The 62223-nt window shown below is 62.8% G+C and overlaps 2 protein-coding genes across 6 annotated transcripts; one reads left to right on the top strand and one right to left on the bottom strand.

Moving 5' to 3' along the window:
- Nucleotides 1–5992: 5992 nt before the first annotated feature.
- CEP43 (centrosomal protein 43) lies at nucleotides 5993–26514 on the bottom strand. 3 transcript variants are annotated; one of them, XM_045843918.1, is made up of 13 exons: nucleotides 26039–26514; nucleotides 25503–25556; nucleotides 22268–22322; nucleotides 21759–21847; nucleotides 20992–21129; nucleotides 20039–20122; nucleotides 17883–17942; nucleotides 13945–14147; nucleotides 13273–13385; nucleotides 11910–11978; nucleotides 9437–9479; nucleotides 8597–8693; nucleotides 5993–7773 (listed from the first exon to the last, which is right to left on the bottom strand). In XM_045843918.1, the coding sequence occupies exons 1-13, from the start codon at nucleotides 26141–26143 to the stop codon at nucleotides 7693–7695; spliced, it is 1191 nt and encodes a 396-aa protein (XP_045699874.1). In that variant the 5' UTR covers nucleotides 26144–26514; the 3' UTR covers nucleotides 5993–7692. The 3 variants fall into 3 exon arrangements, with proteins under 3 accessions (XP_045699874.1, XP_045699876.1, XP_045699875.1); XM_045843920.1 differs by lacking the exon at nucleotides 17883–17942 and having other exon boundaries at nucleotides 13945–14144; nucleotides 26039–26513; XM_045843919.1 differs by lacking the exon at nucleotides 17883–17942 and having other exon boundaries at nucleotides 26039–26507.
- A 17070-nt stretch (nucleotides 26515–43584) lies between these two features.
- On the top strand, nucleotides 43585–60175 carry RNASET2 (ribonuclease T2). Of its 3 annotated transcripts, none has more exons than XM_045844269.1 (10): nucleotides 43585–43703; nucleotides 44941–45127; nucleotides 47453–47513; nucleotides 50068–50123; nucleotides 50546–50603; nucleotides 53051–53121; nucleotides 55628–55741; nucleotides 57585–57630; nucleotides 58927–59001; nucleotides 59764–60175. In XM_045844269.1, exons 2-10 carry the CDS (start codon nucleotides 45039–45041, stop codon nucleotides 59965–59967), a joined length of 774 nt encoding a protein of 257 aa, XP_045700225.1. In that variant the 5' UTR covers nucleotides 43585–43703; nucleotides 44941–45038; the 3' UTR covers nucleotides 59968–60175. The 3 variants fall into 3 exon arrangements, with proteins under 3 accessions (XP_045700225.1, XP_045700224.1, XP_045700223.1); XM_045844268.1 differs by lacking the exon at nucleotides 43585–43703 and adding an exon at nucleotides 44589–44714 and having other exon boundaries at nucleotides 59764–60174; XM_045844267.1 differs by lacking the exon at nucleotides 43585–43703 and having other exon boundaries at nucleotides 44722–45127.
- The last annotated feature ends 2048 nt before the right edge of the window (nucleotides 60176–62223 follow it).

Below are 62223 nucleotides of genomic sequence, written 5' to 3'. Positions count from 1 at the left end.
CAGCCAGGGCTTCAATTTTTATTTTTTTATCCTCACCCAAGGACTTTTTCACTGCTTTTAGAGAGAGAGATGCCCCTGAGAGAGAAAAGCAGTGACTGGCTGCGTCCCACACCCGCCCAGACCGGGAATCAAACCTGCAACCTACAGGTTACGGGACCACAGAGCCACGCCAGGGCTGCCTTCTGTTCGTTTCGTTTCTTAGCCATTTCTTTTGTCTTGCTTTACTTTGGATCATTTGAGCATTTTATGGTATTATAACACCACTTACCTATTTTATTGTTTTTTTTTAAAGGAAATGTGTTTATTTTTTTTTTATTTTTTTTTTTTAGAGAGGGAAGGGAGGGAGATAGAGAGAAACATCAATGTGCGGTTGCTAGGGGCTGTGGCCTGCAACCCAGGCATGTACCCTGGCTGGGAATCGAACCTGGGACACTTATTGTTTTTTTAATATATGTTTTTGTGTAGATTTTTTAGTCGTTGTTGAGGGATTACATCATACATGATTAACATTCACAGTCTACTTAGAGTCAGTATGTTACCGCTTCTAGTTGCGTGGAGAAACCTAATCACCGAATATATCCCTTCACCTTTCGCCCTTACCTTATTGCGTATGCACCCATGTGCATTATTCCATGCACTACAACCCCAACAGACGATGCTGTCACTCTGTTTTTAACTACCAAACGTGTTCTGAAAACTCAGGAGACCCCGGCCGGGGAGCTGCTTCGCCTGGCGTGTCATCCTGGGCACCGAAGGGCTGTGGGTCCGACCCCTGGTCGGTTGGGGCGGGTACAGGAGATCAAGCGATGTTTCTCCCTCCCTCCCTCCCCAAAACCAGTAAACACACGCTCAGGTGAGTATCTTAAAAATTAAAAAAAAAAACACACGTCTTCAGAACTCAAGAGGAAATTAGCCTGCAGTGTTTACTCACACAGTTCCTGCTTCTGGCGTTTTTCTCTGTTCCCGATGTTCCACGCTTCCTTCTGGCTGGCACCGCTGTCGGCCGAAACACCCCGTCCAGCGGTCTGTCCAGAGCGGGTCTGCTGCCAGTGACCTCTGTGTCCCGCCTTTGAGGACGGCCGCCCTGCCCTGTGTCCCCAGAGGGCCCTGCCCCAGGTGTCCCACTCCAGGCGGGCGGACGGCGCTCCTGTCCCAGCACGTCCCCCGGTCCTCGGGGGGGGCCCCTGAGGCCAAGTGGTCTGCACTCACAGGCCCGTGTCCCTCTCCCAGCAGCGCGCCCCGGGCTCCCACCGCTCCCACGCTCCTCGCTCTCATCCGGTTCTCGGCTTTTCGGTTTGATTCCCTGTTAACACGTGGAACCCTTCCGGTTTGTTCTGTCGGGACGTCGTCGAGGTCCTGGCAGCTGTAGGTGGGTGTGTCTTGCTAGATTTGGGGAGTTTTTAGTTATTATTTCTTCGAATGTTCTTGAGCACGCGCTCTCTTCGACCTCCTTCCGGCATTCCGGCCACGCGAGTGCCAGCCCTCCTGGCCTCGCCCCGGGCCCCCGGGCCCCGGGCGGTTGCTCTCGGCTCACATCCCGTGATTTTGCTGACTCACGCTCAAGCGCGCTGACTCATCCTCTGTCTACGTGTTCTGCTGTTGATCTTCTCGGAGATCACTGACCAGCATTTGGTGTTTTGTGTGACAAAAAAAGTCCCACTCAGGTTCTCGGCATGACTATCATTTTTGGAGAACAAGAACTATTTTCAACAATATGGAAAAGGGGCAAGAAAATGTAATCTTTTAGTGGTGGCCACACACCCCCACACCTCAGCGGTTTTTATTTCCTTCCCATGACTTATTTTTCCTCCTCAAGGAATTCAGTAAAACTTGTATTTGATTAGATCCCTCTAATAAGAAACATACTACTACAATTTATTTCTACTCATTGCCTTTAGGAATAAAGCAAGTAAGAAAACTTGCTAGAAGGGATTTATTTGTATAAAACACCCGGCACGAGGCACACACACAGTAGTAGCATGAAAAACATGACGGGGGAAGAACTGGACGGGTGGGTAAATGGTTCTTCCCCAGACACACAGCGTTATGAGCACTATTTAATACTATTTAATACACCCTATGTTCCCAATTCTGAGCATCCTGCTGTGAAGTCTGTATGCAGGTGTATTTTTTTTTTTTTTGCCTAGAGACTGACTCCTCCTTAACTGTGTGGGCTTCACGAAGCACTAGAAATATAGGCCACCTTAGAATGCAACCAAAATAGGAAACTTTGCAGAACATTATCTTGTTATTCTCCTCCAGAGACGCTGCCTGTTCCACTGTGGTTTGGCCTGTGGTTTCAGAACACTGTGCACACGGAGCAGAGGGCCCACTCGGTTACGTAACGCTGCCCCCTGCAGACGCCCGCCCCGGCCGCGGGCCCCAGCCAGCCCCGCTGTGCACTGAATACATTCAAAATGGCAATTAAATTCTACTTCAACATAAGTAAGTGCATCAAAGGCACTTCCTCATGGAACGGCCTTGACTGGGGCCAGCGCCGTGCCTGCCCTTCAGCGGGGACTCTCGGCCCTCCCTTGGGGCCGTGGGGGAGCAGGACCCGAAACCCAGGTGCGGCCGTTTCCCAGCTGCCACCTCGCCGGCGGCCTTTGACGAAGTCGCCCTGGGAAGACCACGGAGGGCGGAGGAGCTGCAGGAGGGAGGGCCCTGGGGCTGGACCCGGCTGGGGGGACGCCGAGGTGGGGAAGAGACCCCACCCTGCAGGCCGACGGGGTTTTTACGGGAGCTCGACATGCAGTTCTCGTGGCTAACAGGATGCGGCCCAGGATGGCCCTGCATGCAGCCCGACACAGAGTCGTAAATTTACTCAAAACCTCTTTTTTGCGCATCCGTTTTCTTAGTGTTTGTGTACTTAACGCGTGGCCCGAGACGACAACTCTTCTCCCAGCGCGGCCCAGACACGCCAGGGGGTCGGGCATCCCCGGGAGTGTGTTCCGTCCTGAGACTCAGGGGCCACAAAACAAAACACGGAACTGAAGAGACACGCACGGCTCAGCGGCGACACTGGGAGGTCTCCGCGCCCGTCCGTCCTGAAGGACACGCACGGCAGCTGGAGAGAAAACTGCACGCTGCACCGCCCGCCTGCAGGGCGGCCCGGGGCCTCCGCCTCCCCCCCGGGCGTGGGCACGTAGCTCTCGTGCGCGAGCAAACGCGCCCGCGGCACGGCTCCGCTTCGGCGGCGGCGTGGCAGCCCCGAGCGCCGGTGGGGACGGGGCGGGGGAGGGGACTGGAGGCGGCGGGCGGGGCCGGCGGCGCGCGGCTGTGCGAGGCAGTGCCGCAAGTCCGCGCGCTGAGCTCACCCAGGTCTCAGGAGCTCCACCTGGAGGTGCCCCGGGGAAGTCGCACGTCCACACAGCGGCGTGGGGTGGGTGCGGGTGCTCTCCGCAGGGCTGTTCGCGTCAGCGACACGTGGACGCAGCCGCTGTGTCCGCCAGCTCCCCGACGGGCACCTCGCTCCATCCCGCGGTGCAGCGTCTCGTGGCGGGGAGCACGAGACCGTGCGTGGTGACCGAGTGCACGGACCTGGGGCCCACCAGGCTACGGGAAAGACGCCGGTCCGGAGGGCTGGTGTCACTCATCGTGCGGTTCCGTTCGCACGCACGTGCAGCGCAGGCGCTCTGGGGCTACCGGAAGCGGTTGTCCTGGTGAAGGGGGAGGGGCGGGAAACGGGGCGTGGCTGCGATGGGGTGACGGAGGGGTTTCAGGGCTGGCGGGGGCGCCAGGGGCTCAGCTCTGCGGAGAGGCTGAGAACGGCTGCCGCGTGCACGGCACGCGGTGAGCGGTGCAGGCGCCAGCGATTTCCCACCGAGACCGGTCACCGCCGGAAAGGGCCGGGAGTGCGCGGGGGCGGGGCCATGCAGACGCACGGTGGACGTCGGCCTTCTCCAGCGTCTTGTCCAATCAGCAACGAGCCGGTGCTTTTGCGGTGCTCCCGTGAGGCACTCTGCATCACCTGGATTATCAAATAGCCCTAGAGCATTTTCATTGTTTCCACCCAAAATGCAACTCCTGGCTCGCTGTGTTTGGTGTCTCTGTGTCCATCTCGGTGAACGGCAGGGTGGTGCCCATGCCAGTCGCTCGCCACCGCCCCCCGATCCGGGCACAGCCCCCCCCCTTCCCGCAATGCTCACCTGAAGGAAAACGCCCCGGCCGGCTGGCCGGCTGGCTCTGGGGGGCCCCGAGGCCTGCTCTTCACCCAGTGACTCTCCAGGGCAGAGTTACGCTGCTTTTGGGGTGCTGGGGTCAGAGTCAGTGGGGCCCCGATGTTTCAAGCTGCAGGGTGACTCCCCTCTGTCCCCCTGGAGCCCTGGTGGGCGCGTGGCCGGACACCCAGGCTCTGCTGCGGCCCAGGGGGACCTGAGAGGTCCCAGACCCACAGACACCGCACGCTGGAGGCGCCCCAGGGCGGCCCAGGGGAGACGTCAGGGGAAGCGACACGTGAACGGGGCCTCGGAGGAGGGACAGTTCACCGGGAGCTGCGCTGTCACCCGAGCCGGGCCCTCTCCTCCCCTCCACGTTCAGGGACCTCTGAGGCCCGGGGCTCTGCTCTCCCCGGTGAGAACCGTTACCACTCCGGGGGTGCCCGCCGTTCCCCAAGCGCGACGCTGACTGCCCTGCGGCCCTGCGTGGTCCCGGAGGGGGGGCCCCCCTGGACTCGGATGGGCACGCTGAGCCCCGGCTCCGGCCGTGAGCTCCGGTCTGCGTGGGGGGCGGGGAAGGACCCTGCACGCCCGCCGCCCTGCGCACTGCCGGGAGACGCCCTTCCCGCCGAGCGCAGCCCGTCCTCCCGAGCAGACCATGCTGGCCGTCTTCCGGGGCGCCGAGGCTCGGGGGCTGTCCCCCGCAGCCCCTTCCTGCAGCGGTGTGCGACCCTCTCCAGCCCCGGGCGAGGTCTCCAGGGGCCTGCAGGCCGCCCAGCTCTGCCCCCGCCCTCAGCACACGGCCCGGCTGTGGGTGGGCAGCAGGGGGTCTCGCAGGGTGTGCACGAGGGGCCGGGGCCTGCACCCGGCGCCCTGAACATCTGTGCAACAGTGGGCAGTAATTCCGTGACGGCACCGGCAGGGAGTGAAGGGGACAGGGGACAGTGCCCCATGGCACACGGAGGGGACAGAGAACACGCAGCCCAAGGGCTGCTCGACCCGCCGCTTCCGCCTCCTGCAGCCGGCTGCGCGCGGTCTTCGCTGGCCGGGCTCCCTGTCCCGGGAGCACACGGATGGCTCAGGACGGGGCTGCCCCGCTTTCCGCCAGCAGTTTCCGCAAACGGGCCCCACCCCCCAATGGACACCGGCAGTGTGGCCCCACCCCGAGGGCCTGGGGCTGTGTGCACAGCAGGGCGCAGGGTGGGGTGGGGGCCCCATCAGGAGCACTTGTCCTGGCCGGCAGCCCTGCCTTGCTCGCCCCCTTCCTCGTCCGGACGGGTCGTGGGCCGGCCACCTCGAGCCCCACCCGGCTTCTGTCCTGTGCCGGCGGCCGCACTGAGCGTGGACAGGACAGCTGTGCCCTCCTTCAAGGGCCACACTCCCCGCGCCCCAGTGGGAGCAGGGGACACCAGGGACCATGACTGAACTGTGAGCCCACTCCTTTCGGGGCTGGGGCAGGATGGCTGTGCCCCCAAAACGACGCGGCACCACCCTCGGGGGGCAGCTGCCCACGGGGAGCCGCCGTCCCCAGCACCCCGGCCGGCGCAGGGCCTCCTGGGTGCAGACTACGGCGGGCACGGTTCTAACCGCCGAGGGCCACGGCCGTCCAAAGCAGCTCCCACACTCCTGGGCCTGGTGGTCAACAAACAGCCACAGGAGGCAAGTGAAACACACGGTGAACGTGGCACGGGGCGAGCCCGGAGGGACGCCCCCCAGGCGGGAGCTTCTGCGAGAACCCGACCAAAAGCAGCCAGAAAGGAGCGGCCAGGGCCTGGGGGGCGGGACCCAGGCGGACCCCACGGAGGCTCGGTCGCGGTCACACACTACACAGCGCAAGAGGTGCGAGCTTTTTATTCACTTCCAGTTATCACCGGCAGAACGAGGTCCAGCCCTGGGGAAGCCCCGCCGTCAAGCGCAGGTTTTACCGTGAAACGTGTCCCCACAAAAATACTAACCCAGGTGTGACCATGGGGTAGCACCTCAGTACACACTCAACAGAAAACCCAGCCACGCTCCGCCCTACCCAAGGAGCACAGGGAACGCGGAAACTCGCCGCAGCCGCGCTGAGTGCCGCTCCCGGCTCCGACGCCAGCTCAGGCGCCGTGTCTGCGCGTTCCCCGACCCGCCCACGACACCGTCGGAAGGCCGGGCTCCCCGGGTAACGCCAGAATGGCCCGTTTCAGACGCTACCCTTCAAGAGCTGTCCGCAAACTAAAAGCCACCCCCTGCGGTGCTCCATTCCACTGGAGTCTAGCCCGTCAGCCACCGTGAAAACACGTCACGCAGCTGACACGCCCCGGAGGGCCGGGCAGAGCCGCCGCGCTCCCTCGGCAGCGACGGTGAGCAGGGCAGACAGACGTCCGAGGAGGCGCCGCTGGCGACAAGCACGGCGGGGCGCGAGCCACAGCCCATCCCGCGGAGCCGTCAGTCCAGGGCCGCCAGGAGCCCCGAGTCAGACTCCAGGGCTGCAGGACCCGCCCCCTGCGGGAGCCGCGGCAGCGTCGGCAGCAGCAGTACACAAGCCGCCCAGTCTGCTGACCCACCAAGGCTGAGGCGTTCGCGTCTCCCTTTGCCGGGAGAGGGGACCCTCAGTGAGACCCGTGTTTACTGCCGTCGAGGGGCACAAGCTCACCCCCCTCACAGCTTCACTTGCGATCTTGTGCACCAGCGCACGCCGCTGCCCACGGCCCCCGCACGGTCCAGCGGCGTCTCTGTCCGCAGCCGCAGCTCGGGGTGCCGCGAGACGCGGCCTGGCTGTCCGGGGCACAGAGAGACCAGGGACAGCACAGCAGCTTGCCCACCTGGACGTGGTCCTCGGCCATCGCCACCGTCCGGCCAGGTTCCCACGACCCCCACAGACCTGGAGCGGGGGCAGGGGCGCCGCCCGCCAGTCCCAGAGGCCACTGGTGCGAGCTTCGAGGCATCGCCACGAGAACCAGCCGAGCTCCAGCGAGCGGACAGAGGCCCTGAGCTTAAAGCTGCTCGCGTGGACACAGGGCAGCCACCGCAACGCTGGCAGTGACAACTGTCCCAGGGAGAAGTCACAACCGCCTCCAGGTCCCTTCACCGACGAGCAGGACTGAGCGGCGCACCCAGGACCCGTGGGCCTTCCCGGTGGGAGCGGGCACACCACTGCCCCCCCGCACCGGCTTGTGCGGGGCAGCGGGGCGCCTGGGCCCCCGCGCCGCCCACAGCAACTCGCTGAGCGGCCGAGGCCACGCAGAGCTGGGGGCACACCCTGCACTTGGCTCCAAACGCCACGGTGTCCACAGGCTCGCTCCTCGCCAGGGACGCGTGTCATTAACTGCCGCAGCGAAACGTGTTGGTGAACCAAGTTAAGACAATTCGGTCTCCCACAGGGGCTCAACAGGAAGTATCTTGTTTAGCATGATGAAAGGTAACTTAAAAATATCTGCATCCGCAGTCTCCGGAAGTACAAGGCACCGACGGAGAGCAGGCGGTCCAGCCGGGGGGACGGTCCAGAAACACTGGTGCTGACGGGGCCCTGTCCTGCGGGGCCACGGCCCCGCGCCCCTCAGGCGCACGCCACGTCCTCCAGGTAGTCGGCCACGTCGCTGAGCTGGGACACCGTCAGGTCCTGCGTCAGGTCGTCCAGCTGGCGGGCGAGCAGAGAGAGGTCGGGTCAGCCCGCGGGGCGGGGCTCAGGTGCCGTCAGAACGCACCGCGTAGCCCAGTGCCTGCCGACCCGCCCCCCCCACCCCCCTCGGCTATGCCCTCCCCAGGCACCCGCCCCCCTTCTGAGCCCCGCCGCCCTCCGCCCTCCGGGAGGCTGCGCTGCTGTCTGAGCACACGGGGGGGGCGGGGGGGGCGCAGGCCCAGGCTCTGCGGGCGCAGGCACACTGGTCCCACTACAAAAAGCTGCCTCCCCCCGCCCCCGCCGTGGCTGCCATGGGCAGGCCACAAGCACTGCGGCCCCTCGGGAGGGCAGCCACCACACTGGACGGCAGGCTCTCAGAGCAGGGACAGCTTTCTGCAGCACCCGCCTGGGACCCCGAGGCACCCCCCCCGCCACACACACACACCTGGGAGCGCTCTGCTCCCTGCGTGACCCCAGGGCCCGGCTGCGTCCCCAGCACCCCCGGGCTCGCACTCACGCCTCCCCCCGCAGTGCCCCTCTGGGAGCGGCCTCCCCCTGACCCCCTGACCCCTGACCCCCCGGGCCCCGCCCCGGCGAGGCCCAGCAGCGGCACCCAGATGACGTCCTGGGTGTCCTGGAAACACCTGCGGCCCCCGGGGTGAGGGACAGCGGGGCAGGGCGCCCTGCGTCCTCACTGAGGACGTTCTCCCCAGACTGGGGCCCGGTCTCCGTCTCGGGCGTCCCGTTTTAAACCGTGTTCCTGACCGGCGTAAGGTTCTGGAGCCCCCAGGACCCCCGGGCGGCGACGGGAGCCCAGAGCCCTCCCCGGGGCGGCCCGCACCTTGTCGCTGGCGGTGGCGTCGTCCAGCCCCACGGAGAGGTCCTCCTCGATCTCCTCGCCGACGCTCAGCTCGCTCCTCCCGGAGCGGTGGCTGGTGCTGGGTTCGCGGGACACGGGGCGCTGAGTGTCCGTGTGGACAGAGCGGCCGAGCCGTCCCGCCCGCCGCACACAGGACCCTCACAGGAAACCCGACGCAACAGGGACACCAGCCGCAAGCACGCTGTCCCTGCGCCCCGCAACGGCCGGACAGCCACCGACCCGGTGAGACAGAGGCTCCTGGGCGCAGGGGTCCCGGGCAGCGAGAGGCAAGCCCGGGGTCTCCTCCCTGAAAACTGTGAGGGGCTCTTCTGCTAGAAAAGGGGCCACCCCCCTGGTGGGGGCGGGGGAGCCTGTGGAACACGGAGAACTCCCAGCCTCAGATTTGAAATTCCTCGCCACCTCCCCAACACACGCTACCTCCCTCCTAGCTAACCCCCAGCCCGCTCTCCGTGTGCAAAGCCAGCTGGACAGGAACAGCGCTCGAAGAGGGCACTGTTTTCCAGGGGACTGCGGACGACCCCCCCAGAGGAAGGGGCAGGAGAAAAGGGTCCTTCCCCTGTGGAGACCGGGCCGGCCCTGAGGGACCGCCGAGGCCACACCTGAGTGCGGGCTCCCCACCTCATCCCCCCAAGTCCCCGGACGCCCCCAAGCCCACTGCACCCCGGGGACGGCCCGAGTCTCACCCCCCCCGCCCCCGTCAGGGTGAACTTGGCGGGGGGGTCCCCCGGGACAGGCAGCACTGGGCCTCTGTCCAGACGGCGCTGCCCGCTGACGCCTGCGCGGCGCAGCCGCCCTGCTCACCTGTTGAAGTCGTCAGCGTAGTCGTCGTCCTCGTCTCCGGCCCCTGGGGTCAGAAGAAGATGCACGTCACCGTTCACACCGTTCACGCAGTTCACACATGCTTCACGCCTTACGTACAATTACACACACACACGTTTCCTTCCAATACGAGCGACATCGCGTTGTTACAGAAGAAACCTCAAGCGTCAGGAATGACGTTTTCACTGCACGTCACGTACACGCACGTGACAAAATAAACTACCCAACAGACAACACAACGTCTCATCCTGTCGTAGAACACCACTGTTTCTGTCCCCCGCGCTCAGAAGCTTAAGCTGCAGGCTTCCCGCCGCCACCGCCTGACGCTCGGACCGGGTCTCAGGCGTGCGGGGGGCAGGGCGAGCATGCTGCCGGCAAGCCCCCCGCCCCCGCCGGACAGGGCCAGCGCGAGCACCCTCGGGCAGACCGCAGTCCGAGCCGGCTGGCCCTGGGGGCCCGCTGGCCTGGGAGAGGGGCAAGCGTCCCCGGCCGTCCCCTGGGCTGGTGGCAAGGGCCCCCCGGCCCAGGGAGGACTGAGGGTCCCTGCCGCCCCCGCCCGGCTCGGGCCGAGCACTCAGAAAGGGACCCCACGAGAAGAGGGCGCCCGCTGCCAGAGGGGCCCCGACCCCCCCCCACCCCACCTTCTGAGGGGGCAGTGGAGGAGACGGGGTGACAGCCTCACAGCAGGCTCCGGGGCCCCAGAGCCGGTCGCCCCAGCCGTGGGCGACTGGCGTGTGGAAGACACGCAAGTCACGCGTGGCCCCGAGACCGAGGCGCGGACCCCGGGGGAGCCCGGCCCGAGCGGGGCTGGCAGACGGGCCCCGCTGCGCGGGCCGTGACCCTGGGAGACCAGACGCCGTGTCGATGCCCGGGCACTGCTGAGGGGCGGGCTCCGGGAGGACCGTCAGACCCGGTGGTCCTCTCTCGACAAAGGTCCCCAAGCCACTCCTGCACCCAACACGAGACCGCGAGGCCCCTGCAGTCCGGCGTGGAGGCGGCGGCACCTCTGATCTCACGCAGCCCGGTGGCGAGGGGCGGGGGCGGCGGCCAGGAAGGGGCCCCGGGGCCCGTGTGGTGTCTACCTGGCCCCCCACCAGAGGTCTGCGCTGCCCGCACGCACAGCGCCCGCCCGGCTCTGGACACGGGCACCTGTCAGCACACCGGCTCCGGGGCCCGCCCCACGGCTCCTCCTTCGGGGCGCGGAGTCTCCCGCCCTGACCCGGTCCCCCAGGGGCCCTCGGCCACAGAAAGGCGCTCAGGGCGCCCGCAGGTGCAGCAGGACCCCAAAGGGGGGTGAACTCGGGAGCCCCAGGGCCTGCGCCCCTCCTCCGAGGAGAGGAGGGTGCAGCTGAACCCACCGCCCAGGACGGGAGCCGAAATAGACCAGCTTCTCTGTCTGCGGCGGGCGGACACTCGCCCCGGCTCGCCCCGGCTCGTCCTAGCCCATCCTCGGCCGGCCCACGGGCTCGCAGCATTGAAAGGCTGGAAACAGTGCAGACAGGGGCAAAGCGACACTGCTGCGACACCGTCAAACAGAGCGGAGCGGGCTGCCGTTGACACAGAACCCCGGTTTCTGGCCGAGCAACCACCAGTCAGCTGTGTCGCCGGGGTAACTACCAAGCAGCCCAGCCCCCGGAGTGGCCGGGTGCCACGCGGAGAGTGAAGCGGGGCCCCACTGCCGCGCCGGCCGCGTCACGGCGGCAGGCGCCCCCCGCACCAAGGAGGAGGACAGAGGACAGGGCAGTCCCGGGGAAGCCACGTGGCAAAGGTGAGACACGCAGACACCGAAACACGGCAGGGCAGGCGTCCCCGGGGGCTGCCCACAGGGCACGTCCGCGGGGCAGACAGACGCCCATCCGGGCTGTGGAAGAGGACGCCAGCAGGAGACGCGGTCACCCCGCAGGGGAAGAGAATGAGCAGGGGCAGTGGGCCCGCCCGGCCGGCCGGCCGGCCGCACCCCCAGGTCCGCGAGGACAGCGGGCTGAGGCCAGCACGGAGCGTCCACACCGCGGTGCTCCCTCCCGAGGGCTTATAGGTGGCACCGGGGCCGTCACGGTGGCCCGTGTGCGGAGCTGCGTGCGGCCCGCGGCCCTGCCACTGCCTGTCCCCAGCACCCAGAGTGATGCTGGGCTGCCGCCAGCGCCCTCGGAGGGGCCTTTCTGGAGCTGGCGCAGGGCCGGGTGGAGGGGCCCGCGCTCCACGTCCACAGCCGAGTGGGCCGACGCCTCCAGCCCACCAGGGGTCTGCGGGTACCGGCCGACCGCCCCCTGCCCAGGTTTCCCCGCCAGCAACAGAGCCAGCCGCACTGCTGCGAGCCGTCTGGCAGGCAGAGCACGTCGGGCACCCCGACCAGCCAGTGTGCCCCCCAGGGCTCGCTGGGGCCGCCCAAACTGTCATCTAAAACAGGGTCACCCCCCCACCCAGCCGTCAACACGGACAGGAGAGACCCAGTTACCTAGTCCCAGGGACCCAGTTCTGTCGTTGACCAGCTTCAGGCCTTTCAGCACGGTGTTTCCTCTTCTCCCTGGGGACAGAGAGAGACACTCGCACTTGGCCACTGGAACACAGCCGTCGGAAAACAGGCCAGTGGTGTCAGCCCGACAACCGAACACTGAGACGTGATGACACACTGACCAGGGGCTGCTTCCACTGCGCGCCGCACACCCGCCCCTGCACCCCCACACAGGGGCGGGGCCGCAGCCAGCCTGCCACGCCCCCGACCCCCGGCACCGCCTCCTTAACCCCCCCCCCCCCCCCGCACTGCTTCCCTTCCGCAGCCGTCGGCGGCCTCTAGACACCCCCAGCCAGTGCTGGCCGAGAGCTGACGGGATTCCTCCCCGAAGGTGGCAAGGACCGAGAGGAAGGGGGGGGGGGCACAGCCACAGCCACAGCCACACGGCTGATGCCCCCGATGCTGACGAGCGGCCCCGGGCCACCTCGTGTGCCACGCAGACAGACACAGAACCGCACGGCGATTTCCCAGTGGAGGGCCGGGCCCCCTCCCGGAGCGCCCTCTCCAGAGGGGCATGTGCGCGCTCTGGACGCTGCGGACGGACCCCTCCGCTCCCCGGGCCACGGCGTCCACGCTCACCCCCACACCCCTGCGCTCCCCGGCTCCCCGGCCCGGGTCTCGGTGCCCTGCGGGGCGGGGGCGGCAATGGGCCGCCCTGGTGCAGCCACCAGCTCGGCGCCGGCCACAGGGACAGGCCTGACCCCGAGGGCAGCCACAGTCCAGCGTCCTGTGACGTCACCATGGCACCACAGGATCCATGACACGGGTCCCTAGAAATCAACTGACCCGAGTCCTGCTCCAGTCCACCCCGTGCCCGGGAGCGCGCCGGTGTGGCACGGCAGACAGCCGGGAGTCAACCTCCCGAGAGCGCTCCGACGGTTCAGAGAAGCAGAGCACGGGTCAGGTTAAAGAGCAGCAGCCCTGGCTGGGGTGGCTCGGTGGACTCAGCGCCGGCCCCAGAACCACAGGGTCGCAGGTTCCATTCCCAGTCAGGGCACAGGCCTGGGTGGCGGGCCAGGTCCCCAGTGGGGGGCGCGTGAGAGGCAACCCCACACTGATGTTTCTCTCCCTCTTTCTCCCTCCCTCGCCCTCTCTCTGAAAGTAAGTTAATAGGAAATAAAAGCACGGAACTCAATGTTACCCGGAAATACCTCTGAACGGTGAAGACCATGAACTGTGTCAGGACTCACACACACTTTCCCAAGGACACAAGCACGACCACACACTGCCCAGAGGGGACACGCGCGTCAGGCACCACCCCCCCACCCCCGTCTGCGGCCAGCACGGCCGGCCGGCACTCACTCACTCTCTGCGTCTGCCGGTGAGGGGGCTCCCGCGAGGGCGCTGTGTCTGCTCTGCGAGGGGGGCTCGTCCGAGCCCGAGGCCGGGCCTCCTCCGCGCTCCCCGGGCGTGCTCCTCCTGCCGGGAGAGGGAGGGACCAGCGCGCGGCTCAGCGGGGCGGCCACCGCTCCTGCCCGCGACACCAGGCCCCGGAGCGCGGAGCCCGGGCAGCGCAGAGCCCGGAGTAGCGGCTCCCTCGTCTCCACCAGTGAACACCGGCTGGGCCAGAGAGTCTGTTCAGCCCAAAGCGGTGTTTTCAGCGCACCGTGCTTTATTCTTTCAAGAAAGGGAGAAGCGCAACGGGAACACAAGAAGGGATTCGTGCCGTGGACGGAGGAGGCGCAGCGACTGGGCGGAAGTGTCAGCAGTGGCTTGTGAAGCTTCCCGGCCCTGGTCACACACTCCGGCCGCACCTCCCGCCGCTGCGGGCTGGCTGCCTGGTGCACTGCAAGACGCCCAGAGCACCCTGGCCCCCACCCCCCGGACGCCGGCCCACTCCAACACCCGAGTCAGCGAAGGTGCCGGCGAGGGTGAAGGGGGTGTCTCACTTCGTGGGAAAGACCAGAAGACCTTCTCGGGCGTCCCAGTACGACGACGTGCAGGGGTCCGAGGAGCCCCCCCGAGGCAGCCCACTCACCAGCCGCAGGTCGTCTCGGGCTTGGGGACGGGGTCGTCGAAGAAGGAGTCCCCGTCCGAGTCGCCGTCCTGCGGGCCGGGGCTCCTGGGGCTCAGCAGGGACCCGACGCTGGTGTCCTGGGCCGGCGGCTGGAGACGGCCCTTGCCGCGTGGTTCTGACGAGGAGGTGCTGGCATCGCTGTGGCTGGCTTCGCTGCCGGCCTTCTAGAAAGACGGGGGGAGAGAGAAGGTCTCCTCGGTGAAAAAATGTTAATAGGATCTCTTTGATGACAAAAAGCCATGAACACATGCGAATCCGTGTGTGTGTGTGTGTGTGTGTGTGTGTGTGTGTGTGAGCGTGTGTGTGTGGGGGGGGTCTTGCAACTGAGCGTGAGAGGCCGGGGGGCCCCACCTCCTGGGGAGGGAAAACGTCCCAGAAGGGCGTCCACGCCGGCCCTCCCTCCCACCCACGAGGCGGGGGTGCCCCGCTGCGCCCGTTCCGGCCACAAGCGCCCCGCCCGCGTCCTCCCGCGCACACACGGGTCTCCACTCCCCAAGGCCCCGCACACCCACCCTCTCCCGCTCGGAGAGAAAGAAGGCGCTGCCAGCCGAGCAGGGAGCTTGTCCCACACGAGGGTACCCAAGTGACACGAGAGCCACCGAGGGGGAGGAGGGCGTGGCCCCCGCTGCCAGCACAGCACCGGCCGTCACGGCAGAGCGGACGGCGGAGCAGCGCCCCAGCCGCCCTCGAAGGTCAGCAGACACACGGCGCTGGCGCCGTGACCGCAGTGCCGAAAGGAGCGGCGTTTCTCAGAGGCCTTCCAGCACGTCCCCCGCACGCTACGCCCCTCCGACCCCGCCCCTCCGGCACGGGGTCCTGAGCCACACGCAGCAGCACGCCACGGAGGCCGTCCCGCCCGAGAACTCGCGCACCCAGCACAACGCGCGCCCACACGGCGGGCCGCCTCACCCGTGCCCGGCGCACAGCCCGGCCCTGAGCCAGCAGTGCCCCCTGCGGGAGGGGAGGCCGGCTGCACGGACACACGGGACGGCGAGGAGCCCGAGACAGGGCTCCACACGGGGGCCGGCCTGCTTCAAACTGCGGCCCCCCGGTCTGCGGGGGGGACCCTCTGTGGGTCAGGCCGCGGCGGTCACGGGGCTCTGTGACAGTGGCCCTCGGTGCTCTGTGACGGACGCGATGACAGTGAGTGACGATTTTTCGTGAAGGCATTCACCGTGAGGCCATCTCTTCGTACATGCGAGAGGCCCACGGCGCCGTACGGCAGCCGGCGCTCAGCCCCCGCGAGCCAGACCGGCCTCACACGCTTTCCGGGGAGCCGCAGTCACGGGGGAGAGAGCTCCAGTGCGTGCCTCGCTCCCCGCCAGCATCCCGACCCTCCAGATTAGCATCGCAGAGAGAGGGGACCGGCGTCACAGAGAGGGGGGACCGGCGTCACAGAGAGGGGGGACCGGCGTCACAGAGAGAGGGGACCAGCGTCACAGAGATGGGACCAGCGTCACAGAGAGAGGGGACCGGCGTCACAGAGAGACTAACCACGAACAGGCCAGGAGCCACAAACTCCAATTACCAGAAAACGTCTCGAGAACCTAGAAAAAAATCACTTTTTCCAAACCCAAGACTTTTATCTGATCTGCTCGTAAAGAGAAACATCAAAGCCAAGGGAAGGTCTCCAAGTTTCCAAAAACTTCCTGCAAGCTGTCTTCCTGCCCACGCCTCAACCACACCCAGCGCCTACCCCCAGACCCACTCGAGGCAGTTTCTGACCCAGAACTCACTAAAAAATTTAGAAAGATAATTTTATTATACCTGTAACACACAAACACACCTAAAAGTCTGACTCACTCACCTGTAAACTAAACGATGTAGAATTCCAGAATCACAAAAACTTCTCCCCCTTCCTAAACACTCAGCCCCCCAGAGAGACTCTACTCCTCGCTCTGGAGGCACCTGCAGCTCCTGCAGGCGCCCAGGAGAGAGCCCCAGCTCTCTGGCCTTGAACTCGGAAGGGAGGGGGCCCCTGCACCCACCCGCCCGCCCGCCCGCCCGCAGCTCCGGGGCGAGCGGACGAGCAGCCCCCGGGGCCGACGTCTCGGGTCTGCGGCAGGGCTGCGCAGCCGGCCGGGAAGGGCGGCGAGCGCAGATGGCGGCGTGTGCTCACCACGTGTGCTCACACACCCAGGGTGCGTGTGTGCGCGTGTTCAGTGCGTGTGTATGCACGCCCACGCAGTCAGGGATTGTGCGTGCACACTCAGTGTGCACGTGCGTGTTCACACAGCCAGGGTGTGCGTGTGTGCATGCGTGTGCAGGAAACGACTGGTTTGGCCCAGCACACCCCGAGGTGTCTCCGAGAGATGCCGAAACACCCCCAAACACACCCAGGCGGGGACCCCCGCCGCCCCAACTCAGCACAAAGCTGGGCGTATCCAAGAATCTCGAGGACGGGGAGCAAGGTTTGAAGAAAAGGCCCCTTCCCTGAGAACCTGGGGGAAACACACCTCAGGGGACACCAGCTCTAAAACCCCCCCCGGAGGACTGGCTGCGAAAGGCTGGCCTCGCACACTGCACCTCCCGTGATGACGTACAGCACCCCGGCTAAGCGTCGCGAACTGGAACGTGACATCTCACTGCTTCTCCAACCGAGGGGGAAACCCACGTCGGTGGGGCCTGCCCAACAGAAGTCTGCTCCAGTTTTTGGTCCTTTCCCCGACAGGATGACAGGACGGGCTGCGGAGGCGCGGGGAGCGCCCCGGAAGCACGTGCTGGTGGCGCCCACGGGAAGCCGTGGACTCGGCGAGGAGACACCCGCTCGCCCACAGTGCACCCACCTCGTCCGTCCCCAGCTCTCCGTCGCCCTCTGCTGGCTCGCCGCCAGAACAACACCCAGAAACGCACCTGCTGCGGCTTCCCCCGAGGCCAAGGGGCTCAGAAGCCTGGGCTTCTGCTTTGCACTCGGACAGGTTCATGGCCCTCGGCACAGTCAGGTGCACGCACACGGGACGGGCTGACCTTCGGGTTCGCTGTGATGCCACCACCGCTCCTCTGGACACAGCCCAAGGTCTCCGGCCGTGCCACCGGCACCCACGCCTGCAGCACCGGAGCAGCAGCACCGAGCGCCCCGCAGGGCACGCTGCCCCCGCCCCCCCCCCCCCGCCACTGGCCGCAAGCGGAGGGCGCCCCCTAGAGCCCTGCCTGCTGTGTGCAGCCCGCGTGACCCGGCAGCATGGCAGGGAGCCGCCGGCACCAGCGGAGCCTCAGCCAGCACGGCAGACACCCGCAGAAACCTGCCCTGTGGGGGGGGGATCCCTCGGTGCTGCGCACAGACCGGGGTCCGAGAGGATGGGGGGGGCTCCCAGAACTGAAGGGCGAACGAGCTCGTCTTCCCCTGAGCACAGGCGCAAACCAGCGGGCGAGTGACCCTTCCAAGACCCCTGCCATTCAAGCTCTAAAGGGGGTCCGTCTACCGGCCGGCAACCTTCGGGGGGTGGGGGGTGGACAGGAGCGGCTGAGGCACTGGTCGCTGCAGCAGGCGCGCCCCCCCCGCGCGTCCCCGCCGGGCCTTGAGGGCTGTGGCTTCACAGCTGCTGAGCCCAAACACGTCCGGAAGGAGACGGCTCAGCCTTTAACTTACCCGCCAGGACATATCGAGTGGTTCCGACCTCGGATTAAGGCCATCACGTCAAGAATGTGTACGTGACCGTCCGCTCGAAAGGTGAGTACTGCCCACTGTCTCGTGGCCAAACACCAAGGAACCCCCAGACAAAACTGACTGCAGCGTCAAAGCACAATGGTGCTGCGGCTGCCGCCCGGGCGACAGCTGAGGGCCGGGTTGTTCTCTGTCCCACGCCCGGGGCGCGGCCACGTGCCGACGCAGGCGAGGGGGGGCATGGAAGGAGGGGCCCCGCCGGGAGGCCGCCCCGCCCCGCCCTCTCGCACGTTACCTGCGCGCCAGGCTGCGGCCCGCTCGGCTTCTTCTGGCCCTGGCCTCTGTACCTCGGTATCTGAGCGTGAGAACAGAACAACAGTTGACCACGGCGCAGAAATCTTCAAGGGTAAAGTAACGCGTGACGGAACGGACAGGGATTCCCACTAGAAAACGCCCTAAAAACGGAGACACTGACCGTGTTCCCTTCTGAAACGCACGTTCCTGGCATGAACGCCCTTCCCCAGCAGGCTCCTGGTGAAAGGCCCCGCCCAGCAGCTGTGGGCCCGGGGGGGGGTCACCCCGAGGCGCCGGCCCTGCACACCCACAGGCTCCCCCCAAGCAGCACAGGGCCCGGCCTCCGCCCCTCACCTCCCAGAGCCCCGCTGCTCCCCCTGGAGCTCCGGCCTGGAAAGACACCACAGGCGCCGGCTGGGCTAGAGCCCCCGAGGGGGTCAGTGACCCCCCAGGGCACGAGGGAAGCCGGTGCGAAAAGGGGGAAGAAGGTCTGGAACCCCAACGCACATCACCAGGACCGCGGTGCCCCTCAGCCAGGGCCAGCGAAGTTGGGCTCTGGTGTCCCCGCGGGCCACCGCCACACGGGCCGGGGGGCCCTGTGACTGCTCCCTGGTGGGCCTCGGCCGCTGCCAGCAGCCCTCCCCCAGGAACGCTCGGAGCGGCGGGTTCCGAGCTCCCCACCTCCCAGCACTCGGGCCGGGGGCCAGGGGCCCGCGGCACGAGGAAGGGTGTGATTCTGGCCAATCTGAGAGGGAGACGGGTGTGACTGTGGCTCGTGCGCACTGAGGGGCTGCCGCCTCGGCGGCGGTCAGCGGTCATCGTCTCACCTGGCGGCCGCAGGGAGAGGAGGCCAGCGTGCACCCGGCTCCACAGTCAGGCGCTGCGTGTTCCAAAGGCCTGTGCGGCTCACCGGCTGCAAACCGCTGGTTTGGAGCAGCATTTCCTAAGCGACTTAAAGCCTCAGATTCTTGTCGTGATTCTTAAACCTCAAACAAACTTACGTAAAGAAACCAGAAGGTGTAAAACGGTCATCAATCTCTGATCTCGAGGACACGCCAGCTGTGAAAGGTCAGCATCGTCCGCCAGCTGCTCTCAGAGCTGCTGAGGAGGAACCCCCAGACGGCTCGGCGCGCCGGGTGCGAGGCCGCGCTTCGGGGCAGGTGAGAGCTCCAGCCCCCCGAGGGCGGAGCCTCAGACAGAGGCTCTCCTCCCGCAGTCGCCCCCAGGGGCTCTGGGACTGGACTCTGGGACCGGCCCCAGCAGGCCCGCCCCCCAGGGCCCAGGGCAGGCCTGGAGAAGGGAGTGGGTGCCGACAGCACAGGGCCTCCATGCGGGGGAGGGCACCGTGTCCGAGGCCTCTGCCTGGGCACTGAGACCGTGAAGGAGACCCACAAGGCCAGGCCGCAGCAGGAGCCGCCCTCGGGGCTCCGCCCACAGCTGCGCCCACCAGCCCAGCTGCACCAAGACCCACCCCTGCACTGTGGTCGGCCTTCACTCTCCGCACAGCTGGGGGAGTGAGCGCAGAAGGTGGTCACCACGCACTCCGCTGCTCGCTGGGCTTCGGGGAGACGGCGGGTCCCTCGGCTCGCCCGCCGTCCCACCGCCACTGGCACGAACACAAGGGTCTCGGGCTCCCATTTCGAGCGACCCCCTCAGTTCATCTCCCGCGCTCCCAAGCCCTGGGAGCCAGCAGGCCTGCACTTCAACAAGGCACCGACCACGGGCAAATGCGACCCGAGCACTTGGACTTTCCTACAAACCCTCAAAGTGGCCCGCTACCACAGACGCCCGTCCTGACCGACAACGCCGGACCTGGCCGCCCAGCCGCAGCGTCCACCACGGCCACTCCGAGCTCTGGAGCCCGATGCGCCCGAGTCCGAATCTGTGTGCGGCACGTGAGCGCAGCTCTCTGCTCCAGGAAGGGGGAGGGAGGGTGGGCAGCACCCACCGGCCCCACTGCCCCGCTCTCTCCCAGCACACCCTGCCCTGTGACACGGAGTCCGAGGCCTGCCGATGGAGCCGCACGGCTCCTTCCCACACGCACGTCACCGGAAGGAGGACGGCACCGTCCAGGGACACGGCGGCACCCGCGGCACAGAGCGGCAAGACGAGCAGCGAGTAAGACGGAGAGGAGCACCCCGCCCCACCCCGACTCACCTTGCTGGGGCCCGAGTGCTCGCTCGCAGCCCCCTCCGGCGGCGCGGGGGGAGGGTGCCCGGCAGCAGCCACGTCCAGCAGACCCTGCAATGTCCAGTTCACAGTTAACACACCTGACAACAACCCGCAGCCAGAATCACGCCGCAGCGGACCTCGAGCGTGCAAGCCCACTGCGCACGCGGGCACACTGAGCGCTCCCAGGTCCCTGTCCACACCCTCGCCAGGTCTGCCCCCACTTCAGCCTAGAGAAGCGGAGCGCACGTGGCACCTGACCCCTGCTGGGCGTTTCACCCCTGCCCTCGACGGGGGCCGGAAGCACACACCCGGCCGGCCGCCCGGGGCGGCGCAGGCCCGCCCCCCCACCCCCAGCCCGAGCGCGCGGCTCGCTGGAAGCAGCGAGCACGCGTGAGCAGAGGTCAGACCACGGCTCCGGTGAACCGCCCCACTCCCGCACAGGGAGGGTAAGAGTGAGAACCTCGACGGCCAATCAGAAACAGAGAAACCAAGCAAAACTAATAGCTTAAACAGCCCCGGGTCTAGCTTTAAAAAGCCTTTCAGTTCAAAAACTAACCGGCCTGCACAGGGGCCCCGCAGTGTTTGAAACGGTACGACGGTGACAGCTGGCTCCGGAGTGGGCACCCTCGGCCCTCCCTCCACCGCAGGCCCACGACGCCCCCGAGGTGCTCCGCCCCCCCCATCCCCGAAGGAGGTGGGGTGGAGAGCGGGGCCGAGCCGCAGGATGGGGCGGCGGCAGCCTCGGAGCACCCACGTCGCCAGCTGTCACTGAAACATGCACTTCTGCGGCCCGAGCGCATCTCACTGGGTTTCTACTGGAACCTGGTTCGCTACGCACGCGGGACCGCACACGGGACCGCACACGGGACCCGCGGGCTGCACCGGGCGGCCGCACAGAACTCGGAAAGCGGCGCAGACACAGCGCGGGCCGCACTCACCTGCCCGCCGGCCGGCCCCTCCGCCCTCTGCTGACAGCGTCTGAGCACCTCCAGCAGCAGGGGCCCCCCCGAGGCGCCGTCCGCCTCGGCGATGCCCAAGTCCCGGGCCAGCTCCTCCCGGCCGTCCAGACCTTGAAGCTGGGGAAGGAAGACGGGAAAGTGAGCTTTAAGTGTGCAAACACGCAACAAAATTACTTTCAGGGCTTAGAGAAAAATATCTTCAGAACTTAGAGACATGTCTAAACCCAGAGACTGTTTTTCTAATGAGGGAAATGTCCATTTTTAAAAGTTCTGTACAGTGGGAGCCGCCATGCACCCTGCCTGAGGCTCCGCTGACCGTGCTCACCGGACAGGACCAGGGGGCGAGCCCCCAGCGGATGGCGGCGCCCCCTCCCCCGGGGAGCGCAGAGTCGCCCGGGGTGTGGCACGCACACACAGCACGAGGCCGAAACACCCGCCAACTGCTGTTCGGGACTTTGTGTGTGGGAAGTGCAAGCTTAGATTTTTTTATTACCTTTCCTTTTACCAGTCGCTACGTTCCAAGTCTACATTAACAGGGGGCCTAACATCGCAACAAATTAACTTTGTGACAACATTCCCTTCCGATTAAATACGCCAGGGACCCCGGTGCCAGCGGACGGCTCAGGCAGTGTTGAAGAAAAATCACCTCCGTGCACGACACCAGAAGTTGTCAAATGTTAGCTTTCAGCTTATCACGAACTCATTTCATCAAAGGCTTCAAAGGCGAGGGAAACCGTCCTTCTTACCGTGCTAGTTTCAGGCTGGAAAACAGCCAAGGTAAAGTCCAGGTTGAAGAACTGAAGGAACTCCACCACCAGACTAGCCACCAGACGGCCTGCAGAGAGAGGGAGCGGGGCGGTGGGCGAGTCCTCCGGGGGCCCGCGGCCCGGGCACTGGCACTGGGACGCAGGACGCACTGGGTAAGGGGGGGAGCACCGAGTGTCCGGTCTCCACCGTGTACCGACGAGGCCTCCCAACGGCCCAGGGGGGCGATGGGGTCCCTAACCCTGGAAGTCACGTCAGTCAGCGTGACACTTCCCCAGTGGGTCACGGTGTCCTGCGCCCTACAGCCAACAGGGGGGTCACCCGCAGCGTCCCAGGACCGACAACGTGGGACGCGACAGGCAGGCAGCTGTCCAATCAAATGGGAGTCACAGGCTTCAACACGGGCGGGAACCCCCGACTCCTCCCCCGTGGGGCCTGGGTTTGAACATTCAGAGACAGACGCATAAACAAGAGCAAGCGAACATCTTACCATCTTTTGTGTTTAAAAACTTTTTCAGGCTTTCATTGACTAAAGGAGTTTTGTTCTGTTGAAAACATGAAATATTGTGTAAATATCATGTGTTTATCATGAGAACACTATAAAATTCAGATCAAAGTGTAATTTTTTGGCCAAGATGTAAATAAAATATTGTCACCCATAAAATTATGGTGAACCCCATTCCACACCTATTGATTATTAAAAGAACTTCTGTATTACTTCATACCTCAGTTAACAAAACCATATATGATTTGTATTTTTAAATGTTTTGTAAATTGCTCATTGAAGTGCTTTAGAAGCCAGATCTTTAAAAGCGCACATGAAATAACACTGAATTTACTTATAGAGACAACCAGCCATTCCTTCCGCGACATGAAGTCTGGCTTGGCTGCGCCACCACCCGAGCCACGCCCACCAGGAACAGGACCCCAGTGGGCGCGCCATGCCACCCCGGCCCGTCAGCGCAGCGGGACGACTTCCCGTGGTCGCAGGCCGCGGTCTCTCCTCGTCAGACACTCCCGTGGACGTGGACGAGCGGACAGCACGTCCACACGCCGAGGCCTCGTCGCGCAGGCCACACGGTCGGGCGGAGCGGCCGTCTCACACACGGCCGACGGGACACGGTGCGGCCACTCCGGGGAGCAGGCTGCAGCGTTTGACAAAGCTGAAGGTGCCCCCACCGTGCAGTCTACCCCCCCCCCGTGATTCCTCAGGAGCAGCGCGAGCGAGCACAGGGCCCAGCCACGGACGCGTGCGCGCGGGTGCTCACAGCCGCCGTTCGTCCGAGCTGGAGACGGGAAACCAGCCCGGTGCGCACCCACGGGCGAACGACCCCGACAGCCGCACGACTCACGTGGGGGCCACCCCGCGGGAGCCCACAAACACGAGTGGCCGCAGGAACGAATCTCAAACCGACCAAGCTAAGTGAATGCAGCCGGACACGCGCCGCCCCCCCCCAAAAAAGAGAGTGTGTCCTCTGCGATCCCGCCTGTCTAGCTGCTGAAGACACCTGGGCTGCCCGGGATGGGGGTGGGGGCGACACAAAGGGGTGTGGAGGGGCTGAAGGCAACTTCTGGGGGTCGAGGGCACGTTTACTGTCTTGAGGGTTTCCTGGACGCACAAACACGTTCAAGTGCGTCAGATTATACGTTTTTAGTATAATGTGGAATTCATTGCAGGTCAATTATACCTCAACAGTTTTGTTTTTTTAAAACTCAAAAATGACACGGAGGGTAAAGATCTCAAAGGTCCTCAGTGTGCTGGTCTAGGAACCGTCAGGACGCGGAGTTCATGGAAACACTCGAGGAGGGGGAGGGGCGAGGTCGGGCGTGCACTACCAAGAGCCCATCCAGGAGCAGCGCGGGGAAGGGGTTCCGGCAGCTGGGGGTGGGGCGGGGGGACAGCAGCAGCGAAGAACAGCAAGGAAGGGAAGGCCCCCGGCACAGAAGTCAGGAAGCAGAGGCCACGGGGCAGCCGAGGAGCTCCTCAGACAGACCGGGGCGGAGGGGACAGGTGGAGCCGGACGGCACACGCGCAGAGAAGGGCAGGCCCCTCGGGTTCCCTGCTGGGCTGAGGAGCGGTCCCGTGAGGGAGATGAGCGGAGCAGCTGGGTGGCACACAGGCCCAGGGCTCGGGAGGGCGACTCGGGGCAGAAGTGCAGGGTGACATCGCTGGTGTGGTCGTGGTCACTCAGGAGAAGGACAACTGTGGGACGCTGCCCCTAGACCTCCAGTGAGGGGACCAGGAAAAAGATCACGCTGAAGATCTTACGACCCAGGAGAGGTCAAAGGAAAACAGAGCAGGGAAAATCTAAAAGTCAAAGGAGGTGTGCAGGAAGAAGGAGGGACTGAGAACGTCGAGGGCCACAACGGGTGACTTCGCCAGGCGGGCACGAAGACACACTCAGCGGGGCCCTTGCTGACCGCGGTGGAGGAAACCACTGGGGCGCGGCAGCCCGGGCTTGAGGTCGTTCAGGGACTGAAGGGTGCCTGGGACCCGAGGGGTCGTATTAGACACACATTCCCTCAAAGCCCGTCTGCGAGCAAAGGCAGAGTGGTGGTGGGAGCAGGGCAGTAGACAGGGACCCGCTTCCGGGGTCCAGAGACAAGCTCCCCCGCCCCGGGCGAGAAAGGGACGCAGCAACTGGCAGGAGCTCAGAGCACGGGACGGCTGACCTGGCTGGCCCGAGGCGGCCGCCACTCTGGGCTGGGCCGAGCCTCTCCCACAGGGCGGGAGAAGGGCGGCACAGGTGGAGGCGGGGGGCTCTCTCTGGGGGAGGATGCAATGCCAGGACCTGAGCGTGTGCACTCCCCAGAGAGCCGAGACCCTCGGTCAGGAGTGAGGGGCAAGCACTGCCGGGGCGGCGCCCCCGACCCAGGGCCCTCCGCAGTCCGCAGGCCGCAGGCCGGGTGACTGCGCTCCAGTGAGTGTGCGGCACAAATGAGGTGGGGAGCTGGCCCTCGGACTCTCGTGGCCACTCGGACTCACTTCCAGACCAAGGAAGGCCTTGGGGCGAGGCTCTCACGCACAGACCAAGGGGTCCAGACCAGAAGCAAACAAGAGGAGACTGGTGTTGGACAGACTGGCGCTGGGCAGACAGAGGAGCCAAGTTCAAGGGCTCCATGCAGGACCGTGGGTCTAAAGCAGTGAGAGCAGAGACTGGTTTGCACAGAGGGGGCTGAAGACCAGGACGATGGGGTGGTTCTCGTGGACAAGTTTCAGGATCTTCTCGCAGGATGGTGGTGGGACTTGGAGTAGAGAGAAAGAACTACACACAGAGAAATGGACTTCTGGCAGTAGGAAAGACTGAGCAACTTGAAAACAAGGGGAGGTCTGACAGTCTGGGGGAAGGTGCATGCCACGCCCCCCGTGGAGCAGGGTTCCCTGTACACATCAGCGGGCTACTAAAGCTGGGGGGGGCGGGGGCTGCAGAACGCTCGGACAGCGGAACCATTTCTCCAAATAAGTCCCACGACCTGTTTCAGAGTCCCCTACAATCCGGATCTACGATGATCAGGACTTAGTATTGGCCTCAGCCCGCTCCAAAATTCTGAAACACGCACGAAATGAGAAATTTTGACTCTCTTCCCGTAATAATGTAATCCTTAATAGTTCAAAATCACCCCTGTCCACACACTACAATAAACAGCATTTTAGAGTGGCTTTTAGATAATCGGAAATTCAACGTAAGTGAATAGAGTCACAATGAAATTTGTAGGTTTCATACCTCTATTTTTTCTTGCTCCTCGAGGGCCAAAAACACAGCTGCTCGGAGCTCAGCCTTTAAAACACAAAAGGGTAATGGAACAAAAACTGCTTCGAGACCATTCTCATGACAAGAAAGGTACACACGCAAGTTCCACGGGCGCCGTCCACACCCGCGAAACCCCAAGCGCAAACCGGCAGGACAGTGACGCCCGCGGACAGGTGCGGCGGCCGGACCGCAGCCGGGACTCGCTGGCGTCCCCAGCGCCACCCGCCGGTGAAGTCCCGCTCCCGCGATCGCGCCCGCCGGTCCCACAGCGTCTGGAAGCCGGTTCCGCGAACGCGCCACCGCCCCGCCCCCACGACAGCCAGCAGCCCCCGGCATCCCACGGAACCCGGGACTTGGAATGACCCTGACACCCGACCCCGCCCGCGGTCCCGCCCCCGCTCCGGCGGCCAGCCCAACGCGCCCCCGGCCCTTCGTGGCGCCCGCCGTCCACCCAGGCCCCGCGGCCCGCTCGCCGTCCCCTCTGCCGGGCTGCCGGACTCCCGCCCCACCTTGATGCGGTTCAGGACCCCGCTGTTCTCCAGCGTCTGCACCAGCAGGTCCCGCAGCTCCGTGTCCTCCTCCGCCACCACCGGGGCCGCCGCCGTCGCCGCCATCTTGCTTCTCCAGGACAACCGCCCAAGCCACGCCAACGGCCAACGCCGCCCGCGCCGAGGATCCCAAAGGGCGGGCGGACCTAGACCACGCCCCCCAGGCCTGGCGCGCAGCCGCCTTCACACCGGGGCGGGGCCCAGCGGCGCAGGTGGACGAGGGGTGGGGGCGGGGCCTCTGCGGCAAGCGGGGAAACTTTATTTCCTGCAACCAGCTGCACCGCGGCCGGCGCAGCGCCGCTGCGGCACAGCGCAGTAGCGATGCAGCGTGGCTGGCAGACCGGCACGGCCGGGAGGCTGCCCTGGGCCCAGCCCCCTCTGCAGGGAGGCAGCCCCTCCCCGCTCCGCTCCCAGCCGGCTTCCGTGACTCAGCTCCCGAAAAACGCCGCATTCAGTGGAAACTGTGCGCCCCCGCCAGAAGGTGTCTGATTGGTCAGAACAGAGCCGCTCTGATTGGCCAGAGCTGGCAGCCTCGGAGGGGAAACGTCAGTCCTATTGGTTGAACTCCTCCAGGAAACCTCCCACTGAGCCCAGCTGTCACGGCGGCGGAGCGGGCGGCGGGTCGGCGCGGGCGCTGCTGAGTGTGCGGTTGGCAAAAGGCAGCGAGGCTCTGCTTTCTTCTTCTTCTTTTTTTTAAGCCACTAGGAGCCCTAAGTACGCGTGTCATCTTCTTTTTTTTTCCTTTTACGAGTTTACTGTAGCCTGAGTTGACTGGTTTATTTCAAAGACAAGATCAGGTTTCTGGCTGACATTCTCCACTAATTTAATAAGTTCTTTTCAGCTTTAAGGTTTTCAGTGAAGTATATTTAAAGCATGTCTACAATGTATAAGAGCAGAGAATAGATTCTTTATAATTATTTGAACTTAGGATAAAAATGTTTAGATGTTAGCTTACAAACGTGTTCACAGGTTTTCAAAACCATTTTGGAAATGTGAGGGCAAAACCCTTTGAAGTCGCCCTGGCTGGTAGCTCAGTGGATTGAGCACAGGCCTGCGAACCAAAGGGTCGCTGGTTGGATTCCCAGTCAGGGCACATGCCTGAGTTTCGGACCAGGTCTCCCCCAGTAGGGGGCACACAAGAGGTAACCACACGTTGATGTTTCTCTCTCTCCCTCCCCCTCTCTCTAAAAATAAATCAATAAAATCTTAACAACAACAACAAAAACCCTTTGAAGTCCACTGCCTGTGTCACAAATGCCACCCCTGGTTGGGCTGGTTTCTGAAAGTGGGTCAGTGGGAGGTGCCAGTGGGAGGTGTTGGGGCATTCGAAGCCAGAAGGTCTAGCAGGGGTGCCCAGCCCATGGGCTGCATGCGTCTATGAATGCGGCCCCACACCAAATTGTAAATGTACTTCAAACATGATGAGATTTTCTTGTGATTACGTGTCTCAGTGTATCTAGTGTGGGGGCCAGAACAACTCTTCTTCCGGTGTGGTGCAGAGACACCAAAGGTTGGACACCCCTGATAAAGCTTTGGTTCTCAATGGGGGCGACCTTGCTCCTCAGGGGGCATTTGCAATGTCTGGAGACACTTGGTTGTCGTAACTTGGGGGTGCTCCTGGCATCTGGTAGGAGAAGCTGGCAGTGCTACTTGACACCTGCCGGTGCACAGGACAGCCCCCACCCCAGCAAAGGCTGCAGGCACGCCCATGCAAGCGTTACCTGGCCCACAAGAGTCAGTAGCGCTGAAAAGTGAACCCTGCCAGGGCCCAGCCTCGGCGGGGTCTCAGGGTCCCTGGAGGATGCACGGCTCAGGTGAAGGGAATGAAGAAAGACACCCGGTGGGGTGCCGGAGGACAGCCAGGCTTTTGGGGTCTGACTGACTCACCGAGAAAAATGAATCTTTATTTTTATAGGGGAGGTGATACAACATTCAATGCATAGTGTAATTCTTAAAACAGAAATGGTTACCACGGAAATAATTTCAAAAAGTACAGAAGGTTTTACAGATCAATCATGTTGAACAAAGAAACAACCAAAAGGTACAGGAGGTCCCACAGATCAACCATGGTAAACAAAGGTTGTTTTGACCAAGAGGGTCATCAGTCAGATAGCCAACGAAGCTATACGGGCACAGACTTTCAGTAACTAGGTTACTTAATTAGTAACTAGGTGTCTATTAAGATTCTAGGGATTGGTCTAAGTTAAAAGGTGCAAGGGGTGACTTATAGGTTATATAGAAATTGGCTATTGTCCACTGAGGTTAGATTTGTCTCGGTTAGGTATCTGGGTTTTTTTGCCTGGGTTTTTTGATTCATATATCTTGTGGTGGGGCATGTTTTGTGTTTGTTTCCATGTATTGGGATTATTATTCTCAACTAGAACTCCTTGCTTCTTTGCACTCCTGTCCAGGGTATGGGAGGGGTAGTGGCTCTAATAAATCTTAAGCTTTTAAGTGGTGATTCTTTAAGAAACATTCCTAGCAACAGCTTCCTTCAGTGGTCTGGCAGCTGGTCTGCCCATAGTTTAATTTTGTCCTTAACTTCCCAGGTGGGGGAAGCAGGCAGCATTAGGGTTGCTAGGGGTCTCTGTTCGGTGGTCAGCAAGTCATTTCGAGCAGAATCAGAGGCATCATGCAGATGTTTTGTTGTAACACACAGGCATCTGAAAACCTCACCCCTATTGCTAGCAGGGACAGGCATACAGGAGGAGACAGACAAGAGATCCGGCCACAGTCTCCTCTGCTGTGCAGACATGTCTCATCCGACCTGACCTGACTGTGTCAAAGGTCAGCTGTTGGTCAGCTCCCGACAGAACCCTAATCTTGAGGGTCAATTTTATTCAATACTAAGCTATTTCAAAAATCGTTTTAATGTTAAATAAAAAGCGATTCTAAAAAATCTAAGCTAAAACGACAAAATTCAAGAACACTCAGTTCACAACCTGGCGTCCTTGATGCGGATGTAGGTGTGTTGACCTCACCAAATCTCGACCCTGGGCCTCGGGTTGTTACCTCCTGGGGGGTCACGCAGGGGGCAGCCGGCAGACAGGCCGGCCCCTGGGACTTGGGTCCTGTGGACAACACTGCTTCCAAGCTGAATGCAGTCAGTCTTCACTTCAAGGAAACCCACCTACGGTGTTTGCTGCCCACCATAAAGTCAGAGTTTCCAAGTGAAAACGTAGGAAAGCTGGTGTCGGCCGCGTCACGGTCTGTGGACGCGTCTTCGGGCGAGGCCAGCGGGATGTCAACGGAGGGGAGCTGGTGCTGCTGGGAGTGACGCGAGCCGCCACTGGGAGGCTGCGGCGGGTGAGTCAGCCAACCGTCGTTTCCCAGGGCCCCTTCCCGCTGCGCAAGTCCCACCTGCTGTCGGCGGCTCCTCCTGCGCCCTAGCAACCACCACCGATTCGGCGGCTTCCTACCACACGGTCACCTTGCGGTTCTGTGGCCCGAAGTCTGACACGGCCTCCCGGGGCTAAGGTCGGGGTGCCGCCCCAGCCCGCGTGCCCCGCCCCCCGGAGGCTCCAGGGGAGAGTGTGTTCCCTTCTGTTTTCCTGCCTCTGAAGGCCCCCACCTCCCCCGGCTCCTGGAAGTCCTTCCGTCTCCGAGAGCAGCAACGTGGCATCTGTCTCTCTTGTGTCTCAGGATTCCTCAGCGACCCTCCCAGGTTGGGGGGGCGGGGCAGGAAGAGGATGTCTTTGGAGGCCGTAACTCTGCCTGCCCCGCGTGGACAACACGTGAACTCAGATCCCAGGGAGAGCCGTGGGCCCTAAGGGGGAGGCCTGCAAAGGGTTCCTTGGTGTCGGTGGTTCCAGATGCCACGTTCCTGCTGACCTGTTATGAAGTTTAGAGTTTTTGTCTAGCATCTGAAAGGCCACAGAAACACTCCCCCCTCCCCAACCACGTGTCTGCGTGGGCCCGAATGTGGCTGATACGCTGCGTAACCAAGCAGCCTATCAACCAGGCAGAAGCAGACCCGAGAGTCCAGTTTCCGTCCATGAAAGCGGACATCGCCGCGATTCACCAAAATGTAAAAACAAGGCCACTCTTCCCACTGTGACAGGACGTAGCTGAGCAGTAGCCATTCTTAGGCAGGAGCTGACCAGCAGCCGTTCCCAGACCAGCAGTCATCTCAAGGTCGTAGGCTAATCCCCGCTTTTAGCAGCCACACTCCTTCCCTCTTCCTTCTGCCTGTGTGACAAGCGTATAAGGAAACCCCAGCTTGAGCTCAATGCCCGGAATTTGGAATTTTATCTCCTCTGGGTCCGTATGGGTGAAGAAACTCCACTTCGTAAACTCCCAGGCCGTCCGAGTCGTCTTTTCCGTAACACCACTACTTTTATTTTCGTTTGGGGAAATATAGTAAATTTTTATTAAAAAATATGTTGTTCATGTTTATGCATAATGGGCTGACCATTGTTTCTAAATTAACATGTAAATGTTTTAAAAGTTCAGTTTTAGTCCTGGCTGGCGTAGCTCAGTGGATTGAGCACGGGCTGAGAACCAAAGTGTCCCAGGTTCGATTCCCAGTCAGGGCACATGCCTGGGTTGCAGGCCATAATCCCTAGCAACCGCACATTGATGTTCCTCTCTCTCTCTCTCTCTCTCTCTCTCTCTCTCTCTCTCTCTCTCCCCCCTTCCCTCCCTAAAAATAAATAAATAAAATCTTTTTTTAAAAAGTTCAGTTTTAACGTCAACTAAGGCAACTATATTGTCAAATATAACACAGAGAAACAAAAGTTCTTCGGACTCCTCGAGGGTGTTGAGGATGCAAGGGCCGCTGAGACCGGAATGTCTGAGAACTGCGCTCGGTCAGAGCAGAGAGGCCCCTGGCTGGGCCGGTGAAGTCACGTGCCAGCACGACGCCAGAAGGACCTGGAACCACCCTTTTGCATCATTTCCAAGGTGTACGGACCATTTCTGAAATATTCCCCAGCACCGCCACGGTCCGGGGGGCGGGGGTCAAAGTGCACTCGGACTCGGGGCTCTCACCGGGCTCACCCTCCTGGAAGCTGCCTCCGTCGGCACATGCTGAGCTGCCCACGGCCTCACCTGCCTCCTCCGGGAAATGGGCGCAGACACCTGCTTCATCTCCTGGCGGGGTTGTCGGAAGACCCAACAAGATAATTTAAAGGAAACGTTTTCTAGTCCAGAAATCGCACGTGCAGGGAGCTCTCTGTGGACCAACTGCCTGTGGCCGAGTGGGGGACGCAGGCCAAAGCAACGAAGAAGCAAATGCCTATGAAATGCCCGCCCTGGTCGCAGGCAAGCATCACAAGGCACAGCCCTGTCCTGAGGGGGGCATCACTTCGTCTTAGGGGTCAAGTCCGCGTGCAAGGGCGTGTTGTCCGTGGCTTAGCCCATGAGGCAGAGGAGGGCTCAGACTCGGAATGCAGAGAGAGACGAAGGAGTCTGCGTTCAAGACAAAGATGAAGATGCAGGTAGCGTGGGATCGCTTCCTTTTTCATTGAGATATAATTGACTTACAACATTTTATTAGTTTCAGGCGTTCAGCATAATGATTTGATATTTGTACAGACTGTACAGCTGACCCTGAAACAGCATGGGGGTTAGGGGCGCTGATCCCGCCCCCCGAGCAGTTGAAAACCCGTGTGTAACTTTTGACTCCCCCAGAACTTAACTACTAAGAGGCTGCTGTTGACCAGAAGCCTTACCGATACCATAAAATTGATTAACACATATTTTTGTATGTTGTACGTAGTATATACTGTGTTCGTACAAGAAAGCTACAGAAAAGAAAATATCAAGAAAATCATAAGGAAGAGAAAGCGCATTTACACTGTATTGAGAAGTCCTGCACGGGGGTGGGCCTGCGCAGTTCAAACCGCGCCGTGGAAGGGTCACCGCAGCACCTCCAGGTGACGCCCCTCCCCCACGCAGAGACGCTTCTTCCCCTGGGACGAGGACTCGTAGGAGCGACTCTCCCCACACCGTTCGGGTGTCCGGTCCAGCAGTGTCGACCCCGGTCACCACGCCGCTCGGCTGCTTCCATCGGCGTAGGCCCCGAGTGCGACAGGGCCGGGAGCTCCCAGCGGAGCTGACGACCTCGTGCTCCAGGGGGAGTGGCGAGAGGCTGGCTGGGGACACAGAGGACTTGCGGCGTTCTCAGCCCCCGAGCTGCGGCCCGTGGCTGCCTTGACAGTCGGGCACTTCCGGGCTCCCGTCCCGCCGCTGGCCTGGCAGGGTGCAGCCGCTCGGCCTTCCCCACCACCCACGGTCCGCCCCCAGTGTCCCCACCACCCACTGTCCGCCCCTGTGTCCCCACCACCCAGGGTCCGCCCCCTGTGTCCCCACCACCCACGGTCCGCCCCCTGTGTCCCCACCACCCACGGTCCGCCCCCAGTGTCCCCACCACCCACGGTCCAACCCTGTGTCCCCGCCCCGTTTGAAGCTGCGGAGCACCAAAGGCGCAGCAGGTTAATATGGGTGCCAAACCGAATGCCGGAAGCACATCACAGGCGCCTGCAAACGTGGCGACAGTCCTCTCAGAAAGAAGCCTGCGTCAGCCCATCAGGACGAGGGGAGTCGTCTCGGGATCCGTCCGGGTGAACTATTTTCTGCAGCTTTAATGAGCATCCCCGGCCGAAACCGGCCCCAGGGCAGGGGTGAACTGCGGTAATGGCCGGCTGTGCTTTGAAGATGCAGCAGGTAGCCCTCACATGAAACAGAGTCCCCTCTCGTAATGTGTGGGCAAGCACCGCTTGCCAAGAGATCAAAGGGGAGAGGCACAGACGTATGAAAATGAGATAAAATAAGAAAGCCCTTTCATCTCAAGTTTATTCATGAATGTCGTGTGAACTCATGATGTATTTTCCTTAAAGAAAAAAAAAGACCAGTGGACAAAAGAAGCGTATTTCCTGGCTTTGGAAAGGCCCAGAAGCAGGGACTAACCCTGTAGCCACAGGTACCGGGGCGCGCGCCCCTAGACGGAAATTTCCAGCAGGAGGAACCGGGGTTCCTTTAACAGAACAAGGCCGGAGCGGCAATTCACATGCAGACTGACGTGGAGTGGAGTTCGAGGCGCGCCTGTTATAACACAAAAAGGGTTTTTCTTTTGAGTATAAAAAGGAAATTTTACAAAGAAACCCTGGAATGAGGGCACCAAACAACCCCAAAGCAAAAGACCCAGACAGGCGGGACAGCGGCCGGGGTGCGCCGTGGGCGGGCTGTGTGGTTCCTGCGGCATCAGCCCGGGGCTCCAAGGTCCAGTACTGCCCTCTCTCCCCGACCCCAGCGCGGACATGGGCTCCAAGGACCATGCCACGCCGGCCTGTGATGAACTCCCCTCTCGGCGTTTCCTCCAACCATTTCGCTTCTGCTGATGATCACCGTCCAGAGTCACTACTGGGGTGGGGGGCTGTGAGGTGTTGATATTGTAGTAATACTATTGTTCCTTCTTCTCCTTTTAAAGATTTTATGTATGTATGCATGCATGCATGCATGCACGTATGTGTTTGAGAGAGAGGGGACAGGAGGGAGAGAAACATCGATGCGAGAGAGAAACATCCCCGCTGGCTGCCTCTTGTCTGTGTCCCAACCAGGAACCCAGCCTCACGCCCCGACCGGGGATCAAACCGGCCACCTTTGGCTTTTCAGGACGACACCCTGACCTCTCTCCCCGACCCCAGCACGGACCCGGGCTCCAAGGGCCGCCACGCCGGCCTGTGATGAACTCCCCTCTCGGCGTTTCCTCCAACCATTTCGCTTCTGCTGATGATCACCGTTCAGGATCCGCACTGCTCAGGATCCCCCTTCGTCCTCAGCCGGAATATTCCCTAGAGGAGAACACTCCCTCGTCAATTACTGGAGGACGAGGCGTGTCACTCAGGGAGGGAAGGGTGAAGATCTCGCAGCCTCTCCGCACAGTGAGAGCTGGTGCCCGTGCAGTCCCCGAAGGTGACCCACGGGGACTTGTTTTTGGGGGGGGCGTCGCCACGCATCTGTGGATTGTAACGTAGTTGATGCCCGTCAACCCACTGTAGTTATTATTCTTTTTGATGCTCAAAAAGCATTTCGCTTTGCCATTGGGAGCCCCTCAGTCTGCGGCGGAGTCCCTCTGACGCGGCCCAGCAGCGCCTCCCTCTGCCCTGACGAGGTACTCCAGGCCCAGCCGGGGCATGTCTTCTGCTGGCCCCGCACGCCGTTCCTCAGGGGCCTGGGGCCTGGGTCCTGTGTGTGAGACTTGCGTCCAGTGCCCATGCTTGCTGGCACCACACTGGTCCTCGTGACGAGGGCTTTGCAGAGGCGAGAACTAGGTAAGAAGGCTTTATAAAAAATTGTCTATTTATTTTTAGAGAGAGGGGAAGGAGGGAGAGAGGGAGAGAAACGTCAATGTGTGGTTGCCTCTCATGCGCCCCCTACTGGGGACCTGGTCCACAGCCCAGACATGTGCCCTGACTGGGAGTCCAACTTGCGACCCTTAGGTTCACAGTCCGTGCTCAGTCAACCCACTGAGCCCCACCAGCCAGGGCGGAAGGCTTTTTATTCGGCTGTTTTTTCTCTCTTTTCTTTCATTCTGCAGAAAGCATATCATGAGTTCCTGCCGAGATTTGCAATTCACATGTAGCAAGCATGACAGGACTTTTACTTCGTTTTAATGTGTTTCTTGATGCCTTTCATTTATATTTTTGCATTGTCTGTTGTGCTTACAGCAACCCTGGTTTTACTAACACCATTCCTCACTCACGTTGTGTCTTTCTTTGTTTCCTTTTCCAACGACAGTATTACGTAATCAGTTACAGCACGGGAACTGAGGAGCATCTGTGGTCCCTCGGCCATTCTTTGGGCCTCGGAGTGGGTCTCTGTCCCTTTGCTTTCAGTTATGAGGAGCTGCCTCTTCAGAGCTCCGTCGCGTTCCGTGATTCCGTAGAACACGGACCCTGTTCGGAGTCCGATCTGCGAACAGCTGCCGTCCAGGAACTCCGGCTCCCGTCGCTGTCCCGTGTTAGTTCCCTCCGCGGATGGCCCCTGTCCCAGTCACCGAGGCTGTGGGACAAGTTTCCAAACCCCGGGGCGGGCACAACCCCGAATCATTCTCGCTGATTTCGTGGGTCCCCCGGTCAGGTGGGTCACAGCAGCGTGGCTTCACTGTGGTTTGTGACATCGGGGCCACGGCTGGGAGAGTTTAAGGCACCCGCAGGTGGGACCTCCAGCCCTCTGCCTTTCCGGGGGGCCCTGTCCGCACGCCCGCCTGCCTGCCAGGGGCCCCTCTACTGCCGGCTCGCTGAGATAAGATGGAGGGGGCCCGAGGAGGTCGTGCCACCCCAGCAGACACCCCCCCCCCTGCTGCACCCTCCCCTGGGGCCCAGCCCACCCAGCCCCGGCTGAGGGAGGAGGCCCCTCCTCTGGGCCGAACGGGGAGGGCTGGCCGTGGGGGCCCTGGGCCGCGAGGAATGCCGTGCCGCTCTGGGAGAACGCGAAGTGCCACTGCGGTTCGACGAGGCTTTGGTTTGCCCTCCCACTCCAGAAGTTCAAAGTCGGGCTAGGAACGGGCAGGCTCTGTGACTCCCTGGGGCCTTGGGCGGTGGGAGGGCGGTGGCGCCGAGGCCCAGGGACTTGCGAAAGGGAACCGAGGCCCCCGAAGCAGAACTGAGAAGGAGAACCCAGCGGCGCCCTGCAGGAGGCCCCTGTCTCTCCGTCTCCTCTGGGGGGAGGAGGAGGCTCGTTGCTGTTTGAGGGAGAGGGGGTCTGTTTGAACTGGGCTGTCACCGCCTCCGTGACAGGGACGGCCGCCTTCGTGGGACCTGCGGGAGGCCACGCCCGAGGTCCCCTTTGCGGGCAGCCTGCCGTGTCAGGGCGGGGGCTCCCTGGCCGGCCCACTCAGAGGGACCCCGAGGGCGGGCGGGCCGGCGGCATGAACAGGCTCAGGCCCTCTCCTGCGTGTGATATGGTGGCCACACCCGGACACCCGAGCGGAACCTGACCCAGCCACCAGTCGGCGACGAGGACAGCGCTTCTGCCAGCGCTGGCTCCGGCAGGCTTGGGAGTTGGTTCTCCGGGTTCGCCTCGGCTGCTGAGGACGGCGTCGAGAGCAGACGTGCGCAGGCCCCCCGCTGCTGCACGGGCGCCGGGGCGATGGGCAGCCACCGGCAACTGCGGGCCGGCGGGGTGCTCTCCGGGGAAAAGCGGCTCGGCCGGGCAGCAGAGCCTCCGGCGTCCACTTGTTTTTTACGACAGATAACTCTCGAAAACTGTCCAAGTAAGCAGTCCTTCCTAATACCGCGTAGGAGTGCCCGTTAGCGTGTGGGCCTGTGTGCACACATGTGCACACGTGTGAGAGTGAGCGCCTTTTCTTCTCTCTTTTTGAAGCCCTTTATGTCAGGAATCAGAGAGGCTTTCTAGGTGAACACCTGGAGGTGAGTCCTTGGCCTTGAGCTCTACCACTTGCTGTCGGAGAGTTAGGGGAAGCAGGCCCTGGCCAGTGTGGCTCAGCGGGCTGGGTGTCTTCCCTTCCTGCACACCGAGAGGTTGCCGGTTCAGTTCCCGGTCAGGGCGCTCACCTCGGTTCCGGGCTCCATCCCCAGGCAGGGCGCGTGCGGGAGACAACCAATCAATGTCTCCCTTTCTCTCTCCCTCTCCCTCTGTCCCCCCACCCCCACGTCCCTTCTCTCTCAAACAAGAATAAAATAAACCTTTACCAAAAAAAAAGACTAAAGGTGATACATCCCTTTATTTCACATTTCAGAACACCACGCTGCTGGATTTGATTTAGCCTCACTCTCTGCTCCAAACAGTGTCTTCCCTGCGGCTCCGCCGGTGAGAGCGGCAGCTCCGAGAAGACCCGCGCGGTGAAAAACGCTCCAGTGGTCTTCTTCTGCCCCGGCTCGGCCATAGCCGTAGCTCGGAATAAAACAGCTCCACGAAATGGGAACCGCGGCAGCCAGGCTGGCGCGGCGCGGCCGTGGATGTGGGTGCTGTCCAAAACGCGAGAGATAAGTCAGAGGGAAAGCGCCCAGAACGGTCCTGACTTCCTCAGAACGAAAATAATTTAGGCTGCGAAGGAGTGTTTAAGGGAAGTTTCCCGAAAGTGGGACCGAGCTGCTCAGAGCTTGAGAACCCTGAAGGGACGCAGCAGAGCCAGGGGACGAGCCACTCCAGTCAGGCCTCTAGACTGACCAGTTAGCCTCTAGACTGACCAGTTAGCCTCTAGACTGACTAGTCTGGAACCAAGCCCCCAGCGCCGGGCTCGGGCTCGAGGCGGAGTCTCGGGGGTTCCCTCCCTCCCGGTGAGGGTCCAGGGGTCCGCGATCGGAGAGGAAGCAGCAGGGAGACCCTGACGCGCGCTGGGCAGCCGGCTCAGGCTGGGCCCCGGCTGGTACTCTCCCTGTTCTTCGCTGCAGCGCACGCTCAGAAAGGCCCACGTTCCTGCAAATGAGCACACCGGCGGCGCTGGCCGGCTCACCGGGGTTGCCCAGGTAACGGGCGGGAGAATCTGAACTCCCGCTCAGTCTATCCGTGAGCACAAGCCCCTCCCTCCCCACTGTGCCACCTCGGTCCCTCACCAGACAGCCGGACCGGAGCCCTTGCCCCCCGAGCCTCCCCCGGCCAGGACAGGGCTGTGTGTTGGGAAACTCCCGGGCATGTGAGCCTCGAACCCCGTCAGCACGGCCTCCTGCCTCGGTGCTCCCCGGTCCTGACCGCGCAGGGCCCGGAAGTCCGTTTCCGGGAGCACGAACGCGGACACCGAGGGAGGGGCGAGGGGCTTTGCGGCCCCGCCCCCTGACCTGGGCCGGGGCTCAGCGGTTCCAGCGGACTGTTGCTGCTTATGAGTCTGCGCCCGGTGCATTCCCCGCGGCAGAGGCCGCTGGCCCCACGCAGCCTGGGGGCGAGTCTGTGCCTCACCTGCGGTTGTGCCAGTGACCCTGCCCCTGCCTACGCGGAGAGCACAGGGCACCCCTCCCAGACATCCGTGCCGTCGCAGCCCCCCTACCCTTCACCTTCCGCCTGCGTTTTTCACGGTCTTATTTCTGCCTCCCCGTTTACGCAGGTTTACGTGGGCCACGGCTCCTGCCAGGTACCCGCTCTCACTCCCCGTAAGTCCCCGCTGTTTGCCCTGTGACTGCAATGCACCACTTGTCGCAGGAGAAGGTTTTCTACTCGGCTGACGCCAGGTGTGGCCACGTGACTTGTCTGGGCCAAGAGAACTCAAGTGGAAGGCCAGACGTTGGGCCCCGACTGTTCGGAGCCCCCGGCGGCTGGTCGTGCCGCTGCTCAGCCCGAGAGTGCCAGGTGTCACTTCTGTTCCTTCAGCCCGGAGCGAAGAGGACCTTCTGCGGCAGCGGGGGCTGGTCAAATCACCCTCAGGTTTCTCAGGCCTCCTGCACGTTGGAGCCATCGTCCCTTGTCCCTGGGACAGCCGGCCAGCTTCCAGAGCCTTCCTTCCAGAGCCTTCCTTCCAGGGCGTGAGGGAAATTGTAGGAGGACAGCTTTTGCCTGCCTCAGCTGCCCCCTCCCCCTCCTCCCCCTCCCTCCCTCCCTCCCTTTCATCTTGCAGCAGCACTTACTCAGCACTCACTCGCATGGGGCTTGTTCAGGATCTCCCCAGGGCAGGGCTGAAAGAGGGAGCGACCCAGGCCCCCACCCAGGTTTGGGGGATGAGAGTAGACCACCTGGCGGTCCCGCTCCGAGGACCGAGATGCAGAGTCGGGAACGCAGGACGAGGTGCGGAGCCTCCGGGGGGCCGTGCGAGAGCGGGGCCCGAGCTGCGTCCTCCCGGCTTCAGGGTGAGGGCACGGCCCAGGGCAGGGTGGGGAGCAATGCACGTGGGGAAGCACAGGGAGCTCTCACTGATGAAGAGGGTGGGCAACGAAAGTCAGCCGCCGCCACCACGCTCGGGGCAACAGAAGCTCCCACGCGGGGCCGTGCAGAGGGGAGAGACTTTACTCAGCTGAAGGATTTGCAGAGCAGGAACAGTCGCCTGTGGTGGAGGCCGGAGCCGAACACACTGGAGAGGATGGGCAGGCCGCTCTTCGCAGGGTTCCTGCCCCGGTTCCTGCCTGGCCCGTCTTTATGCAAACGAGAAATCCAAACCTGCACGGTCGGATTGCTCGAAATAGCTCTATCCTGATTGGCTGGCTTCACACATTCTCAACAGCCGTGATTGTGCGTGAAACAGGGGCCCCCTACTAAACCCGCCCAGCCCCGGGGAGGCCTGCCTGGTGGCCTTACAAACTCAGGGACGGAAAGTCGCCACATAGACTGGTCTCCAGCTGAAACTTCGTAACTAAAAGGGAGTCAGGGCAGGGAGTCGTGTCCTAGGCCGGGATCTCCCTTGACAAAGGTCGGTCTTTGCTTTGAGCCTGTCCATTTGATGGGGGACTCAAGAGAGGGAAAATTTTAGTTTTAGGTCATAGTTCATGAGCCTAGTAGTTAATGTGTGTGAAAAGCTATCATTCCAGGAACTGCAGGTACAGCCCTTGCCACCCCTCCAGGAGACCACAAGCGATTGACCTCTGTTCCCAAGAAGAGACCGTGAGCAGTCAGGGTGGTGTCAGAGCCCTGTGCGCCTGGGAGAGCCAGGCGGCTGCCCGGGACACAGATAAGGAAACCGCCCAGGACCCAGGATGAAAGAGATGAAGAGAAGGACCCGTAGGCGGATGAAAGGGTGTCAGGGAGGAAATTGCAGGAAGCCAGCTGTTATCTGATAAACCTCATTCCTGAGGCCCAAATCCCTCGCCCACACTTTTGCCCGCTTATTAAGAAGGCTGCCTGGAAAGGAAACGTAAGGTGGTCTGAGGGGGTCTGAACCCGCCGTCTTCTCAGGTCGCCGGCCGTCTGAATAAAGCGCCCGTGAAGATCCCGCCCCCGTTTCCCTGCTCATTGCGCCTGGGACGTGACAGGCAGCAAGGACACTGGCTTTTCCGGTTTCACGCCGTCTCTTCGACCCTAAGATAACGCCTGAGTAATCCCTTCTCCCAGACCCCTCAGGGCACACCCTCCCCCAGAACACCGGGCGGGAACCCCTCGTGGTTATCTCGTTCCCGGAACACCGTCTCTGTGGGCCGTGAATGTTACTGTGGACCATCCAGTGTAGAAGCAATGTCTCCTCGCTGTGCTCTGTGTCCAGTCTCCGAGACCCCCGCCTTGTTTCCCCCACCTCCCGAGCCCCCCACCAGTGGGTGCCGTGGGGCCCTCCTTATGCCTCCTTCCATTGCAACGTAGAAACAAGGGGCAAAACTGCCGTTCTCTGGAGCATGTTCTCAATCCACTGAGATTTTTCTTCCCCGCCATTGGCGTCAGTTTGGCTCAAATAAACTCATAAACATTCTTCCAGGTTTGGACATTCCTCGAGTTGACATTATGGGGCCACTCTGATTGGGTGACATGATGGGGCCACTCTGATTGGGTGACATGATGGGGCCACTCTGATTGGTCAGGATGGAGGCACAGGCTGGCCTCAGGGAAAAACATTCTCAGTCCTCTGTTGGGTCCGCCCTGCCTGGTCTCAGGAAACTGTAACCCCCGGTGACTTAGGCTGGGTGAGAGACCTCCGGACCAGGAGCCAGTAAGGAGACAAAACTTATTCCCCTGGCATGAACGCTGCCTGTTCTGTGCCTGACCCCAATGCTTGATCAGTTAGCCAATGACGGGTAAGATTTCCCACAGGGGGAATTGCCTAAGACAGGCATGATCATGTGGAGGCCTCAGGGGAGAGACTCGGGGCTGTGGAAATGAAGGGGGGTGGTGGACATCGACCCCTGCCCCCTCGGCTTTGTCAAAGCCTGAGTCCTTGTTCTTGGATGTGAGAAATCCAAGTCTCCTGGCTGCCTTTGTCTCCTCTGCCCGACTCAGGCCTGCGGAAATAACAGAGGTGGTGCAATCCAGACCAGAGTCGGCGGACCCCCCAGGGCAATCAGGCCTGGGACATAGAATATGCAAGATCCTGTGAGATCTGCTTGCTGGAGGATGGTCTTGAGTTAGAATATGAAGGCCCAGGCAGGAAACAAGACTAGCCTTTTAGATCCTGTAGTCTTTGTAAGTGATAAAACCCCAAACTCTGCCCAGAATCCCAGCAGGAGTTCTGTCAGCACCTTTGAAAACTACCTATTCCCTTTGATCTTCCCTGCCAGACTGTAACCCACAAACTGAGTCTGTATTCTTAATAAAAGCCTACCCAGGCGGCGACTCAGCGCGCTCCCCACTGGAGAGAGTAGCCGTTCCGTCCCTATCTCCCCACAGGACCCGGTTGTCCCTGTGTATGTTTTTCTCGTGTTTCCACGAGCATCCACAGCGGGGATGGACACTGCTGGCCAGTGTCCGCCACAGTCCTCCTCACCCAGTTCTTCTAACTGTGTTGACGTCTCTCTACAAAGGAGCCTCTTTTTGCGTAACCCTGGAGGGACCTGCAGGTCCCAGGTCAGGGACTCTTCTGTGGCAAGAGCCCCTTTGCCGGCAGCGACCCTCTCCAACAAAGCTTCCCCTAAGTCGGGGTCTGGTTTTGTTTGGCAGTGCTCGGGAAAGGCGTCTGAACACTGGGACTGTGGTTTGAAGAACTGGAATTACGGTGTCAGGGGAGGTTGTTTTAAGAAACGGGTGTTTTTTAGCCTAAAAGAAAAGAGAGGAAAGAGGACGGAATCGTGCGGCATGCCTCATTATTCAGGGGGAGGGAAGGTGAAAGGAGCCAGAAAGGGACAAAAAAGTGGTGGGGTAAACGGGGAGGAGAGGGTGACACGAGGAGATCCTGGGGGGCTGTTGGGAGCCGACCCACAGCTGACCTTTGGCACAGCCAGGTCGGGTGAGACGCATCTGCACAGCAGAGGCGACTGTGGCCGGATCTCCCGTCTATCTCCTCCTGTATGCCTGTCCCTGCTAGCGATAGGTGGTGGGGTTTTCAGATGCCTGTGTGTTACAACAAAACATCTGCACGATGCCTCTGATTCTGCTCGAAATGACTTGCTGACCACAGAACAGAGACCCCTAGCAACCCCAATGTTGCCTGCTTCCCCCACCTGGGAAGTTAAGGACAAAATTAAACTATGGGCAGACCAGCTGCCAGACCACTGAAGGAAGCTGTTGCTAGGAATGTTGCTTAAGAAGTCACCACTTAAAAGCTTAAGATTTATTAGAGCCACTACCCCTCCCATACCCTGGACAGGAGTGCAAAGAAGCAAGGAGTTCTAGTTGAGAATAATAATCCCAATACATGGAAACAAACACAAAACATGGCCCCCGCAAGACGTATAAATCAAAAAACCTAGGCAAAAAAACCAGATACTTAACCGAGACAAATCTAACCTCAAAGGAAAATAGCTAATTTCTATATACGTATAAATCACCCTTTGCACCTTTTAATTTAGACCAATCCCTAGAATCTTAATAGACACCTAGTGACTAATTGGCACCTGAAAGTTTGTGCCCGTGTAGCTTCGTTGGCTATCTGATTGATGACCCTCTTGGTCAAAACAACCTTTGTTTACCATGGTTGATCTGTGGGACCTCCTGTACTTTTTGGTTGTTTCTTTGTTTAACATGATTGATCTGTAAAACCTTCTGTACTTTTTGAAATTATTCCTCCTATGGTAACCGTTTCTGTTTTAAGAATCACACTATGCATTGAATGTTGTATCACCTCCCCTATAGAAATACAGATTGATTTTTCTCAGAGTCAGTCGGGCCCCAAAAGCCTGGCTGTCCTCGGGCACCCAGGTGACCGGGTGTCTCGCTTCAGCCACTTCGCCTGAGCCGTGCATCCTCCGGGGACCCTGAGACCCCGCCGAGGCTGGACCCCAGCAGGGCGCGGCGCGTGCGTTCTGTCCACGGCTGTATTTACTGAGCACCTACTGCTTGCCATCCCTTTACCAGGCAGCAGAGACTCAGCAGTGGGCAAACTGTACAAGGGTCTGGCCTTGCAGTCTGGAGGGGAAGACAGGTATTTACAAAACAATGTCTATGTCGGAGACGTCCAGACCTGGAGAGAGTTTCATGAGAATCTGAGCCAGAACCCATGGCATCGCATTGCAGGGAAGCGAGATCTCCAGTTTCCCTGCGAGTGAGGGTTGAGGTTCCTTCTGAGTGTGCGGGATGCAGAAGGGAGCGCCGGTGAGAGAAAGCCGTGGGGGGTGGGGTACAGGGTGATTAGGGTGGTGAGCTCCCTCGGGGTCAGAAGAGACGGTTGCTTCCGGCACTGCAAAGGTGTGGCAGCCTAGACGCGCAGGAACAATGCGCAGGGCCGCTCAGACCTTCCCCTGGAAAAGGGAAAGGCCTGGGGGTGACTGCGCCCTGGGACCCGCCCAGCGAGGGGCGTAGGGTGCGATCACCCTGTGAGCTGAGGGTCGGCTAGATTTATTGCAGCGCGCCCCTTCCCCCCGCAGGAGCCACACATTTCGTTTACAACGGCGAGTTCTCCGTGGGCTTCACCCAGGAGTACGTATTTCTCGGGCGTCTGACATTCGGACAGTACCCGGGGGCAGAGGGCCCAGAGGAAGCCGCAGGGCTTTCACTCACGAGGTAGACAGGAATGGGCATTAACGAGGGGAGTGGGGGCCGGTTGTGAGCTGGGGGGCGGGCGCAGCGGAGGTCTCGGCAGAGAACCGGCTGAGGAAGCGAACAGGGCAGCGACTTCGGTCGGGCCTGGGCCGGGAGCGCGCTTCCTGGGCTGCCCGCGGAGCTGGTAGGAACCTCGCCCGACGGCGAGGACACGAGCCTGAGCGTTACTCCCCGAGCGGGCGTGGCCCCGTCGGATCACCTCCCATCTTAGAGCCGGCCCTGGGCCGCAGCGCAGGGGTCCCCGGCCATCAGAGGGGGCCGCGTCTGAGGGCCTGCAGGGAGGGATGAGCACCGGCGGGTGGCCAAGAGGCGGGCAGCTGCCATCCAGCAGGGGCCTCCCTTCCTCCCTCCAGCCGGCCTGGAGGGGTCGCACCGCCCTGTCCTCGCGCTCAAGGGCCTTGGGCGCTGGCTGGCGGCAGGTGCGCCGCCCCAGGATGGCATTTCCACCCGACTGTGCTCAGAGGAGGCTGGCGGCCCTGGGGGCAGGGGGCAGCAGGGGACCGGCCGCCTGGCGGTCCTCCCCAGGGGCCCCGAGGCGCTGCACGCGGCGGGGACCCTCGACGGGAGCGGAGCGAGCAGCGTTAGGCGGGGTCCGGGAGCTCGGAAGTCGCAGGCCTGCAGCGAGCGGGGAGGCGGGGACCCGCCGCTGCGCCCGCCGAGCTCCTGGAAGGTAGCAGCCGACCCGAGGAGACCGCCGCGCCCGCCGCGGCGCGCGGACGAGGGGCGGGGACACAGAGGACAGCGGGGCGGGCGGCTCTACAGCGGACCTCACGGGTCGGCCGGGGGACGCGAGTGGGCCGCCGCGGGGGAGAGGAGGGCCTCTGCCAGGAGCCGGGCGGAAAGGGGACGCCGGGCAGGGGGCGGGCCCGGGGGCGGGGCGCGACGTCGGGGCGTCGCGGGGCGTGTCCGCCAGCCCCGCGCTCCGCAGCCTGCGTCGGGGGCGTGTTCCTCTGTGGGGGCGTGTCCGTTTGGAGGCGGGTCCACATGGGGGGCGTGCTCGTTACGGGGGCGGATCCGGGGCGTGTCCGGGCCGGGGGCGGAGACCTTCGGGCCTGGAGGCTGCAACGGCCAGAACCGCTGGGTGGCAGTGGGGGTCGCAGCGCGGCCAGGGACGCGGCCGCGTCCGGTGGCTCCGGTGAGGCGGCGCGCCCTTTGGCGATCTGGTGCTCCGGGGCGCTCCGGGTGGCCGGTGGGCCGAGGGCCGGCGCGCGGGGTCTACTGGAGCGCGGGGCCCCCTTTCCACTCGGAGTGGTGGCTCGGGGCCCGTGTCGGTGGAACCTCCTCGTGAGCGGGACGGACGGCGCTGCTCGCTGGCTTACGCCCCGGTGCAGAGACGGAGCTAAGACAGTGTCCGTTTTCAGAGACGTGCGAGGCTTGGCCCGGAACCCTCTGTGCCCCGTGTGCTTTGGAAGCGGAGCCTTCGCGCCCCTGCAGGGTCCCTCCCGGAGGTCTCGGCGCGATGAAGCCTGCAGCGGCTGGCCGCGCCTTCCTGTGCTCCTTCTGCCTGGTCCTCTGCTCCCTTTGCGGCGCGCAGGTGCCCTGGAGGAGGTAGGTGAGCCCCTGGGCGCGCGGTGCGGTCCCACCGCTGTCCTCGGCTCTTCCGGGTTCCTGGGCGGGCGGCGGGATCCGCGGAGGGTCCTGCAGAGGGTCCCAGCATCGGAGGGGGCCCGTGCCGGCTAGTCGCGGTGTGTCCCTGCTCTGAAATTCTCCCAGAGGTTGCTGGCGCACCTGTAGTTTAGAATGCAGGGCACAGTGAGTGAAACGGCGCTGGTTCCTCCTTTTAAGTTTCCTGATCCGCCCCCCCACCTTCCTCCTTTCCAGTGACAATCGGGGGGGTGGTGAACAGGCTGTGTCCTCCAGGATCCTCACTGGACTTCGGGCAGGAAGCCAAAGTTTGAGTCCCGGGTTTTAATTTTCCCTTCTGTTTTTCTCTGAGTACCGATCACACTAAGAGAAGGATTTCATGCTCACACAGGTGTGGGAAAAGGTGGGTTTTAACTTCTTAATGACAGCTTTAGTTAAACCATTGCTATCTGACCATATATTCTCAAAGGTAACGTTTCGTTCCAGTGTTCCCAGAAAGCGTGTTTTCTGGAGAGGCGTACTATCCGGGTTTTGCCCTGGGGCGGAGGGCGTCACCGGAGAGGCGGTGGTGCAGCACCCGCTGAACGGGACCTGGGTGCTGTGTGCGGCAGCCTGCTCCTCTGCACCGCAGAGACAAATGCAGCTCCTGCCCTCGCCCCAGCCGGCCAGGCGGTGTGGGTTGGTGGCCACCCTCGGGCACACCGAAGGCTTGGGGCCCACCGCTGCCGCGCCTCCACCCTCCGCCCCCTAGGGCGCTGCGGGAGGCAGCCGATCAATGTTTCTCTTCCTCTCTCTGAAGTCAGTACACATACCCTCGGGTGAGGGTTAAAAAGAAATCATACACAAAAGCACCTGCCCCCTACAGTGCATGCGTGGTGGGGGCAGGTACCTGGCCGAGGGTGGTCAGTCAGCGTCAGCCGTGACCAGGGCTGGAGTCCGTGCCCCCACAGCATAGGCCGTGCACCCTCCTTGGCCGGACAGCCGCCCTGACTGGGACAAGGCCGATCCAGACCCACCAGGGCCGCACGGGTCGGCGGGCGCGTTCCCGGGATGACCCGGGCTGAGAGCTCAGCGCCTGGCTCTCTCCCTCCTCCGCTCAGGGGGTCCACAGCTTCTCCGTGCTGCGGGAGGGTTGTGTTTCAGACGTCTCGGTGGTCTTGGTCGTTGCAGCGCAAAGGGCGACAACAGTCTGGGCTCCCGGCGGTGGCGTGGCCTGGCCTGCAGCCCCAGACGGTCAGTCAGTCAGTCTCCACCTGGGCGAAGTCAGGCTTTGCATCTGGGGGGAAGCTCCCGGCGCTTCTCCCAGCCCCGATTCTCACGCCGCGGTTCCCACGGCTTTTCCTGTACCCCGAGCGCTGGCCTCGCCATTTCAGACCCGAAGCCAAGGCTCCGTAACACCCCCACTCGGCACCTGCTCCGCCATACTCACTGGGGCACGAAACCAAAGGTGCGCGGACCTGGTCCCGTGTCACCTGTGAGCCCTCGGCTTGGGCACATCCCGTTGCCGCCTCCGTCCGCAGCCTGAGTCCCTCCTGTCTCACCTGTCTGTCTGTCTGTCTGTCTGCTGGGCCCGGCAGATGGGCTTGGAGCTTCCTGCTGAGAGTCTGCGTGTGACGCAGCCCTGGGCCCTTCCGGGGACGCCCCAGTGTCCAGGGGGCACCCAGGGCCAGAAGGGGCACCCTCGGGTCTGAGGGTCCCCGTACTGCAGAGAACAGGGGTGGCCGTTCTCCGTGTGGGGAGGGGATGGAGGGACCTCGGGCTGTTCCGGGTCCTCGTGGAGCTGAACAAACGGAGCGGTGGAGCTGGCAGGGCCTGTGGGTTTCACCGGGGGGGTGGGGGGACGAGGGGGACCGACCGGGTCAGCCCGTGAGCCCACTCAGGACAGCGGCGCCGTGCGGCTCTTCCCGCCTTCCGGGTCGCCACCGCCTCTCAGGAGGCCTTCCTGGCTTCCCAACCGGAATTTCAAGCCCCCCCCACCCAGCCGTGCCTGTCTGCATCCTTAGATACATTCTTCAGCACCTGTCACCACGGAACGCCAGGCGCGCGCTTCACTTATGGGGGTGTCGTCTCCCCCGTGGGCCGGTGTGCTTCAGGAGGGCGGTCGCTCGCCCCACAGCGGTGCCCGGGGACTCTGCCCCTCCCTCGGGACGGCCCGCCTGTCCACAGGAGTGCCTGGCCGGCCGCAGGCACCCGGAGCTTCTCGAGGGAGTGAGGGCGTGCACGATGGACGGGCTGGTCTACTGGGACTTCGGAACGGTCCTCGGAAACCGCGTTCCTTGTCTTCCGCAGTGGCGACCACGAGTGGAAAAAGCTAATTATGGTTCACCACTGGCCCACGACCGTGTGCATGGTGAGTGCTTCTGCCCTGGGGGCCCCTCGCTCCAGGGAGCCCCTCGCTCCAGGGAGCCCCGCCCCGGTGGCTTGTGGGAAGTCCCTCCCTGAGGCCCGGGGCTGCAGGCGGGGAGGTTCGGAGGTGCCAGAGGGGCTCCGGAGGGACACTGTCTCCCTGAGGGCCTGTGACGGGTTCCCAGGGGCCGTGACCCAGCGCCACAACCTGGGCGGCTCAGGACGTCAGGAATCCCTTTCCTCGGTTCTGGAGGCTGACGTCTGAAGCTGAGGTGCTGGCAGGGTCGGCCCCTCCTGGAAGCTCCTGGCGCCGCTGGCAGTCCTGGGTGTGCTGGGCTCGTAGACACGTCACCCCAGGCTCTGCTCTGTGCTCACAGGTGGCCTCTGCTCCATGTCTCTGTGCCTCGTGAGAGCCCAGGCATCGGAACCAGGGCCCACCCCACCCAGTCCGCCCCCACCTTCACCTGGTGACGCCCGAGAAGACCCTGTTTCCAGAGGAGGCCTCGGTCCCGGGCCCTGGGGGTTAGGGCCTCAGCCTGTCTTTGCCGGGGACAGGGCTCAGCTCGCCGCAAGGCGGACCCGGCTCCTCCCTCCATTTCTGGTCGAAATGTGTCCGTGGAGACCGCAGCCTTCTGAGCTCTGCTGGGCACAGATGCGGCCCCGTGTCCCCCACGGGCCGGTCGCCCTGTCTGTGCCCCTGTCCAGTCCTGGGCCCCCTGTCCTTACGGTGTCACTGTGGAGAGGTCCCCGTCTGAGACGGGGAGTCCCCGTGGGCGGGGAGTAAAGCCGCTGCCCGCGGCCCAGGCCCCAGGTGCCGCGCCGCAGTGCCAGGCCATCTCTAATTATAGGGACGGTGTTGCTGAGGTTTTTACTCGAGAGTCTGCGTTACAAAAGGCCCCTCCTTGAATCGCTGACAGCGAGCGGGAAGCCGCCAATAACCGCCCTGGGGTTTGGCCACCTCGTGACAGCCGGGGGCCTGTGGCTTCTTCCTACTTCCTCACCCCCCCGTTTTTCTGTTGACAAGTGAAGAGGAGACACCACTGGCTACACCCACCGAGCTGCGCGCCCGGTCCAGAGGAAGTGTTTCTAGCAGCGTGCACACGTGCTGGCGGAGGCTGCTCGGTTTTGCACACTTCTCGAGTATTGCCTCCCCCCCCACCCCCCCCGCCCCCGCCCCCCCATGCAGTTTCTCTCCTCTGGGGGATGGGGGGGGCGCGGGCACAGCCGCCCGTCACCTGTGTGCTGTTCCGTTGGCAGCCTCGTCTGGCCCCGGGGCAGGTAGCACACCACCGGGGGCGTCCCCTCGGGGCAGGGGCAGGGTCCCCGGCGGGCGAGGCTGCCGTGGGCCCCTGTGGGTGTGTTCAGGCTGCTAATGGAGACACACGGGAAGTGCCTTCCTAAGTGTCTTCCTGCCTTGAGGCTTAGAAGTGACATATGGGCAAATTATTAACCAGCAGAATGTTGTTATTAGGGAATTCGTTTTATTTGGGGGGGCAGGGTGCACGGCAGCCACCCCCGTCCAGGTGCCACCCCGGGCACCTTTCCCCACGAGGGAGGTGGGCCTCGCGGGGGCTGGGACAGGCCTGTCCTCGTGCTCAGCATAGCTGCGGGGGCACCTGCCAGAGTCCTGGCTGGCGATGAGAGCCAGCTGCCCCGTGGCCCCCGTCCCCCCAGGAAGGCTCCTCCAGACGCTGGGCGTGGAGCCAGCAGGAGGCCCAGGCCGGCGCTGGCCTGGCTTTGCCAGCTCTGCGCTGCGGACCCCGGGCCTGCGGCTCGGACCCCGCCTTTGTCGCCCTGCTCTCTGCCTGGTCATCCTGTGGCCTCGTTACAGCAGACAGTTTGGTCCCTTCCCCAGACCCCACCATATCCAGACCAACCGCAGAAGCCGCTATGCCCCAGACGGGGCGTGCCCCTCACCTGGCCCCCTCCCGGCCCCCACCTGGCCCCCACCTGGCCCTTTCTATTTGCATATCTCATTTGATAGTGAAAATGTATTTCCCGACGGCTGTTTGTTTTGGGAAACTCCAGGGCAGCTAGGCAGTTTGGGGGGCCCCAGAGAGGGCTCCACGGAGGGGTGCCTCCTCTCTCATCACACACCCCCGTTCTCGCCCCGGCGTTCCCCCGGCTCCAGACCCGGTGGTTCCTGTCGCGCCGACGTGTTCGGACTCGGACTCGGTGCCGGGACAGACATGAGGCCCGCAGGGGCCCTCAGCCGTGTTCCCAAACGTCCGTTCACAGTTAGATGACAGGAGCGTTGTTTACGGGCAGCGGCGTCTGCATCAGACCGACTTGACCGGCGAGCCGATAACAAGGAGCGAACACCGGCTTTTAACTCCGTCCTGTGGGCGGAGGGTCGGCCCACACACTGCCAGGCCCACCTCCAGCCCCGCGCGGTGTCCCCTCCAGTGGGCTGCGGGAGTGGCATGGTCACGGACTGATCCAGGATTGTGCTGTGTCAGCCCCGTCCTGGGTGTCACCCGTGGGTCAGAGGAGAGTCAGGCTGCTACGGGCACTTCGGTACGCAACGCACCGACTCTTCCCCGCCTGTCTTTTCCCAGGAAGTCGGAAACAACTGCAGGAGCCCCCCGGATTACTGGACGATACACGGACTCTGGCAAGCACTGGGCCCTCGGGGGGCTGGCTCGGGCGGGGGGGGCTTGAGTCCGGTCCTAGTGCTTACACTTGAGATTTTGTCCGGAGTTTATTTTAGCAGACCCTACAGTTTATTCAGTAGACCACGCAGGGCTGTGGGGCGGGGTTGGCATAGCGCAGCTCCTGGACCGGCTGAGATCCCCCCGCTGGAATCCCACCGGCCGGCCGTGGAGCGCCCCCTGCTGGGTGCTGCTGTTAGCGCCGGGCCCGCGCGGTCCGCACCCCCTCTCCTCTGCGGGTCGGTGCCTGAGCCCCTCCGGTCCTGGGCGTCCCCGCTGAGAGTCCCTTCGTCCTCCGCAGACCACGGTGAAGTGTTTTCCCCTGTCCTTTGGACCGCATCCCAACCGAGACTGAAACGCCTCTCTTTCCCGTTCCAACCTCCAGGGCTGACAAAGCGGAAGAGTGCAACCGCTCCTGGCACTTCGACTTTAACGAGATTAAGGTACAGACTCCTTGTGACGTCACTCCTCGGGGTGTCGCCCTGGGGCGCTGACCAGCGCCCTCCGGCCGTCTTCTAAAGAGAGGGCCGTGACCCATTGGCCAGGATCGAACCCCGGGCACCTCGGGATATGTGAACTGGGCCCCTAAATGAAACAGGAACGAACCCTCTCCTCCTCCTCCTCCTCCGCCCGGGCCCCGGGGAGCGGGCAGCGGCAGCAGGTGGGACCCCTGGGCTCTTACCCGCCGGCCCAGGCCCCGCCCCGCCCCGCCCTGTCCCTGCTGCCGCCCCATCCCCGCCCCCCCTCCCCCCCGCCCCCCCAACTGGGTGGATGGCGAGCACACCCAGGTGGAGGCCGCGGATCGCAGAAAAGATGGCGGCACCTTGGCCATCCTTTGGGGCCTGGGCGGGGTAGGTTTCTCCCTGGGGCCCTGCGCTGGGAGGAGGTGGCCAGTCCTTCCGGTCAGAGGCTCCTGTCACAGACGCCTCACAGGCCGGAGAGGGTCCAGCCGACGCACTGCCCCCCCCACACACACACACTCGCGTGCACATCCATGCAGGTGCCCCCCTCTCCTCCGGGGGGGTGTGACCGTCATCTGCCAGGGCCACCGGCACCTGGGCTTCAGGACACGGGCCTCCCTGGCTCCCTGGGGTGGGCTCAGGAGGTGCTGGAGTCACGGGCCCCCCAGGAGTGTGCGGCCGGAAAGGACAAGGTAGTCAGTTGCAAACCCATCACAGGCTCCGGTCCAAGGGGACTGTCCTCTCTCTGTCCCTTCCTGTGGGGCCCTCAGTGGCTGGGCCAGCTGTAGGGGTCCTTAGTGCGCCCCAAGCTGGTAACGCACCCCCCTCCGAGGTGCTTTCCTCTTCCCAGACCCACTTCGTCTCCCCCACCCTGCCCCGACGCCTTAGGGACACTCCTGGTTACATCGTGTGACCCCAGAGTGGAATCAGAGATGGGTTTATTATTCAGTGACCGTGTACTGAGCCCCTGCTGCTGGCCAGGCCCCGAGCTCGGGCTGGGGAGGCCGTGAGCACCACCAGATGGGGCCCCGGCCCACGTTGCTTTACGGTCAGGAGACAGGTGCCCGTGACGATGTCACCTCAGCAGCACGGGACTGCAGGCCGGGTGCCTGGAGAGAGGAGTGGCCAGGGCTTAGGGCCGTGGCCCCCAGCGAGGTTCCCCTGAGGAGGTGGCGTGTGAGCTGGAGCCAGATTGAATTAGGGGAAAGGTGGGGAAGGCCGACTTTTCGGTGCAGCCAAAAGGTGGTGCAGCGTGTGCCAGGGCCCCGGGGTAGAGGGCACAGCGCCCTTGAGAAGCTGGGGCGGAGCCAGCATGGCTGGGGCGAGCTGCGAGCCCGGGCCACGTCAGTGCCGGGTGCCACGGAGCCCAGCGTGCTGGCTCAGCGTCACTCCTCCGACCTGTGAGCCCCGTGGGAGGGCGCTGGGAGCGGGGCGGCCGAGGAACGCAGTGACCCAGCGTGCTTTCTAACGTGGCTCCAGCTGCCGGGTTAGGTGTGAGGGCCAGACACTGCTGGCTGGATGCAGAGGGTCCCGGTCAGCATTCCTGCCCAACAAGGCGGCCTGGCTTGGGCAACCCGTGGTCTGGTCACTGTCCGTCGCCCCCCAAGGGCTGGTGGGGGCTGAAGCCAGGCGGCGGGGGTGGGAGCAGGTGGCAATGGAGACAGCGAGGCGGCCGCTCCTGGGGGGTCGGCCTCCCCCTCCCCTGCCGGCGGGGGAAGAGAGCTTGTGTTCTGTGTGGTTGCTCGTTTGCTGTACTCACTGGACGTGACTTTCTGGGGCAGTTCTAGAAACCCATGGAAAAGTTAAGTGGCTTGCGTTCGCGTGGCACCCTTGTTACAACAGATGGACCAGCGCTGATCCTTTGTCACTAACTGAAATGTAGCGCCGACATGAGGTCCCTCCTCGTGTTGGACGTTCTGTGGGTTCGGGCAAATGTGTGGTGACATTACCCCCACCACAGTGTCACACGGAGCAGTGACACTTCCCGAAAGTCTGCTGAGCTCTGTCTGTTCACCGCCCCCCCCCCGACCCCTGGCGACCACGGGTCTTCCCGGTTCCCGTAGTTTCGCCTTTCCCGGGCTGTGGTGGAGTTGGGGTCCCACTGTGGTGGAGTTGGGGTCCCACAGCCGGTTCGGACTGGCTTTTTTTCTACTCAGCCACACGTGTGGAAGGCTCCCCCGCGTCTTTTCATGGTCTGGTGGTGCATTTCTTTTTTAAGTGCTGAGCAATGCTACACGGTCTGGACGGACCGCTCACCTGGGAGAGCTCGGGCGTTCAGACGTGCTCCTGGTTACTCAGATTCCGTGTTTCGAGTCCGTGCAGCTCCAACGCCTCGGGCAGAGTAAGCGCGGGGTTACAGTGACTCGCCGAGCGTCGTCAGCGACGCAGTTCTCATCATGCATCAGTCTGTCTAAATTCTGTGATTTTAGGATCTGTTGCAAGACATGAAGATGTACTGGCCCGATTTCCTCCACTCGCCTTCCAATCGCAGCTCCTTCTGGTAAGCTCTGGCAGCCTCACGAGCCTCAGGCGTGGCGAGGGCCTCGCCAGGGGGCTCCCGTGGAACTCTGGGACACCCGGGGGACAGACCGCACAACCGGTCCTCCGGGCGGAGAGGTGTGACCGACCTTTAATGCAGAATGGCCTCCCCCTGCCCGCCCCCCGTGTGCCGTCCGTGGTGCCTCCCCTCCCCGATGGGTAAAAACGAGGGCAGTGGAAGGCACTTCGCCAGCGTGGCTTCAATCTGTTACATCATTCGTTGCCTCGTGGTAAAGACTCGCTCTGCTGAGGGTTAGATGCCCGGCAGGTCTCAGGAGCTGCCACTCCAAGTCAGGTAGGACGGAGTAGCTCCTGGAGACACTCCAGGCAGAGAAGACACTGGTAGCAAAGAGGACGAGGTCGAGGAGGAGACGGCAGATACAGTTCAAGACGTAGAGAGCGAAGGAAGGGGGTTTCCCCTGAGGCTCAGCCCGCAGGTCCGCAGGCCGCTCCGTTCAAACACCCTCCACGTGGCGCGAGCTGAGCTGAGCCAAGGAGGAAAATGCTGTGTTTACTTCAAGACAGCTTTTTTTAAAAAAAAACAAAAGATTTTATTTATTTAGTTTTAGATAGGGAAGGGAGGGAGAAAGAGAGAGGGAAACATCAATGTGCGGTTGCTGGGGGCTGTGGCCTGCAACCCAGGCATGTGCCCTGACTGGGAATCGAACCTACGACACTTTGGTTCTCAGCCCGTGCTCAATCCACTGAGCTACGCCAGCCAGGGCTCAAGACAGCTTTTAACATCGTTGCTTTTGAAGAAGACAAAGTTAACATTCTTCTTATTTATATTTTTATTAGCTGAAGATAAGTCTTCATTTTCTCCATCTCACTCCAATGTGTCAATTTACAATTCAGATTACAACTGGTCAGATTTTGTCCAAAAAGGTTAACTTAACCCAAAATATTTTCTGTAGCCCTTTCAGGAAGAGTGAATTTTAGAGAAAAGCTTTCGAAAACAAAATGGAATGACCAGGGAGTCCGCGGTCCCGGTCACTAGTGTTCAGTGCACGGGGCGGGCGCAGGAAGCTGGGTTAGGGCCCGTGGGTCCCGGGTCTGTGGGGTGAAGTCATCCCTCTGACACGGAGGAGAAGCACCGGGGCCAGTGGGGGGACGGGTGGTTCCCGGCCCCAGCAGGGGGTTTCACATGGATAAGGCCTTCAGGAACAGAAACGGGCAACAGTTGAACTGTGCTTCGCAGCACGCGGCGCTTACCGGTATATCAACTGTCCTACCGCCAGCTGTAACAGTGTTCGACTGCGGAGTCGATGGTGGAGTGGAGTCGGTCCAGATTCTGCCACGTGGCTTCAAAACGAAATCCACAAACATACAAGGAAGGTCTCCTGCGGGCTGGGTCCTTGAAGATTTAATCAAAGTAGTGCGGGCCAAGTATGCACTTATTTTCGTGCTGGGTGAAGGCAAAGCGATTTCCTTTTCTAGGCTGGGTAGTTCAGCTACACACTAGAAACGTTTCGTACTGTGACAGAGGCAGACACCACCCACGGGTTAACCCTTGGGCCCTCCAGAGCCCCCCAGGACGGAAGGACAGGTGTGGAGAGCGCCCAGGTAGCGCCTCATTCCTGTCTCCCCATTGGCCGCACACGGGCCCCAGCTGCCCGGTCACCTCTGCTGCGGGGGCAACCGCCGGCCCGCCTGCCGCCGGCAGGGAGAGGCGCGGTCCGAAAAGTGTCCCCTTGAACGCCAGATAAGAGTCCAGCACGCAGAGCAGACGGCCTTGGTGCCCCAGGGGCTCGAGGTCACGCCCTAAGATCACCCCCCGTAGTAAATCAGCCATGCTGGGACGCCCCACGTGCACGGCCTTCTGCTCCTGGTTCCCGTCAGGAAGGGGGCCGGGGCTGGCCAGGCCCAGCGTGGCCACGCGGCCTCCCCGGGGAAGGCGTCCCTGGGCCTCAGCAGGGGGTCCCTGAGCGCCCCAGGCTGTCACCTTAGGGGTTCCCCCCCACACACACCCCCCACCTCTCCTCGTGTGCCCTGCTTGGGGGTGGGGGAGGAGAGAGGCCGCACGATGGTCACTTCTGATTGGACAACCTCGTGGTGAATGAGCACTGTCCAGTTCCAAGCGGTATGACCATTGCCTGTGCTGCAGATGAGGACTTCGACGCTTCCTGCTCCGTGAGAGAGAGAGACACCCCTCCCGCAGCACGGGACCCCTGTGCCGAGGCGATGCCGGGGGGAGGGGGGGCTGTGGGGCTTTCCTTGTGACTCAGCTCCAGGGCTTTTGTTTGTTCGTTTTGAGAGAGAGGGGAAGGGAGGGAGAGAAACATCCATGTGCGTGAGATGAAAGGTTGCCTCTCACACGCCCCCTGCTGGGGACCCGGCCCACAACCCAGGCACGGGCCCTGACCGGGAATCGAACCGGCGACGGTTCGCAGGCCGGCGCCCAGTCCACTGAGCCACACCAGCCAGCAGCTTCGTGCCCTTTTAACTGGGGACGCCCCGCACCCCTCCAGGAAGCACGAGTGGGAGAAGCATGGGACCTGCGTCGCGCAGCTGGAGGCCCTCAACTCCCAGCAGAAGTATTTCGGCAAGGGCCTGGACCTGTACCGCGGGCTCGCCCTGAACAGGTAGGCGCCCGCCCCAGCCCGGAGGCCCTGCATAGGCAGCCTCCCCTCCGCACCCGAGTCTCTCGGGCGTGACCCCCACCCCCGGGGAAGCCTGGAGCCACTCAGCGAGGGCAGCCGCCCTCCCCCGGTGCTGCGGGCCCTGGTCGTGGGCCACCCTTCCGGGCTGCACCCGTGTCTCCTGCCGGGCCCCTCCATGTCGCTCTGGGTCCCGGCCACGCGGAGTGGGCACGGGGCCGTGGGCCGCCTCTCCGGGCGGGGACGTCACTGCACGGTGTGTCGGCCCGGGGGAAGCAGCACCGACCAGGGCATGCCTCGTCCAGCCTCGATTTCCGAGGAAAGCGACTCGAGTGCACGAGACAGTTCTCAGACTGGTCGCTGGTGACCTCTGGGTCTTTGCTGCGATGCCCATGGAGTAGCTAGGAGAGTGGTGGGCCGGGCCCGTGGCCCTGGGGCAGCCCCCAGGCCCTTGGGATCTGGCCGCAGCCGGCGCTGTGGCCCTGGGGCAGTGGGGCAGCTCTCCAGTCCTGAGCCTCAAAACTCTCAGAAACCGTCCCCCAGGCGCCCGCTGGGGGCCGGGTCCAACCTGCCTGTCAGGCCTTAAAACTAGACCTCGAACCTTAACATCCCTGCATTTTCCTCTGCATCGTAAACCGCGGCTGCAGAGTATCATCCTCCTCTCGGAGGCAAGCCCATCAAACTCCGTAAGCTAGCGGTTTTTTAGAATTCGCTCATGGTGGAAAACTGGCAAACCTGAGGAAATGCAGAATGTCTCGAACCAACAAGATGGGCCGGGGGTCAGTGCCAAAGGGGGCTGCACGCCGTCTCCCCGGCGGTTTCCGGCGTCACTGGAGCTCCTGGTGGCTCGAGCCGGGGCCCCACAGGAGGACGGGGTGACTTTTCACCGTCTCGCTGCCTCGAGAAACAGAGCAGGAAGGAACAGGCTAACGTTTTAACAGCTCTGTTTGATCCAGCATATTCACGATACGATCACCGTCACCCGTGATAAATACACAGATTTGAGAAATGTTGCACTTGGGCACAAAGTCTCTGAAGTCCGGCCCTTCTCCTACACGGACAGACAGCCCGGGGGGGAAGTGGGCTGGTGCGATTCCTGGGCTCCGAGGACCTTGTCCGGGCCCCTCCCCCATCCCCCCTGCAGCCCCGCGTGCTCCAGGGCATCGCAGCCCGGAGACCAGGACCGAGAGAGGCGGGCTCGTCAGCACAGGGTCCCTCTGTCAGAACCCCAGTTGAAGGGGCGCCCCCTGCTCAGCCGACGCCCCGTCCCTGCGTCCACTCGGCGCGGCTCCCACCCAGGTGACCCGGAGAGGCCTGAGGGGCCGGAGGGCTTTGGGGGGGCACTGTCAGTGTGAGAATTCTCGCTGTGCCTCCCCAAGGCAGGAAGGTCAGCACACGGCACTGTTGGGGGGTGGGGCGGTTCGCTGGAGCCGGCCCAAACCGCGTGTTGCAGGGAAAGCTTCGGGGCTGCAGGTGTGGGGTGTGGTTGCAGACCTGGCCCAGCGCCATCTGCAGGGACAAGCCCAGAGCCCCACGCCGATGGCGAACTGTCTTTCAGAGCAGGCGTGGTCACTGGGGGGTGGGGGGGGGGGCAGGGGCGGGCCTGCGCCCCGCGGACAGCACCCGGAGCGGAAGGAGGCCCAGGCCCGCAGCGCTGGGTGCGGGGGCCGCCTTGCCACCGGCTTGCCGCCCTTGTTGGCGGGAGAAAAAGCACTTGCCTTTGAGGGCGTCTTAACATCTGCTCTGAAACGTGATGTTTGGAGAGAAGGAGAAAGGAAGATGGACCTTCACTCTGCAGCTAACGTGTCTTCTTTGCTTTAAACGTCAGCGTGCTCCTGAAGCTGGGGATCCGGCCGTCCGGCAACTACTACCAGGTCAGTCCGCCCCGAGCTTCTCGTCACCCGTGCCCCTTCTGCCCGGGGGACACCTGGCGGGTTGAAGGGCCAGCCCGGGGGTGCCCTCGGCTTGAGCGTGGCCAGATGGTCTCCCTTCCTGCGTCACTGCTGCGCTTCTAGAGACCCTTTGTTCAGTCGCGTTTCCCCGTGCGCGGTAGGTGTGCGCGGGGGGCTGCTCACACCGACGACCGGAAGCGTGTTCGGGTGCGGACCGGGCGGTTGGGGAAGCATTCGGTCTCACAGCATGTGTCCCTGTTTTCACGATGACACTGTGATTTTTCGTTTTTATGGTAAAACTGTAGGGACTTAAGTGTGACCAGACCCCACTGGCAGGTCAGCACACACGCAAGCGAGGTCACCTTGACCCCCAGCCGCCCCCCCGCCCTCTGCGGCACCCAGCTAGCCGCCCGGCAGGGAGACGCTGTGGCCGCAGGCCCCGCGGTGGAGGGCGCTCTCCGGCCCGCTGCAGGGTCAGCGTGCGGCTCTCGCGTCAGAGAGGTGCAGCTGGTTCTCGGACGTGGGCCTGTGCTGTCGCAGGTGTGGGTGAACGGGGTGGAAAGTCACCAGTAATAGCCCTGTGGTTCGGGCACCACGGCTGGACGGAGTGCGGCGTCCAGGGCCCTTCGGTCCTGCTCTGTGGAGTCTAGCTGGGCCCTCCCTCCCCCTACGGAGGGAGTGGAGGGGGGCACAGTGACCCTGGGGACGGATGACCGCTGCCCCGACCTCCCTTCTCGGGAGCCCTGAGAGAGTACGGGCGCCGGGGGTCACCTGGACTCCTGCCCCGGCGGGTGAGGGGTGTGCGCCGCCTGCTGCCCAGAGCTCGGTTTCAGCCACACCGAACGGAGGCAGCGGTGACCACACGCCCTCCCGGAGCCCCTCCGAGCTGCAGACACTTTGTCGGGCTGCGGAGCCCGCGCGGCGCCTGACCCAGTGGCAGGTCCCGGCGAGCAAGCGCCGGCCGCTGCACTGACCGTCAGGGCACCATCTGCTCCTGCACCCGCCCCCCAGGCTCCGGGTGCAGCCGGGGGGTGCAGGGCAGAGGGCAGAGAGCAGAGCGTGTGCGGCCCAGGTCCGGGGGTGGCGGCCATGTCCTGTCCCCGGGTGGGGGTGCGGGCGGGTGGGCGCTCGTTCCCCGCACGTCCAGCCCCGTCCGCTCAGCGAGGACACTGCCCGCGGCTGTGTCCCCGAGGACGTGGTCCAGCGTCGCGTCTGACCAGAGAGCTGCTGGACTTTCTCCGTGGGAGTTTCGCTTCTGACGCGCTTTGCTGACCTCAGATTTCAGATATCAAAGATGCCCTTGCCAGCCTGTACGGGGTCGTCCCTAAAGTCCAGTGCCTTCCGCCACGGCAGGTAGGTCAGGGTGCTGTTCCGTGGGCCTCCCGGTCTTTATCGAGAGGGCGGTTCCCCTCTGCGGGCAGCTCTGAGCTCACCACGGAGTTCGCAGGGGCGGAGTTGCTTGTATATGTGCACACACGTGTGGTACAGGCGTGTGTGTGGGTGGGTGGTGGGAATGTGGGCACGCACTGTGTGGGTGCTGTGTGTGTGTGTGTGTGTGTGTGTGTGGAACTCACCTTGCTCTCCGGCCCCAGGCAGACAGGGTCTGTTTTCTCAGGACTCACCCCTTCCCGGGATGCACCCCCCCCCCCCAGAAGGCCCCTAGAGGGGGCTCTGCTGCCGCGGCTGAACATTTCTGAGCTAGAAATGTTTCCTCTGTGGTCTCAGTGGTTCCGTCCAGTTCACGGACGAGCTGTAGCCGGTTTTGTCGGCCGCGGGAGATGCGAGTCTCTCGGGGTGAGGATGGGGTTGCCGGTTTGCCCACGAGGCTGCCCCCCACCCCGGCGTCGGGGGCGCCGTGTGTGTGGTTGCCGGCCTGCCCCTGCAGTGGTGTGAATTTCTGGGACGGCAGTGCAGTGCGCGGTGGGGACCCGGAGTCCCTGCGGTGGCACCGGGGCCCTGGCCCAGGTCACTGCTGGGGGAGGGGCCTGCTCCTGGAGCCCAGATCCCAGGCAGGGAGCCGCCTCTCGTTCAGGTTCAAAGTCACGGCGGTGGTGGAGCTGGGGTGCTGACCCAGGCCCGGCCCGCACTCTAACCCGGCTCTCCTCCCTTGTTCAGGACGAGGAGGTGCAGGCCCTCGGCCAGATCGAGCTCTGCTTCACGAAGGACCTGCAGCTGCGCAACTGCACGGATCCCGCGGAGTCGCCGCGGGAGCCCGGGGGCGGCAGGGGGCGTGCGCGGCCGGCGGGGGAGCTGTGGGGCCTGGAGGTCTGCGAGGACGGCCCGGTCTTCTACCCCCCGCCCCCCGAGGGCGGGCGCTGAGGCCCCGCCCGGAAGTGCGCGGGTTCGGAGCGCGGGAGACCCTCGCAGAGCGCAGCCGCAGCGGCGCGGCCTCGTGTTCGCGGCGGCACCCCCCCCCCCGCCCCGGTTCAGCCCGATCGTTCTGCTTTCACCTCTCGTCTGAGAGTGCAGTTTGCAGTGCGCGGAATAAAGCCACGTTTTCTGTTTCCTCCTGTATGTCTCTGTCACCCTCTGGAAGACTAGGCGGTGCCTGGGCGTTTGGCAGGTAGCTGGGGCTTGGGAAAACTCGCCCTGGTCCCTGAGGGCGGGCTGCCCTCCGGTGGGCTGGGCACCTGCCGTCAGCCAGGGGTGTCTCCACCTCCCCCGCCTCAGGGCTGACAAAACAGGGCCCCCCCACCCCCCCACCCCCCGCTAGCGTCTCCCCCCGTGGCCTGGCGTGGGGGCAGGCGTGTCCTCCAGGGGCCAGGTGCTGGCGGGTGCTCTGAGGGCGCCTGCATCTCCTCCGGGGACCTGGGTGTGCCAGGCAGCTTCCCGCCCAGGCACGGGAGCCGCCCGCAAGCTGGACCGCGGTCGGTTTACACAGGTCCCCTCCCTCTCTAGCGGAAGGCGGCCTGGGCCGCCGGTCGGTCGGTCGGTCCTTACAAACGCTCTGGGCCCAGGCTTCAGGGCACCCTGCCTGTGACGCGTGGATAGCGTGGCTCCTCTTGCCAATGAGGAGAGAGCCCAGGCTTGGGTGGGCTGCTGCGTGCCCCCCTCCCCCCCCCACCGCCACTGTCCTGGGACGTCGTCTGTGAGTGAGGACTCCTGGTGGTCCGGGCGTGGCTGTCCCAGGCTCCGGGACACCCACCCTTTCATCACCTCGCTTCTCCCTGGTCTCTGCCTTTCTGTCGTGTTTCCAGCCGTGTGCGTTAAAATACGACCCACCTGTTTGTCTAAGACGTACTGATATCTTATTCATTAAAAAGAAGTTTAAAATAGAATTCACTGTTTTCCAGGTATTGTGCTAAGCACTTAAAAATACTAATTTATTTAATCCTTAGAACAACCATATTTTCTTTTTTTAAAAAAGATGTTATTTATTTTTAGAGGGGAAGGGAGGGAGAAAGAGAGGGAAACATCAATATGTGGTTGCCTCTCTCACGCCCTCTACTGGGGACCTGGCCCACAACCCAGGCCTGTGCCCTGATTGGGAATCGAACCAGCGATGCTTTGGTTTGCAGGCCGGCGCTCAATCCACTGAGCCACATCAGCCAGGGCAGAACAACCCTATTTTCAAACTAATCCTGTCTTTCCAAAAAAGCCTACAACAATAGTGTCCCCCTCGTCCATAGGGGATACATTCCAAGCCCCACAGCGGACGCCTAGAACCATGGATAGTAACAAACTCTACACAGAGTGAGTGGGCAAAAGTAGGCTTACAGTTGTTCACTCGGAAAACAGTACAATAGTGAATAAATCATGATACAAGAATAAGCTGTTTTGCACACTCACAACCGTGAACCTACTTCCACCCGCCCTGGGCACGGCCTCTCCCACAAAGCTGCTTCCCCGGCCCGAGGCTCTGACCCCTTGTTCTCCATCACTGGTCCTGCGCAGGGCAGGGCTCGGGAGCACGGGCGGCTGCAGGTGCCCTTGGGAGCAGGAGGCCTCCGGCCGCGAGCACGTTCTGTGCTGTGCGCTTCGCCGTGCAGCGTGAGCGCAGTGGGACTGCAGCGTGAGTGCAGCGTGAGGGCAGTGTGAGCGCAGTAGGACTGCAGCGGGACCGCAGCGGGAGTGCAGTGGGACTGCAGCGTGAGCGCAGTGGGACTGCAGCGTGAGCGCAGCGTGAGTGCAGCGTGAGCGCAGTAGGACTGCAGCGTGAGTGCAGCGTGAGCGTAGTAGGACTGCAGCGTGAGTGCAGCGTGAGCACAGTGTGAGCGCAGTGTGAGTGCAGCGTGAGCGCAGTAGGACTGCAGCACGAGTGCAGTGTGAGCGCAGTGTGAGCACAGTGGGACTGCAGCGTGAGCACAGTGGGACTGCAGCGTGAGCGCAGTGGGACTGCAGCGTGAGCCCCTGCAGGCGCACCCTGGGCGTTTCACGGGCGGGCGGCTCTTTCTTGCTGAGTCCCCCCCCCCGCCCCCCGCAGCCTCCAGAGGTGTAACCCTGGCCGTGTTACCTAGCAACGGGAGTGGGTCATTACCCAGCACGCTCAGGAACACAGGAGGAGCTGCTGGCCTGGCCTCACAGGGGGCAGCTGCACTTTCAAAACGCCACCTGGGCCCCCTCGCCCGCAAAGCA

The sequence above is a fragment of the Phyllostomus hastatus genome, unplaced genomic scaffold (genome assembly GCF_019186645.2).
Source record: "Phyllostomus hastatus isolate PE091 unplaced genomic scaffold, TTU_PhHast_1.1 phas_contig_40, whole genome shotgun sequence".
Lineage (NCBI taxonomy): Eukaryota > Metazoa > Chordata > Mammalia > Chiroptera > Phyllostomidae > Phyllostomus > Phyllostomus hastatus.
This window is presented reverse-complemented; position numbering and strand designations above follow the sequence as displayed.

Bases quoted from the DNA above. Each gene is read 5' to 3' on its own strand.
- CEP43 (XM_045843918.1), bottom strand. From the start codon at position 26,143: ATGGCGGCGACGGCGGCGGCCCCGGTGGTGGCGGAGGAGGACACGGAG. The intron at 21,848-22,267 runs GTAAGATGTTCG...CTCTCTCTGCAG, and splicing joins GTTTTTAAACACAAAAGATG to GCCGTCTGGTGGCTAGTCTG. The intron at 17,943-20,038 runs GTGAGTCGGGGT...TCTCACGCTCAG, and splicing joins AGCACTCGGGCCCCAGCAAG to ATACCGAGGTACAGAGGCCA.
- RNASET2 (XM_045844269.1), top strand. From the start codon at position 45,039: ATGAAGCCTGCAGCGGCTGGCCGCGCCTTCCTGTGCTCCTTCTGCCTG. The intron at 50,124-50,545 runs GCAAGCACTGGG...TCCAACCTCCAG, and splicing joins TGGACGATACACGGACTCTG to GGCTGACAAAGCGGAAGAGT. The intron at 59,002-59,763 runs GTAGGTCAGGGT...TCCCTTGTTCAG, and splicing joins AGTGCCTTCCGCCACGGCAG to GACGAGGAGGTGCAGGCCCT.